The sequence below is a fragment of the Ostrea edulis genome, chromosome 5 (assembly GCF_947568905.1).
Source record: "Ostrea edulis chromosome 5, xbOstEdul1.1, whole genome shotgun sequence".
In the NCBI taxonomy this organism is placed as follows: Eukaryota; Metazoa; Mollusca; class Bivalvia; order Ostreida; family Ostreidae; genus Ostrea; species Ostrea edulis.
In genome coordinates, this window is record NC_079168.1 from 1,565,336 (window position 1) to 1,633,630 (window position 68,295).

The following is a 68,295-nucleotide window of genomic DNA, read 5'->3' on the forward strand; positions in this document are numbered from 1 at the left end:
ACAACAAATACAACTCTTTCAATAGTAATAATGTAACCACCAATAACAACAAATACAACTCTTTCAATAGTAATAATGTCACCACCAATAACAACAAATACAACTCTTTCAATAGTAATAATGTAACCATCAATAACAACAAATACAACTCTTTCAATAGTAACAATGTAACCATCAATAACAACAAATACAACCCTTTCAATAGTAATAATGTAACCACCAATAACAACAAATACAACTCTTTCAATAGTAATAATGACACCACCACCAATAAAAACACATACAACTCTTTCAATAATAACAATGTCACCACCAATAACAACAAATACAACTCTTTCAATAGTAACAATGTCACCACCACCAATAACAACAAATACAACTCTTTCAATAATAACAATGTCATCACCAATAACAACAAATACAACTCTTTCAATAATAACAATGTCACCACCAATAACAACAAATACAACTCTTTCAATAGTAATAATGTAACCATCAATAACAACAAATACAACTCTTTCAATAGTAACAATGTAACCATCAATAACAACAAATACAACCCTTTCAATAGTAATAATGTAACCACCAATAACAACAAATACAACTCTTTCAATAGTAATAATGACACCACCACCAATAAAAACACATACAACTCTTTCAATAATAACAATGACATCACCACCAATAACAACAAATACAACTCTTTCAATAGTAACAATGTCACCACCACCAATAACAACAAATACAACCCTTTCAATAGTAATAATGTAACCACCAATAACAACAAATACAACTCTTTCAATAGTAATAATGACACCACCACCAATAAAAACAAATACAACTCTTTCAATAATAACAATGTCACCACCAATAACAACAAATACAACTCTTTCAATAGTAACAATGTCACCACCACCAATAACAACAAATACAACTCTTTCAATAATAACAATGTCATCACCAATAACAACAAATACAACTCTTTCAATAATAACAATGTCACCACCAATAACAACAAATACAACTCTTTCAATAGTAATAATGTCACCACCGATAACAACAAATACAACTCTTTCATAGTAACAATGGGAATAAATCTTTTACGTGAGAATTTTAAAGATGCACCGTTAAAACAACAGAAAGGCCATGGTTAATCAAAGTGTTGTGTAAGTATCTTTAGGTAGTTAAAAGTCAGTATTCCGAGGTACTTAAAAGTCAGGACCCGGGGTAGTTAAAAGTCAGGACCCAGGGTAGTTACAAGTCAGGATCCGGGGTAGTTAAAAGTCAGGACCCAGGGTAGTTACAAGTCAGGACCCGAGGTAGTAAAAAATCAGGACCCGGGGTGGTTAAAAATCAGGACCCGCGGTAGTTAAAAGTCAGGATCCGGGATAGTTACAAGTCAGGATCCGGGGTAGTTAAAAGTCAGGACCCGGAGTAGTTACAAGTCAGGACCCGAGGTAGTAAAAAATCAGGACCCGGGTTAGTTAAAAATCAGGACCTGCGGTAGTTAATAGTCAGGATCCGGGGTAGTTACAAGTCAGGATCCGGGGTAGTTACAAGTCAGGACCCGGGGTAGTTACAAGTCAGGATCCGGGGTAGTTACAAATCAGGATCCGGGGTAGTTAAAAGTCAGGATCCGGGGTAGTTAAAAGTCAGGACCCGGGGTAGATAAAAGTCAGGACCCGGGGTAGTTAAAAGTCAGGATCCGGGGTAGATAAAAGTCAGGACGGGGTAGTTACAAGTCAGTATCCGGGGTAGTTAAAAGTCAGGACCCGGGGTAGTTAAAAGTCAGGATCCAGGTGTAAGTTGAGGCCCCTATAGGAGATGAGAGTTTATTTAGGAAAATGCTTCTAACAAATCGCCTATGACGTTATTGTAGCATTACTTTCGCCGCTGAATGGTGAAGCTACAGCGCTTTTTGTTGAAAATTTGGAATTTTAACACGTTTATTGTGATACATTACGTTACCATGGGGAGTTCTGATAAAAGCCGACCAATTTTGAACATCGAATCGGGAGTAGAAGCAAGAAAAACATTACGGTGAATATGGGGTAAAATATTTCCAAAATGTTTTTAATCCAAACATTTTTTTTTTAAAATCTTTATATATATTTTGTTTTGAATTGAAATAAATGGTGGGATGTCCTTTAGAAATAGGAGAGGGGAGTTACATAATCATATATCTCCATTCAAGAAAAAAAACAACCCAGGAAACGATCGTAGTCATAAATGTGGGGCATACCCCGCTCCCTGATTCTATATGCCTGCTCCTAGACAGATCTGTTTGATACGACACGATGTGTGACAACGAACGGCGACGCTATGCACCGTTCTCTCTCTCTCTCTCTCTCTCTCTCTCTCTCTCTCTCTCTGTGATCGATAGACTCAACTAGCTATTTTGAATTAAATTAGTGCGTGCGGGCAGAACACTTTACTGGTATGCAGTACAGCTGAGGGTGTATAAAAAACGCATTAGGCTTCCTCGCATCAGAAAATGTAAATGGGAGAGAGACTGCTCTCATTGCAAACATGCTCTCCCATACACTCTCATGTTGTTGACCTACAAAACACGACACGAGTTTTATACTTCCCACAGTGGACAAACCACGGAGATTCTCCGTGTCCCAAGGTGTGTGCTATTTGCCTTTACACACAGCTTCTAGAAGCTTTGATCTCGTAGGGATCCGAGTAATAGGTCTAGTACCCCCTTGCCTGTCGTAAGAAACGACTAAGTGGGACGATCCTTCGGATGAGACCGCAAAAACCAAGGTCCCGTGTCACACAAGGTGTGGCACGATAAAGACCCCCCCCCTTCCTGCTCAAAGGCCATAAGCGCCGAACATAGGCCTACATTTTGCAGCCCTTCACAGACAGTGATGACGTCTCCATATGAGTGTAATATTCTCGAGAGCGACGTTAAACAATATACAATCAATCAATCTAGGAGTTTTGCTGTGGACACGGTCGCCTTGCAGGGGGTGTGAAAATGTGCTACAGGCTAAATAAGCATGATAAATGTGGAATTTTGGAAAAAGACAAAATATCAATGCCCCCCCCCCCTTCCTCCCTAATATGTTTTTAGCATTTTGAGACAAAAATTCCAACGATTACAAAAACTATATATAGTGTTTTTGAGAATACCTGGTTTTGAAAATTTTCCTTTTAATTTTCTAACAATCCTTTCGTCATAAAATATCCCTAAATGTACTGTTTGATAATAATGTGTACTGCAGGCAATTCCTGATTTGAATGTGAATTGGTATATTCAGAACCCCCCCCCCCCCCCCCTAATATTTTCAAATGTACAGTAAACGTTGTGTCTTGTTTAGAAAAATGTACTAAACGATAAAATAAGCAATAATTTCCTCCACTCCCGGAGAAATTTTTGATTACTTGAATTACTTTATTGGGAGAACTAAATGTTTTCCAAAAACCCTAAACTTTGCATTATTTTACTAAATTCACTTTATTAAAAATGATAGAAAATATTACAAATGACTTAGATAGGAAACATATTTCAAGTCCTACAGAATCTGTAAAATCCAGGAGCCTCTGAGGGCTTCGCCCCCTGGCCCCCACCAGGGCTTTGCCTGGACCTACTGGGGGTCTCAGAACGGCCCCAGACTCCCTGCCTTATAAAGTGGCGCCCCCGTAAGCGCAAGTCCTGGATCCGCCCCTGCACACTACATGTAATAGGGGTAATGGTGAAAATACACGGTCATATTCTTAAAAATAACATTTTACAAGAGTTGTAATCTGATCACGTTTGAAGAATAGACAATTCACTTTTGTTTTATTTAAACATAAAAATCTAAAAGTATCAGGACAACGTTAGCACCTTAAATTAAACAAACCGATGTAGGAAGTTTTAACCTTGAATTAAACAAACACGAAATCAGAACTCGATGTAGGAATTCTTAACCTTGAATTGAACAAACACGTAATCTGAACCCGATGCAGGACTTCTTAAACATGGTGTTTCAATATTACAAGAGCCAATTATCCAGAAAACATAAATCTGATGCAAAGCTTCAGTAATAAGAAGAGATTTAGAGTTCTTCAAACCACGCCCTCGGAGGGAGTGAGCAAGAGCTGGGTTACACGAATGGATCATTTCGATATACCCCTGTGAGCTCGAAATAAAAGACACCACTTCTGCTTCATACTTTGATATTTTATTGAAAGATCATATTAACGGCACACTAACGTTACTCAACTTTATTACAAACGGGATGATTTCAGCTTTTCCATCGTCAACATCCTATATTTAATTGTACCCCCGAACGAAGTTCAGGGGGGGTATATAGGAATCGAATTACTCTGTCTGTCTGCATATTCATGTCCGGGCCATAACTCTTTGTTCTTTGACTTAGGCATACCATATTAGGCACACAGATGGATCACCATAAGAGGATGTGTCGAGTACCTTAGTGACCTCTATATGACCTTGAACCTTGACCTCAAGGTCAAAATTAAAGTGTTTTTTTTTTGTTTTGTTTTTTTTTACAATGGATTCGTGTCCAGGCCATAACTTCTTTGTTCTTTGATATAGGCATACCATATTTGACACATGCGTGTATCACCATGAGACGATGTATCATGTACCTTCATGAACTCCATATAACCTAGACCTCAAGGTCAAAATTAAAGGTTTTTACAATGGATTCGTGCCAGGGCCATGACTTCTTTGTTCTTTGACATTGGCATGCCATATTTGACACATGAGTATATCACCATGAGACAATGTGTCGAGTACCTTCATGACCTCTATATGACCTTGAACTTTGACCTCAAGGTCAAAATTGATTATAGAGTTTTGTCATACCATAAGACATGGGTGTATCACCATGAGACTATATGTCATGTACATTCATGACCTCTTTATGACCTTGACCTTTGATCTCAAGGTCAAAATTATAGGTTTATGCCATGGATTTGTGTTCGGACTATATCTTCCATTTTCTTCTATGAAGGCATACCATATTTTTACACTAAAAAAAGAGGTAATTTATACCTATTAACAACACCCTTTGGGAGTTTGGGGTAAGCGGGGGGTATTCTTAGTGATCATTGCTCACAGTACCTCTTGTTTTATGTAGAAATAATTCATTGTCACTTGCATATGGTCAGGTGACATATGGTGTTTATATATCTCATATGATTTGATACACAAGAGCTTGTTCTGCCTATGGTCAGTTTTTAAATCGAAGCAGGCTACTGACAAACAATTTGATGCTGCAGGGGTTCCAACAATCTCAATATCAAAGCATCTACAAGGAGTAAGGATGGACCACAATAGGCGAAACAAGTATTTTACGGGACAGAAAAGGACACACTATAAAGAATTTCTCAATAGGAACAGTACTACCGAATTGCAGTTAATATTAAAACATGGACAGAAAGCGCGGATTTAAGTTTGATCAAACCATGGCCCTGTGGGATGTAGTTTACAATTTAATAGGGGCGGATGCAGAATTCAAATAATAGGGGAGGCAACAGGGAGTGTCTCTTGTGTATTTTTTTTTTTTAGATTCTGTCACTGAGATGAAATTAATGAAAATGACATAAAATTAAGTTGTTGGTTTTTTTTGTTCTTTTGTTTTCTTTTTTTTTTTGTTTTTTTTTTTAATAGAATATAATTTCTCCCAATAAAAATAACAATATATCAAAAAATCTTCTCATGTATTTCTATAAGTGGATTTTTTTATTGTTTATTTTTTGTTTCTATCTAAGAGACTATGGTCTACATTAGATTTGAAAATGTATGGGAGAGGCTCCTTAAATCCGCCACTGAAAATAGGGGATAGAATTTTTTTTGTGATGGCACTGAATGAAAATACTAATTTCCGGAAAACTAAAAGTCAGGAAACCTGACGTCAATCTTTCATGTATAGTTTCGGTGGTGCGGAAACAATTAAATAATCTCCGACAAATTTCAATCTGTGAAAACTGTAAACAAAAGGAAACATCAGATCAGAGGAAATAGCTCTACAGAACGCGAAAACTTAACAGAACAGTGGATATATCGTACCCCACCTGGATTTTCAGTGTGAAGACTAAACAGAACAGTGGATATATCGTTTCAATGTGTGAAGACTAAACAGAACAGTGGATATATCGTACCTCACCTGGATTGTCAATGTGTGCTAAAAGACCAAACAGAGCGACCGTGGGTGTATTTTGAACCAACAAACAGACGTAACCCCACCTAGATAAAGAAGACCTTTAAACGAAGACAGGGACTTGCATGCAGTGGTTTAAACTTTAAATCTAACGTTCGTACTATGAATAAAAAGCCCGTATGTATATCAATGCGTGAAGCTAATGACTTCAGTATAACCATAAGGTATCAAAAGAGTTATCTTGTATCTCTCGCTTAAAATCATCGACTTGGTATTGTTCATGTTTAACATTATTATAAACTCCAACAGACAATTTGTATTGAGTGGTTGTTAGATTTAAAAATTTGTGTCACTGATTTGCTCTGGTCGGTTGTAACAATATCTAACATGGATTGGAAGTTTAAATTTAAGAATTTGTAAAAAAAAAAAAAAAACCAAAAAACAAAAAAAACCCAGTGAAAACTGTAAACGTTAGAATGGCAGCTCACTTTTCGCGAAGATCAAGACTTGGGTCACCAGGTGTTGAAACTTTATGAAGGTTATATACGTTACACATTGATAATCTGAAAACCAGTTTGAACCGCCGGTGTTGCAACATAGACTTTCCCCCGCATAGACTTTCCCCCCGCATAGACTCCCCCCCCCCCCCCCGCCCCCGCATAGACCCCCCCCCCCCCCCGCATAGACTTTCCCCCGCATAGACTTCCCCCCCGCATAGACTTTCCCCCGTATAGACTTTCCCTCCGCATAGACTTTCCCCCACATTGACTTTCCCCCCGCATAGACTCCCCCCCCCCCCCCGCATAGACTTTCCCCACATAGACTCCCCCCCCCCCCCCCCCCCCGCATTGACTTCACCCCGGAAAAACAGGTCCGGGATAGATTCTGTAATGAAGTGCCGACATTTTGTATGTATATACCCATATATTTTTTTCTTCTAAATTTAGTATCCCTTGGGTAGAGGTACATATGCACCCTCTTCTACGACCTAACACATTTACTACAATTAAATGCAGCACAATGTGGCATTTTTCAAAGCTATGCGGTTAATACTTACATGTAGTTATACAATGTTACATCGGTCGGTAGCCAAACAATGTGGACACAAATAAATCCATTTCAAATCAGACGTTGTGCCAATTATTTCTTACTTTCCAAAGACTGAGGCAAATCAAAATATAAATTAAAGTCAACCGCTTAGTTAAAAAACAACTGATGTATGTAGGCCCTTTTACTAAATTACATAACGGTCGATTATCATTGCAATCACAAAATCACATTCCATCAGTGTACGTAAACTTTGAATAAATCTACTGAAAATCATATTATATTATGTTGCTATTTAGGATTTCAAACATTTCGGTTGAGCATCACTGAAGAGACATTATTTGTCGAAATGCGCATCTGGTGCATCCAAATTGGTACCGTATAAGTTTTACATTTTTATATTTTATTTACATTACAAACTCTATCAGTCAACGATATTCGTATATTTCCATGATTATTAGGCCTAGGCTTTCTAAATACGTGTAATATACCTACACTAGTATCAAAAAAAGTGTGTAACTTTTATTTTCTTATTATTCATTGTAAAATTCAGTTGAATTAAAATTGTAATAAACCTTTCATTCTAAAATTCAAAAAAAAAATCATGAAGTATCGTCCAGAAATTATAACTTATACTCCATATACTATATCAGTACTGATAACTAAAAATGCTTATTAAGAAATTGATATTTTTTTTTCTACCATTAAAATAATACTTGAACAGCGGGGATGTAAAGTGAGAAAGTAAATACCTGCTATATAATTAAACACAAGCAATTTTTATATACAACTTACGATTGTAAAATATAGACACCCCTACTCTACCATTGAAAACAATGATTTGTGAATTTTATACTTCCATTGGGACACATGTGGAAAACAACTAACTGCTTATGAAGAACCGTGCGTCAGTACAATAGATGACAGCCATGATACATTTGCCACATTTAGGGTACTCTACATCTACAAGAACATTTTAAATGGCGCTATTTCATATTGTAGTGATTCGTATCTCGTGGGGTTCCGGTTAGAATAGTACCCCTTTGTTTGTCGAAAGAGGCGGTCCTTCGCATCAGACCACAAAAACCGAGGTCCCGTGTCACAGCAGGTGTGGTGACATGATAAGTAACAACACGGTATGTAACAATGACACGGTGTGTAACAACAACACAGTATGTAACAATGACATGGTATGTTAAAATGAGACGGTATGTAACAATGACACGATATGTAACAATGACACGGCAAGTAAAAACGACACGGTATGTAACAATGACACAGTATGTAAGAATGACACGGTATGTAACAACACGGTGTGTAACAATGACATGGTATGTAACAATGACACGGTATGTAACAATGACACGGTATGTAACAACGACACGGTATGTAACAATGACACGGTATGTAACAATGACACGGTATGTAACAATGACACGGTATGTAACAATGACACGGTATGTAACAATGACACGGTATGTAACAATGACACGGTATGTAACAATGACACGGTATGTAACAACGACACGGTATGTAACAATGACACGGTATGTAACAACGACACGATGTGTAACAATGACACGGTAAGTAACAATGACACGGTATGTAACAATGACACAGTATGTAATAACACGGTATGTAACAATGACACGGTATGTAAAAACGACACGGTATGTTAAAATGAGACGGTATGTAACAATGACACGATATGTAACAATGACACGGCAAGTCAAAACGGAACAGTTTGTAACAAAGACATGGTATGTAACAATGACACGGTATGTAACAATGACACGTATCTAACAATGACACGGTATCTAACAATGACACGGTATGTAACAATGACACGGTATGTAACAATGACATGGTATGTAACAATGAGACGGTATGTAACAACGACACGGTATGTAAAAACGACACGGTATGTAACAATGACACAGTATGTAAGAATGACACGGTATGTAACAACACGGTGTGTAACAATGACATGGTATGTAACAATGACACGGTATGTAACAATGACACGGTATGTAACAACGACACGGTATGTAACAATGACACGGTATGTAACAATGACACGGTATGTAACAATGACACGGCAAGTCAAAACGGAACAGTTTGTAACAAAGACATGGTATGTAACAATGACACGGTATGTAACAATGACACGTATCTAACAATGACACGGTATCTAACAATGACACGGTATCTAACAATGACACGGTATGTAACAATGACACGGTATGTAACAATGACATGGTATGTAACAACGACACGGTATGTAAAAACGACACGGTATGTAACAATGACACAGTATGTAAGAATGACACGGTATGTAACAACACGGTGTGTAACAATGACATGGTATGTAACAATGACACGGTATGTAACAATGACACGGTATGTAACAACGACACGGTATGTAACAATGACACGGTATGTAACAATGACACGGTATGTAACAATGACACGGTATGTAACAATGACACGGTATGTAACAATGACACGGTATGTAACAATGACACGGTATGTAACAACGACACGGTATGTAACAACGACACGGTATGTAACAACGACACGGTATGTAACAATGACACGGTATGTAACAACGACACGATGTGTAACAATGACACGGTAAGTAACAATGACACGGTATGTAACAATGACACAGTATGTAATAACACGGTATGTAACAATGACACGGTATGTAAAAACGACACGGTATGTAACAGTGACACAGTATGTAACAATGACACGGTATGTAACAATGACACGGTATGGAACAATGACACGGTATGTAACAACAAGACGGCATGTAACAATGACACGGTATGTAACAATGACACAGTATGTAATAACACGGTATGTAACAATGACACGGTATGTAAAAACGACACGGTATGTAACAGTGACACAGTATGTAACAATGACACGGTATGTAACAATGACACGGTATGTAACAATGACACGGTATGTAACAATGACACGGTATGTAACAATGACACGGTATATAACAATGACACGGTGTGTAACAATGACACGGTATGTAACAATGACACGGTGTGTAACAACGAGGTGAATGAGTAACACAATTTTATTGATTTATTTTTGCTGTAAAGCGTCGCCATTTGTGCAACATTTTGTAGCAAATAGTTTCATACCGAGCGGGGACTGTACCTTTTTATATCCGTGTGTCTTTCGTGTAAATTCACACTCAACATGTTCAGGACGATGCTAAAACTACACAAATACTTTTGTATCTCTGAGATACGGAGGCATTGAGGTTTATGTTTAAAATCCATTAGGGTAGTGCATAACAGGCATCTAACAAATTGCACATCCTCGGGCTTCTCTCGAGAGAAGAGAGAGAGAGAGAGAGAGAGAGAGAGAGAGAGAGAGAGAGAGAGAGAGAGAGAGAGATTACTTTTCCCATAAACCCTTAAAATGGGCGTGCGTTTTTTTAGTTTTACTTTATTTAAAATGATATAAAGCAGTAAAAATGACTAAATAGGGGACATATTTAAACCTTATATAATTTGTAAAATCCAGGACTCCTCGACACATAAAATTGTGCCCCCACTAACCGCAATTCCTGGATCCGTACCTGATTGATATAAAAGAAGAAGCGTAATTATTCCATTGATCTTCTCTATTGTGTGTTTTCGTCCATAAAGGAAAGTATAGTTTAAGTAATGGTAGATACGGTGCTCAATTCAAAAGTCATTCAGATTAAATGTCGTCATTATAACAATTTTTAAAAAAAAAAAGCAGAAACATTTACTTCAATCATTATTTGATGGTGTCATATTTTATGTTCAAACTACTTTCCCTAGTTTTAACCTTGTACAAAAGAATTAGGTTTATATAAATTTATTCCTAACTTGCTTCCATACAGGTACAGTTAATGATGTTCACAAGGACCAGGTCTAAAGTTAGATGTCTGTGTTTATATTCACTTGAAATTCCAGTTGCGAGTTAGTTTGGGTGTAGCAGGCAAGGCGTGCACAGATATAGTTGGCACCCAGTGTTTTGTATATTGAAAATTTCACTTAATAATTTCTCTTATAGACCAGATTGTCATCGCTTCACTTCTGAGGTAAGTTTATCTTTATTCAATATATTTAGTAAATACCGTTATGCATTGCAAACAACTTTGTCATTTTCTCTTATCCTACAACTTTATAGTAAAAGTAATCTCAAGTTTGCATATTGTATATGCAATATTGTTTCACACGTCATAATAGTAGAGGGTATATTATATCAAAGTAATGAGTAAATATGGGTAGAAATTTATGCTCATAGAGTCACGGCTACACATGTCCTAAATCACAATGTATCGGTTATGCAAGAAAATTCGTTTGGAGTGTTTCCGGTTATGAGTTAAAAGAGAACAACACGTCGCTTCGACAGGTAGGTAGATCTGAGTTTTTCTTGCTTTTAATAATTTAACCACTGTTGACAAAAATCGGGGATGGCATGTCGTCTAGCCGCTTTAGATATGGGTAATTGTGGTTATTTCGTATACTTTAATCATTTCTACAGCTGACTACATTCCCCGATTTTCGTCAACAGTGGTTAAATTATTATCAACATGAAAAACTCAGATCTACCTACCTGTCGAAGCGGCGTATTGTTTTCTTTTTTTCTTGCATAACCGATACATTATGATTTAGGACATGGGTAGCCGTGTATTAACGTTATGGTGGATTTATCAAATGTACAGTATGAAGTTTACGTAAATAGTAAACTGTTGTGTAACGATACAGTATGTATTCTTGAAGTGACATTTATATTATAGGTCCAAGATACAAGTAGATCAAATACAGGAAATATTGCCATTCGCACGTAATACCTCTGCCCGCCAAAGTTTGGGAAGAAGAGCATATGTGGAAAGAGAAACCAACTTTAATTATTTAATGAACTGTAGTAAACAAAATAATGTAATATATATTATAGATTGTAAAGTAAACCAAAAATGTAATCTGTAAAAGTGGAGAAAATATATATATTGTAAAGTGTTGTGCAGTGTGTCATTTCTTTTATATTTATTTTGTATTATATATTTTATATTTATTTGGACAAGAACTCGGTCAATCTGTGACCGATGGTACGGTGACAATTTCATTTACCTCTCCAAAAGTGCGTAAAACTTATTTATCCGATGTATAGAGGGATCATCTCATTACTCCCCCTTATCGAATTATCCCCCGTTTACCGGAAATGCCGATTCATGTCTTTTAAAAAACCGACAGTACATAGCGGAGAAACAACATGACTTCTTTCTCATAATAGTGAGTGTATGTTTGTGTGTGTACCAAGGTCAATGTTCAAATCACGTCTTTCGCTTCACTGACCTGGTGTAAGGCCACTCAGGCGGTGTTGTAGAAATGCTATACCGCTACCAAGAAACGATTCCTTGTAAAACCCGAGTATTTTAAAACCTGGACACATGGGGAAACGGAAATGTTAAACTAGGATCAGTTTAGTTAATTTCTCTTTTATTTGAGGGAAAGCGGACATTTCCATGGGAAAACATTTCCTCTATTCTTTTTTTCTTCGTCATTTTATTGAATCTTGAAATTTTACAAGTAAAAGAAAAAATGCTTAAACCTAAGACACACAAACTCATTCTTAATTGATATTTAATAACTATTTTGCAAAGCATTCCGTCTGTATTTTAATAAATTGTTAGACTTAAAGTCCGTGTGACTGATGTAGTGAATATCGGTAATTGTTTTTAAGTTTTTGTAATGCTCCCTGTCATACAGACAATAAATTGTTAGATTTAAAGTTCGCGTGACTGATATAATATTGTGTCGGTGATTGCTTTTAATTTTTTGTAATGGTCTCGGTCGTGAAATTGAAAAGGCTGCAAGAGACAGGGAGGAACGGAAGAAACTAGTCCTTGCCCTATGCAACAAGGACTAGGTAGGTAGGTAATGCTCTCGGTCATACAGACAAAAGCCTTCTGGGTGAAGTTGGTGTGTCCTTTGCGGTGACAGTGATATCTGTTTATTCAGGGACAGCTAAAAGTACTGAATAAAAAATTCGAAGAAAATGTAATAAATAAAACGCACTGCCTTATAACTTCCCTTAACCGTAATTCCTGGGTCCTCCCCTGACCACTACATTAAATTTTGATAAATTACATTTAGTTATACACGAGCAGCACAGGCGTTTGTTATCTGCTCTGTTCTCTATCATAATACATGTGTTAATAATTAATCAAATCATAAAGATTAACGCGTATACTAATCGCGTATTTTCACAGCACGTGCTTTTTATAATAAAAAAAGCCATGATTAACGTATTTTCATAATAATTATGCGAGTCCAAATATTTATAATATTTCGCTTCAGGACAAACTTCGACCAAGATCCCGAGAAAAGGAGACGAAGTGGCTTGTTTTTATTTGCACTTTTGAATTCAAATTAAACGATACATCTTTTATCAACAAAATCAACCACAGATAGATGGGCAGACAAACAAAGGGACTGGTGATACCACTATACCTTTTTATAAACTAATAGAGTAGTTTTTGTGAAAGAACAGTTAATTGAAATGAATGTTAATAAATCTCGATAGAAATGACAGGATCACAGCTTCAGTATATATACATAATGATAATATAGACACATTTTAGTGTGAAGCAAATGTATCTGTTCATTTATTCTTCAAATATGCGCTGGGAACTGACAAAAAACCCTCAAAATGAAATAAAAGATATCCATAATGTCATTTAAATATTGTGTTTTAATATTTCAATATTACAAGAGCCAATAGACCAGAAAACACAAATCGGATGCGAATGTGAAGACAAAAGATATATCGCACCCCACCTGGATTTTCAATGCGTGATAAAATACCTTTAAAAGAAGACAAAGACTCGTATGCAGCGATTTAATCTTTAAATTTAAACGTTCATACTACAAGAACATGTTAGTTTATCAAGATGTGATGCCATACAAGATCCACTGAAGAGACATTATTTGTCGAAATGCGCATCTGGTGCATCAAAATTGGTACCGTATAAGTTTTACATTATGACCCCTGGGTCGAGGCCTCTGCTGGTGGACTGTTAGTCCCCGAGGGTCTCTACAGCCCAGTAGCTAAGTACTTCGTTACTTGCTTGAAAATACGGATGTATATTTAATTGCTGTTATAAAATTTAGAAATTCATTTCAAAATTAAGGATTATCTCCCTCATGCATAGCTCTTATCCTTGGACGAATTTGGCTCCACTTGTTTGGCACGCTGTTTTTGGCTATATTTAGATCTAAAACTTCATAGTTATTTCGGATTTCAAACATTTCGGTTGAGCATCACTGAAGAGACATTATTTGTCGAAATGCGCATCTGGTGCATCAAAATTGGTACCATATAAGTTTTACATTATGACCCCTGGGTCGAGGCCTCTGCTGGTGGACTGTTAGTCCCCGAGGGTCTCTACAGCCCAGTAGCTAAGTACTTCGTTACTAGCTTGAAAATACGGATGTATATTTAATTGCTGTTATAAAATTTAGAAATTCATTTCTAAATTAAGGATTATCTCCCTCATGCATAGCTCTTGTCCTTGGACGAATTTGGCTCCATTTGTTTGGCACGCTGTTTTTGGCTATATTTAGATCTAAAACTTCATAGTTATTTCGGATTTCAAACATTTCGGTTGAGCATCACTGAAGAGACATTATTTGTCGAAATGCGCATCTGGTGCATCAAAATTGGTACCGTATAAGTTTTACATTATGACCCCTGGGTCGAGGCCTCTGCTGGTGGACTGTTAGTCCCCGAGGGTCTCTACAGCCCAGTAGCTAAGTACTTCGTTACTAGCTTGAAAATACGGATGTATATTTAATTGCTGTTATAAAATTTAGAAATTCATTTCAAAATTAAGGATTATCTCCCTCATGCATAGCTCTTGTCCTTGGACGAATTTGGCTCCACTTGTTTGGCACGCTGTTTTTTGGCTATATTTAGATCTAAAACTTCATAGTTATTTCGGATTTCAAACATTTCGGTTGAGCATCACTGAAGAGACATTATTTGTCGAAATGCGCATCTGGTGCATCAAAATTGGTACCGTATAAGTTTTACTTTATCATACTACAAGAACATGTTAGTTTATCAAGATGTGAAGCCAATGACTTCAATAACAATCAGGCAAGGTATCAAAATCACTCGTTTAGAATAAACCAGATGGTATCGTTTATATTCAACACTATTGTAAACTTTAAAGACAATTTGCATCGAGTGATTTTTAAAATATTTGCGTCAATGTTTTGTTCTAGTTGGTTGTAAAAAATACTTAACATGGAAGTTTAATTTATGAGAATTTGTATGATCTAAAAAAAAAAAAAAAAGAAGAAAAAAAAAACACCCAGGAATGCGACAGATCGATCTAATTTCCTTTAATGGGTAGTTTTTATCTCCACCCTAAAAGCAACATACGATAAGATCATCAGCTGAGAGTTCGTTTGATCGGCAGCTGACCTATAAATGATGTCCAATGTCAGGTTTATCGCCCCGCCCACTATTAACTCTGGCCCAGCGGGTCTTAAATGTCGTATATTGTTCAAATTTACCCCTAAAGGAATTTATAAGTAATTCAACAGCGGATCTCATAGCGAGCATTTTATCAATGACATCGTATTGAGGCTGTGTGTGTTCATCCACTGCATACTCATTCATATACTTTAATCTGTCCTCGATTCTCCTTTGAGTTTAAGACACCTCCTCTCTCGAAGATCAAAGTTTGGGTCACCCTGTGATGAGACGTTATGAAAGTGATATACTTTACACATTTTGATAACCTGTGTGAACCGTCGGCACGAGTTTTGGTGTATAACAGGTCCCTCGTCATACAGAGCTGCTCATCCGAGCAAGGACAGAGGAGTTGTCTCCCGTTCTCCGCGTAATTCTGACACAGAGCAAACATTGGTTTACAGTTTATTTTCTGTGGTAACACAGGTTAGTAGAAGTTCCTAGGGGATCTTTGACCTTGGCTATCCCAAAATATTGTCTAATGCTATTGCGATTCTGGGTTAGGATTTATGAGTGTTTGCAAGGATATTTACACTATCTATCGACGGAAGGGTAGAGAGAACAGAAATCTGAATAATGGATTTTCTCGCTTTCTTCAATTTTGCGGCATTAATCAGTCCCCCGAAAAAGACGTTTCCAGGATGAAGTTGGTTTTGAATGTCTAATGGGGCTATCTTGCGGTCATCGCACAGCACCTGTTCAAATTCATTGTTGTGTATCTGAGTATACTGGGTCACTGAGAGGGCAATTCGGATTGTATGTCGTTGTTGGTTTTACTATTACAATGTATTCCGGAAAAGACTGGGTTGGGTTTGTGCTTTATTAAAAAATGGCAGACGTTGAGTAGCATGTGTTTTGAGTTTGTGATAAGTGATCGCAATGTAGACTATATGCATAAACACTCAGGATAGTAAATGAGTGATACAACATGGCGGAGAATCCAAAATTCCCCGATCCCAATAATGTGTTGCTTAATGGTATGGGAACGTTTCAATTTGATGGGAGATCGATGCCTGTGTTGACCCCGTATTCGCGGGAAAATGAGCAAACCTTCGTGAAGAACTTATGTGACGAGAGTCCACCGTGGTCAGTTAAAACACCAACGAACACATCGACTCCGGTAGTGAGTAGGTCTAATAAGCAAGGCATTAATGTACCTACATGTGGGGACAAACTTTCACTCCTTAAGTTTAGTGGATATTCACATGAAGATGCCGCCTTTAGGGCCGAATTTAACTCGTGCTGTGTATTTCACGACCTCGATGCAAATGAAGCACGGGAAATTGCGGCCTTCCATCTTTATCTACAAGGCTCTGCCCTTGTATGGTTAGGACAACTTTCGGAGTTTATGCGGACGTCGTGGAGGAACGTCTCGAGTGAGTTCCAAAGAACATACACCAGCAAATCACCATTGGACCAAACTTTGATTATGGAGTCAGCAATGTTCAAGTCATTGTGTTTGTCCCCTACTCAGCCGTTGGAGGATTTCTACAGTATTATTCTGGAGAAAGGTCGAAAGCTAGGTAAACCCGAATGTGACTTGATGAACAAATTTGTTGAAGGGTTACCACAGCAATTTGCGTTTTATGTCTGTGCTGGACGCTGTACCAGTTTCGTCGACACTCTTACAGCTGCCAAGACCGGGGAAGCATTTGGTTACAGGCAAACCCCAGCTTCCACAGCTGCAATACGGACACAGTCAGCATCCGATGTCAGCATGAACTTCATCGTGAAGGAATTATCTCGCCTGTCTACAGCTGTACAGCACTTAGCAACCCAGGAATATGGTGGACAGCCCCCACAACGTTTGGATCCTGCACCGCAACAATATGCGAATTCCAAGTGTTGTTTCCGATGTAGAGGTGTGGGTCACGTACAGCGTGCCTGTGCATTGAAGGATGGTGGTGTGTCTGACCCCAACTCTCAGTGTCCGTTTTGTTCCCAGTTCGGGCATAATGCTGCGTCGTGTATGTTCACGAAGTCGGAAAACTCCAGAGCCCCGAGGGGAGATCAACAGGGCACTCCCTCGGGAAGACGGTAAAATTGCGCCATCGCAGCCCTTCGCCTACACCGTGGAGAGAAAGACTCTACCAACAGAGATGTGCGACACAGAATGACGCGACAACTTTTAGTGGCAATCCGTTGTGTGACTCTTGCGTAGCCATAACCGCGCCTGTGAGCAGTGACAGTTTTCATTTGTGTGACTATCAGCAACAGATGCGCCTGCTTTCAGTGACGTTATGAGCTCGTCTGATATTTTTTCAGACATACAGGACTCCAACATCACTAAATTTATGTATATGCCAGTGAAATTCAAAACTGTCAATGTGGCAGCATTATTAGATTCTGGTTCATGTATATCTGTTATGTCATTGTCGTTGTATGATATGTTACCCATCTCTGTTAAACAACCTCTGTATGCCTGTGATATTTCAGTATTAGTAGTTGATAATCAGAGTGTCAAGGTTTTAGATGTTACAAAGGTTAAGGGTCAAACACCTCATGGTACACATTGGTTTACTGTGTATATTTTTCAATGTACCTCGCACCCTTTTATCATTGGAACAGATTACATGAAAGAGAAAGGTGCTGTGTTAGATTTTAATGCATGCAATGATTTGTTGAATGGATATATGCAATCCAGGGTGAAGGTTAGATCTATGAAATCTGTTACTGTAGAACCTAAGAAAGAGCTTATTATATATGGCAAAGTTCCAAGAAAGTCATTATATGGTGTGCAGGGTTTACTTTCTGCTCATGTGAATGTTCTGAAAAGAGGTTTGCTGCTGGCTAGATCGGTTAATACTATACCTGCAAAAAAAAATCATCCCTTTCAAAGTCATGAATCATGGAAATGACCCTGTTTTTATACCTAAAGGTATGGTGTTGGCCGATTTTGCTGTGTTGGAATCCAACTCTTACAATATTGTGCCATTTCAAATGTGTACTAATGTTAAGAGTGTAACTCAGTGCAAGACAGAGTGTCAGAAATCAGATGATTTTTCTGCTTTTTGTGCAAAGTTTGATTTTTCTGGTACACATGTACTTACAGACAAGGAGATTGAGAAACTTAAGAAATGTTTATATGCACACACGAATGTATTTGTGACTAAAGAAAATCCACAGCTTGAACCCAAATTTTGTTCCCAAGTATCAAAGGCCTTATCGTTTACCTCCAGATTTTGCGCACACAGTTAGACGAACTCCTCTCCCAAGGAGTTATTGCCTCTGTTAGTGAAACAGATAGTTTGTCCATTACTAGCCCCTTTTGGTTGCTAAGCGCAAAAACAATGGATCTCATGCTGCCTAAGGTAAAGAGGCTCATCTTACCTCATACAGGTGTTGTTGTGACTTTCGGTATTTGAACTCGCAAACACTTGATTTTGCTTACAATATACCTGATGTACAAGAGCTCACAGAGTCTTTGGTCAAACCACACCCAATTTTATTTCTACCATTGTTATGAGCTCAGGGTTTTTTTTCAAAAGCCTGGCCGAAATGGACCGATCTCGACAAAAATACTACTCTAAAAGTGATGGAATAGACTCGTTGAACTGGCACTATCTCCTAAAATACTTTGAGTATTTTTATTCGGTAAAGTTTCCGCACATTTGTTAAACCAGGGCTAATAGAATATTTAAACAGATTGGAAATAAATTAATGAGGTATATTGAAAAACCTGGCCGAAATGGACCGATCTCGACAAAAATACTACTCTAAAACTGATGGAATAGACCCGTTGAACTGGCATTATCTCCTAAAATACTTTGAGTATTTTCATTCGGTAATGTTTCCGCCCATTTTTGAAACCAGGGCTATTAGAATATATAAAAATATTTGTAATAAGTTAATGAGGTATATTGAAAAACCTGGCCGGAATGAACCGATCTCGACAAAAATACTACTCTAAAACTGATGGAATGACTCGTTGAACTGGCACTATCTCCTAAAATTCTTTGAGTATTTTCATTCGGTAAAGTTTCCGAACATCTGTGAAAGCAGGGCTATTAGAATATTTAAACAGATTGGAAATAAATTAATGTGGTATATTGAAAAACCTGACCGAAATGGACCGAGCTCGACAAAAATACTACTATAAAACTGATGGAATAGACTCGTTGAACTGGCACTATCTCCTAAAATATTTTGAGTATTTTCATTCGGTAATGTTTCCGCACATCTGTGAAACCAGGGCTATTAGAATATATAAAAAGATTGGAAATAAATTATTGAGGTATATTAAATAACCTGGATGAAATGTACGGATTTCGACAAAAAATACTACTCTAAAACTGATGGAATGACTCGTTGAACTGGCACTATCTCCTAAAATACTTTGAGTTTTTTTATTTGGTATGATTTCCGCACATCTGTAAAACCAGGGCTATTAGAATATATAAACATATTTGCAATAAAATAATGAGGTATATTGAAAAATCTGGCCGAAATCGACCGATCTCGACAAAAATACTACTCTAAAACTCATGGAATGACTCGTTGAACTGACACTATCTCCTAAAATACTTTGAGTATTTTCATTCGGTAATGTTTCCGCACATCTGTGAAACCAGGGATATTAGAATATTTAAACAGATTGGAAATAAATTAATGAGGTATATTGAGAAACCTGACCGAAATGGACCGATCTCGACAAAAATACTACTCTAAAACTGATGGAATAGACTCGTTGAACTGGCACTATCTCCTAAAATACTTTGAGTATTTTTATTCGGTAAGATTTCCGCACATCTGTAAAACCAGTGCTATTAGAATATATAAAACGATTGGAAATAAATTAATGAGGTATATTGAAAAACCTGGCCGGAATGGACCGATCTCTACAAAAATACTACTCTAAAACTGACGGAATGACTCGTTGAACTGGCACTATCTCCTAAAATACTTTGAGTATTTCCTTCGGTAGGGTTTCCGCACATCTGTGAAACCAGGGCTATTAGAATATTTAAACAGATTGGAAATAAATTAATGAGGTATATTGAAAAACCTGACCGAAATGGACCGATCTCGACAAAAATACTACTCTAAAACTGATGGAATAGACTCGTTGAACTGGCACTACCTCCTAAAATATTTTGAGTATTTTCATTCGGTAATGTTTACGAAAATCTGTGAAACCAGGGATATTAGAATATATAAAATGGTTGGAAATAAATTAATGAGGTATATTCAAAAACATGGCCGAAATGGACCGATCTCGACAAAAATACTAGTCTAAAACTGATGGAATAGACTCGTTGAACTGGCATTATCTCCTAAAATACTTTTAAGTATTTTTATTCGGTAAGATTTTCGCACATCTGTAAAACCAGTGCTATTAGAATATATAAAACGATTTGAAATAAATTAATGAGGTATATTGAGAAACCTGACCGAAATGGACCGATCTCGACAAAAATACTACTCTAAAACTGATGGAATAGTCTCGTTGAACTGGCATTATCTCCTAAAGTACTTTGAGTATTTTCATTCGATAATGTTTTCGCACATGTGTTAAACCAGGGCTATTAGAATATATAAAACGATTGGAAATAAATTAATGAGGTATATTGAAAAACCTGACCGAAATGGACCGATCTCGACAAAAATACTACCCTAAAACTGATGGAAGAGACTCGTTGAACTGGCACTATCTCCTAAAATATTTTGAGTATTTTCATTCGGTAATGTTTCATCACATCTCTGAAACCAGGGCTATTAGAATATATAAAACGATTGGAAGTAAATTAATGAGGTATATTGAAAAACCTGGCCGAAATGGACCGATCTCGACAAAAATACTACTCTAAAACTGATGGAATAGACTCGTTGAACTGGCATTATCTCCTGAAATACTTTTGAGTATTTTTATTCGGTAATGTTTCCGCACATCTTTGACACCAGGGCTATTAGAATATATAAAACGATTGGAAATAAATTACTCTGGTATATTGAAAAACCTGGCCGAAATGGACCGATCTCGAAAAAATACTAGTCTAAAACTGATGGAATAGACTCGTTGAACTGGCACTATCTCCTAAAATATTTTGAGTTTTTTCATTCGGTAATGTTTCCGCACATCCATGAAACCAGGGCTATTAGAATATATAAAAGGATTGGAAATAAAATAATGAGGTATATTGAAAAACCTGGCCGAAATGGACCGATCTCGACAAAAATACTACTCTAAAAGTGATGGAATAGACTCGTTGAACTGGCACTATCTCCTAAAATACATTTGGTATTTTCATTCGGTAATGTTTTCGCACATCTGTTAAACCAGGGCTATTAGAATATATAAAACGATTGGAAATAAATTAATGAGGTATATTGAAAAACCTGGCCGGAATGGACCGATCTCGAAAAAACTACTACTCGAAAACTGATGGAATAGACTCGTTGAACTGACAATATCTCCTAAAATACTTTGGGTATATTCATTCGGTAATGTTTCGGCACATCTGTGAAATCAGGGCAATTATAATATATAAAACGATTGGAAATAAATTAATGAGGTTAATTGAAAAACCTGGCCGGAATGGACCGATCTCGACAAAAATACTACTCTAAAACTGATGGAATAGACTCGTTGAACTGGCACTATCTCCTAAAGTACTTTGAGTATTTTCATTCGATAATATTTCCGCACATCTATGAAACCAGGGATATTAGAATATATAAAACGATTGGAAATAAATTAATGAGGTATATTGAAAAACCTGGCCGAAATGGACCGATCTCGACAAAAATACTACTCTAAAACTGATGGAATAGACTCGTTGAACTGGCACTATCTCCTAAAATACTTTTGAGTATTTTTATTCGGTAAAGTTTACGCACATCTGTAGAACCAGGGCTATTAGAATATATAAACATATTTGTAATAAGTTAATGAGGTATATTGAAAAACCTGGCCGGAATGGACCGATCTCGACAAAAATACTACTCTAAAACTGATGGAATGACTCGTTGAACTGGCACTATATCCTAAAATACTTTGAGTATTTTCATTCGGTAATGTTTTCGCACATTTTGGAAACCAGGGATATTAGAATATATCAAAAGATTGGAAATAAATTAATGAGGTATATTGAAAAAGCTGGCCTAAATGGACCGATCTCGACAAAAATACTACTCTAAAACTGATGGAATAGACTCGTTGAACTGGCAATATCTCCTAAAATACTTTGAGTATTTTCATTCTGCAATGTTTCCGAAGATTTATGAAACCAGGGCTATTAGAATATATAAAAACATTGGAAATACATTAATGAGGTATATTGAAAAACCTGGTCGGAATGGACCGATCTCGACAAAAATACTACTCTAAAACTGATGGAATAGATTCGTTGAACTGCCATTATCTCCTAAAATACTTTTGAGTATTTTTATTCGGTAAAGTTTACGCACATCTGTAAAACCAGGCTATTAGAAGATATAAAAATATTTGTAATAAGTTAATGAGGTATATTGAAAAACCTGGCCGGATTGGACCGATATCGAAAAAAACACTACTTTAAAACTGATGGAATGACTCGTTGAACTTGCACTATCTCCTAAAATAGTTTGAGTATTTTACTTCGGTAAAGTTTCCACACATCTGTGAAACCATGGTTATTAGAATATTTAAGCAGATCGGAAATAAATTAATGAGGTATATTGAAAAAGCTGACCGAAATGGACCGATCTCGTCAAAAATACTACTCTAAAACTGATGGAATAGACTCGTTGAACTGGCACTATCTCCTAAAATATTTTGAGTATTTTCATTCGGTAATGTTTCCGCACATCTGTGAAACCAGGGCTATTAGAATATATAAAAAGATTGGAAATAAATTAATGAGGTATATTAAAAAACCTGGATGAAATGGACCGATTCCGACAAAAAATACTAGTCTAAAACTGATGGAATAGACTCGTTGAACTGGAATTATCTCCTAAAACACTTTGAGTATTTTTATTCGGTAAGATTTCGGCACATCTGTAAAACCAGGGCTGTTAAAATATATAAACATATTTTTGATAAGTTAATGAGGTATATTGAAAAACCTGGCCAAAATGGACTGATCTCGACAAAAATACTACTCTAAAACTGATGGAATAGACTCGTTGAACTGGCACTATCTCCTAAAATATTTTGAGTATTTTCATTCGGTAATGTTTCCGCACATCTGTGAAACCAGGGCTATTAGAATATATAAAAAGATTGGAAATAAATTAATGAGGTATATTAAAAAACCTGGATGAAATGGACCGATTCCGACAAAAAATACTAGTCTAAAACTGATGGAATAGACTCGTTGAACTGGAATTATCTCCTAAAACACTTTGAGTATTTTTATTCGGTAAGATTTCGGCACATCTGTAAAACCAGGGCTATTAAAATATATAAACATATTTTTAATAAGTTAATGAGGTATATTGAAAAACCTGGCCAAAATGGACTGATCTCGACAAAAATACTACTCTAAAACTGATATAATAGACTCGTTGAACTGGCACTATCTCCTAAAATATTTTGAGTATTTTCATTCTGTAATGTTTCCGCACATCTATGAAACCAGGGCTATTAGAATATATAAAACGATTGGAAATAAATTAATGAGGTATATTGAAAAACCTGGTCGAAATGGACCGATCTCGACAAAAATACTACTCTAAAACTGATGGAATAGACTCGTTGAACTGGCATTATCTCCTAAAATACTTTGAGTATTTTTATTCGGTAAAGTTTACGCACACCTGTAGAACTAGGGCTATTAGAATATATAAACATATTTGTAATAAGTTAATGAGGTATATTGAAAAACCTGGCTGAAATGGACCGATCTCGACAAAAATACTACTCTAAAACTGATGGAATGACTCGTTGAACTGGCACTATATCCTAAAATACTTTGAGGATTTTCATTCGGTAATGTTTCCGCACATTTTTGAAACCAGGGCTATTAGAATATATAAAAAGATTGGAAATAAATTAATGAGGTATATTGAAAAACCTGGCCGAAATGGACCGATCTCGACAAAAATACTACTCTAAAACTGATGGAATAGACTCGTTGAACTGGCAATATCTCCTAAAATACTTTGAGTATTTTCATTCTGTAATGTTTCCGCACATCTATGAAACCAGGGCTATTAGAATATATAAAAAGATTGGAAATAAATTAATAAGGTATATTAAAAAACCTGGATGAAATGGACCGATTTCGACAAAAAATACTACTCTAAAAGTGATGGAATAAACTCGTTGAACTGGCATTATCTCCTAAAATATTTTGAGTATTTTCATTCGGTAATGTTTCCGCACATCTGTTAAACCAGAACTATTAGAATATATAAAAAGATTGGAAATAAATTACTGTTGTATATTAAAAAAGCTGGCCGAAATGGACCGATCTCGACAAAAATACTACTCTAAAACTGTTGGAATAGACTCGTTGAACTGGCACTATCTCCTAAAATACTTTGAGTATTTTCATTCGGTAATGTTTCCGCACATCTATGAAACCAGGGCTATTAGAATATATAAAAAGATTGGAAAAAAATTAATGAGGTATATTGAAAAACCTGGCCGAAATGGACCGATCTCGACAAAAATACTACTCTAAAACTGATGGAATAGACTCGTTGAACTGGCATTATCTCCTAAAATATTTTTGAGTATTTTTATTCGGTAAAGTTTACGCACATCTGTAGAACCAGGGCTATTAGAATATATAAACATATTTGTCATAAGTTAATGAGATATATTGAAAAACCTGACCGGAATGGACCGATCTCGACAAAAATACTACTCTAAAACTGATGGAATGACTCGTTGAACTGGCACTATATCCTAAAATACTTTGAGTATTTTAATTCGGTAATGTTTCCGCACATCTATGAAACCAGGGCTATTAAAATATATAAAAACATTAGAAATAAATTAATGAGGTATATTGAAAAACCTGGCCGGAATGGACCGATCTCGACAAAAATACTACTCTAAAACTGATGGAATAGACTCGTTGAACTGGCAATATCTCCTAAAATACTTTGAGTATTTTCATTCGGTAAAGTTTCCGCACATCTATGAAACCAGGGCTATTAGAATATATAAAACGATTGGAAATAAATTAATGAGGTATAGTGAAAAACCTGGCCGAAATGGACCGATCTCGACAAAAATACTACTCTAAAACTGATGGAATAGACTCGTTGAACTGGCATTATCTCCTAAAATATTTTTCAGTATTTTTATTCGGTAAAGTTTACGCACATCTGTAGAACCAGGGCTATTAGAATATATAAACATATTTGTAATAAGTTAATGAGGTATATTGAAAAACCTGACCGGAATGGACCGATCTCGACAAAAATACTACTCTAAAACTGATGGAATGACTCGTTGAACTGGCACTATATCCTAAAATACTTTGAGTATTTTCATTTGGTAATGTATCCGCACATTTTTGAAACAAGGGCTATTAGAATATATAAAAACATTGGAAATAAATTAATGAGGTATATTGAAAAACCTGGCGGAAATGGACTGATCTCGACAAAAATACTACTCTAAAACTGATGGAATAGACTCGTTGAACTGGCACTATCTCCTAAAATACTTTGAGTATTTTCATTCGGTAATGTTTTCGCACATCTGTTAAACCACGGCTATTAGAATATATAAAACGATTGGAAATAAATTAATGAGGTATATTGAAAAACCTGGCCGAAATGGACCGATCTCGACAAAAATACAACTCTAAAACTGATGGAATAGACTCGTTGAACTGGCACTATCTCCTAAAATATTTTGAGTATTTTCATTCGGTAATGTTTCCGCACATCTGTGAAACGAGGGATATTAGAATATATCAAAAGATTGGAAATAAATTAATGAGGTATATTGAAAAAGCTGGCCTAAATGGACCGATCTCGACAAAAATACTACTCTAAAACTGATGGAATAGACTCGTTGAACTGGCAATATCTCCTAAAATACTTTGAGTATTTTCATTCTGCAATGTTTCCGAAGATCTATGAAACCAGGGCTATTAGAATATATAAAAACATTGGAAATACATTAATGAGGTATATTGAAAAACCTGGCCGGAATGGACCGATCTCGACAAAAATACTACTCTAAAACTGATGGAATAGATTCGTTGAACTGCCATTATCTCCTAAAATACTTTTGAGTATTTTTATTTGGTAAAGTTTACGCACATCTGTAAAACCAGGCTATTAGAAGATATAAAAATATTTGTAATAAGTTAATGAGGTATATTGAAAAACCTGGCCGGATTGGACCGATATCGAAAAAAACACTACTCTAAAACTGATGGAATGACTCGTTGAACTTGCACTATCTCCTAAAATAGTTTGAGTATTTTACTTCGGTAAAGTTTCCACACATCTGTGAAACCAGGACTATTAGAATATTTAAGTAGATTGGAAATAAATTAATGAGGTATATTGAAAAAGCTGACCAAAATGGACCGATCTCGTCAAAAATACTACTCTAAAACTGATGGAATAGACTCGTTGAACTGGCACTATCTCCTAAAATATTTTGAGTATTTTCATTCGGTAATGTTTCCGCACATCTGTGAAGCCAGGGCTATTAGAATATATAAAAAGATTGGAAATAAATTAATGAGGTATATTAAAAAACCTGGATGAAATGGACCGATTCCGACAAAAAATACTAGTCTAAAACTGATGGAATAGACTCGTTGAACTGGAATTATCTCCTAAAACACTTTGAGTATTTTTATTCGGTAAGATTTCCGCACATCTGTAAAACCAGGGCTATTAAAATATATAAACATATTTCTAATAAGTTAATGAGGTATATTAAAAAACCTGTCCAAAATGGACTGATCTCGACAAAAATACTACTCTAAAACTGATATAATAGACTCGTTGAACTGACACTATCTCCTAAAATATTTTGAGTATTTTCATTCTGTAATATTTCCGCACATCTATGAAACCAGGGCTATTAGAATATATAAAACGATTGGAAATAAATTAATGAGGTATATTGAAAAACCTGGCTGAAATGGACCGATCTCGACAAAAATACTACTCTAAAACTGATGGAATAGACTCGTTGAACTGGCATTATCTCCTAAAATACTTTGAGTATTTTTATTCGGTAAAGTTTACGCACACCTGTAGAACTAGGGCTATTAGAATATATAAACATATTTGTAATAAGTTAATGAGGTATATTGAAAAACCTGGCTGAAATCGACCGATCTCGACAAAAATACTACTCTAAAACTGATGGAATGACTCGTTGAACTGGCACTATATCCTAAAATACTTTGAGTATTTTCATTCGGTAATGTTTCCGCACATTTTGGAAACCAGGGATATTAGAATATATCAAAAGATTGGAAATAAATTAATGAGGTATATTGAAAAACTTGGCCGGAATGGACCGATCTCGACAAAAATACTACTCTAAAACTGAGGGAATAGACTCGTTGAACTGGCAATATCTCCTAAAATACTTTGAGTATTTTCATTCTGTAATGTTTCCGCACATCTATGAAACCAGGGATATTAGAATATATAAAAAGATTGGAAATAAATTAATAAGGTATATTAAAAAACCTGGATGAAATGGACCTATTTCGACAAAAAATACTACTCTAAAAGTGATGGAAAAAACTCGTTGAACTGGCATTATCTCCTAAAATATTTTGAGTATTTTCGTTCGGTAATGTTTCCGCACATCTGTTAAACCAGAACTATTAGAATATATAAAAAGATTGGAAATAAATTACTGTTGTATATTAAAAAAGCTGGCCGAAATGGACCGATCTCGACAAAAATACTACTCTATAACTGTTGGAATAGACTCGTTGAACTGGCACTATCTCCTAAAATACTTTGAGTATTTTCATTCGGTAATGTTTCCGCACATCTATGAAACCAGGGCTATTAGAATATATAAAAAGATTGGAAAAAAATTAATGAGGTATATTGAAAAACCTGGACGGAATGGACCGATCTCGCCAAAAATACTACTCTAAAACTGATGGAATAGACTCGTTGAACTGGCACTATGTCCTAAAATATTTTGAGTATTTTCATTTAGTAATGTTTCTGCACATCTGTGAAACCAGGGCTATTAGAATATATAAAAAGATTGGAAATAAATTAATGAGGTATATTGAAAAACCTGGCCGAAATGGACCGATCTCGACAAAAATACTACTCTAAAACTGATGGAATGACTCGTTGAACTGGCACTATCTCCTAAAATACTTTGAGTATTTTCATTCGGTAAAGTTTCCGCACATCTGTGAAACCAGGGCTACTAGAATATTTAAACAGATTGGAAATAAATTAATGAGGTATATTGAAAAACCTGACCGAAATGGACCGATCTCGACAAAAATACTACTCTAAAACTGATGGAATAGACTCGTTGAACTGGGACTACCTCCTAAAATACTTTGAGTATTTTCATTCGGTAATGTTTCCGCAGATATTTTAAACCAGGGCTATTAGAATATATAAAAAGATTGGAAATAAATTAATGAGGTATATTGAAAAACCTGGCCGAAATGGAACGATCTCGACAAAAATACTAGTCTAAAACTGATGGAATAAACTCTTTGAACTGGCAATATCTCCTAAAATACTTTGAGTATTTTAGTTCTGTAATGTTTCCGTACATGTATAAAACCAGGGCTATTAGAATATATAAAACGATTGGAAATAAATTAATGAGGTATATTGAAAAACCTGGCCGAAATGGACCGATCTCGACAAAAATACTACTCTAAAACTGATGGAATAGACTCCTAGAACTGGCATTATCTCCTAAAATACTTTTGAGTATTTTTATTCGGTAAAGTTTACGCACATCTGTAAGACCAGGGCTATTAGAATATATAAAAAGATTGGAAATAAATTAATGAGGTATATTGAAAAACCTGGCCGGAATGGACCGATCTCGAGAAAAATACTACTCTAAAACTGATGGAATAGACTCGTTGAACTGGCATTATCTCCTAAAATACTTTTGAGTATTTTTATTCGGTAGAGTTTACGCACATCTGTAAAACCAGGGCTATTAGAATATATAAAAATATTTGTAATAAGTTAATGAGGTATATTGAAAAACCTGGCCGGAATGGACCGATCTCGACAAAAATACTACTCTAAAACTGATGGAATGACTCGTTAAACTGGCACTATCTCCTAAAATACTTTGAGTATTTTCATTCGGTAATGTTTCCGCACATCTGTGAAACCAGGGCACTAGAATATTTAAATAGATTGGAAATAAATTAATGAGGTATATTGAAAAACCTGACCGAAATGGACGGATCTCGACAAAAATACTACTCTAAAACTGAGGGAATAGACTCGATGAACTGGCATTATCTCCTAAAATACTTTGAGTATTTTTATTCGGTAAGATTTCCGCACATCTGTAAAACCAGGGCTATTAGAATATATAGACATATTTCTAATAAGTTAATGAGGTATATTGAAAAATCTGGCCGAAATGGACCGATCTCGACAAAAATACTACTCTAAAACTGATGGAATAGACTCGTTGAACTGGCACTATCTCCTAAAATATTTTGAGTATTTTCATTCGGTAATATCTCCGCACATCTGTGAAACCAGGGCTATTAGAATATATAAAAAGATTGGAAATAAATTAATGAGGTATATTAAAAAACCTGGCTGAAATGGACCGATTTCGACAAAAAATACTACTCTAAAACTGATTGAATAGACTCCTTGAATTGGCATTATCTCCTAAAATACTTTGAGTATTTTTATTTGGTAACATTTTCGCACATCTGTAAAACCAGGGCTATTAGAATATATAAACATATTTGTAATAAGTTAATGAGGTATATTGAAAAACCTGGCCTAAATTTATTTATATTTACTCACTTTATTCACATTTACTCTCAACTGATTCGATACGCTTGACCGTCATATTGTAGGCGTTCGTTTTCACAGCTGCTTTGTGCATCAGCAGTTAATTCTTGAATACACAAATCTCCTGATACGTATTATACGGGGCATCTGTTGTTCGGCAATGAGGTTTCACAATGAGGTAAGTTGTTTTGACATTAGAGATAGAAATGGGTGGGGGGAATAACTGAAATAATTTGACGCGGTGCTTTCCACTTCAATGGTTATTTGCATGGGATCCTCAACAAGAATGTCACAGATTTAGTGCAAAAAACTTTGGAAAGTAGATAATTGATAGTGGCCATCTGCACTTAGCTTTTCGTCGTATCCTCGTGATCTTCACTCGCGTGCATATTCTATAGGACGGAGATGCCAGGGCCGTAAATTACATGGAGGCGGAGGAGGCAGCTGCCTCCTCCAACTTTTGAGCCAAAAAAAATTAAAATTTAAAGTTCATTAGAATTTATGTTGTTTCCAATAACTAAGAACATGATACCTCCCTTAAAAAGCATTCCATATCTTTCTTTTAGAATGAGTTAGTCAACTAACATCTTAGAAGGCCCTAGAATCAAGGATTTTGCACGAAACGTGTTCAGTGTGCACAAAATGTGCTCAGACCCCCGTCTAATTTCCTGCCTCCTCCAAATTGAAGGTTAATTTACGGCCCTGGATGCATGGTTTATTAGTCCCCTACCGACGAAGTCGAGGGGACTTTAGGTTTGCGCTCCGTCCGTCTGTCCGTCAGTCCAGTTTTCCGCACGTTTTTTCTCTGTTCTTGCAGATATTTACTTTATATTTGGTATGTGTCGCTTTGCCATAACAAGTTACAGATCAAGTTTAAATTTGGTCTTGGTCAGTTGATTTTTCACTTAGCGATGGCCCTTGGACTTAGAAATATAGCATGAATTATCAGTTTTCCGGACTTTGGGGGGGGGGGGGGGGTGCTTGCAGATATTAATTTGATATTTTGTACATTGCTTTGCCATAACAAGTTACAGATCAAAGTTCGAATTTCATCTTGGTCCGTTGATTTTCAATTAAGTTATGGCCCTTGGACGTAGAAAAATAGCATGAATTGTTAGTTTACATCCACGTTTCTTATCTCTGTAGAAAAGAATACTACACTCATTAAAACTTCTAACATAGTAATGCAACAATATAGCTAAATTATTCATGATCATCTACATGTCACAGTTTATTGACTTGGTTAAAGACCTAAAGCCAATTATAAATTTGTCTTTTTTCTTGGTCTAGTCTCTACTCGAATAGTAGTTGATTTCCAACCATTCCTATCGTGGTTCCCCAATTTTCCTTTTTACCATAACCTACATAATGAACCTTGAATATTGTTGTGATACAGTGATTTTTGTAACCGGTAGGGGACTATGTATTGTCATGCAATACTCTCAGAATGCTTGTTTTATTTAATACATGAGCCAAGCAAGAGCGGAATTTGAGATTTGGTGATATGACATTTGTTACTGAATGATCCATTTTTGGGCTTTCATACTACCGTACAAATGTACATGTATACTACACCTTATATGTACATGTATACTACGACTTACATGTCCATGTATTGAAGTCTATTTTTTTTAATATTTCGCATATACATTGTATTTAGATGCATTCATTAGTGAATCAATCACATCTACGCTGAATATCGGAATTATACTTAGATTGTAACAGATTCCTTTGAATGAGCTCACCTGTGTCCATATAGCTTACCTGTGTCCATAGAATTTACCTGTGTTCGTAGAGCTTCCTCAAGTCCTTTTTTGCGCACCCAGCGTGAGCATTGTGCTTTAAAATCATTTTGAAGAGTGCATTTTCTGAATCATGACGCCCCTATGAGCCTTATTTCATTGTGTGAATCGTGTTCGCCCTTGCTCAATTTACCAGACACGGTCAGCGAAAATTACCATCAAAATATTAAATTGAAATAGTTTATTACTTAATTTCCTGGATTATTTTTCTAACGAAATGCCTCACCTGACCTTGATAAGCTTTGGAAATACTTCGTTGTAGACAGAAGAGGCAACATTTCCAATCATAGCGAATATAATACACATGTGCATGCTAGTATAAATTTACAGCATTTCAAACATGTGTGCAATTTTTCTCACTTTCTTTTTTGTTTGCACTGCTGGAATTCAAATCCCCCGGTCGCCATATACCTCAGATCACTTTAATATACCCCCAGCAATCACCACCGTCCTGATTCTCCGTAGTTGATCGGTTGATTGTATATTGTTTAACGCCCCGGTCGAGAATTTACACTCATATGGAGACATCACCAATGCCGATGAAGGGATGCAAAACTCGACGCTTACGGTCTTTGAGTAAGGAGGGATATTTATCGTGCCACACCTGTTGTGAAACTAGGCCTCGGTTTTTGCGGTCTCATCCGAAGGACCGCCCCATTTATTCATCTATTACGACAAGGAAATGGTACTGAGGACCTATTCTAACCCGGATCCTCACCGGTAGTCGTACTTACAATAATAACAAGATATATTTGATATATACGTGCATACTTAGTATACGAATTAAAGAAATGTCATCAATTATATTTGAAATTTTAAAATTCTTCATAATTTTTTTAACAGATTTTACAGACATCATGCATATTGGAGATCTGGTAGTAGCTTGGGAAAAACAATTGGAAAGTTCTTCTATCCTGCGTTGTGACTATGATAAGAAATCATTCCATCACAACAGTACTGTGGATTTAAATACCCTTTGGTATTAATTTAAATGTGTGATAAATTCTTAATGCATTTTTCATAAGTGATATAAATAAATATAAACAAGTAAACATAGTTTGATGTTCAGTTTTTATATTGTACATAATATATATCACCAATTTACATATATGTAATTTGGGTTAAATCCAAAAGGTCTACAGGTCCCAGTCACCTGAGTTTGACACATGTTGGTAGGAATTTGTGATCGGGGCAGGAGAATTACCAACAACATCCATTATATTAACTTCCTGGAGTTTCTGTAGGAGCCAAACTGATCACTTCCTGCATCAATTCAAAGGCTTAATCTGAAATATAACAAAACGTTACAATTCAATAAACATGTACTTATTGTCTAGTATTATGAATATCCACTCACATACATACTAATTATGTGGGTCAATTTAAAAAATGTACATATTTGAGGTGAAGAAAAACAAAAAAATTCAAATGTCGCAGAAAATTAATTTTCATATTAATGAAGCATTGTAAAATAAATGTCTAGATACTATTAAATACCAATGTTCTTTAATATTTTCTAGATTGAAATTGCTAATTTATTCAAGTATTTCAAATAATTTAATGCAAATTAGTAGATAAAAATGAAAATAAGTATGTCAATGGTCAAAATTGACCTACATGTAAAATTTGTACATGTATTCCGTTTCTTTTTCCAACAACTGGATTTATTTAATGATACAAGTTTAATTTTCCATCTCATAATTATAAGAATATTATCAAAACTATGGTTGTAAGAAATATTCATTTATCAATTTCACAATTTATCTATTTAGTAAATTGTAAAATTGCTTCTTTTGGGGGGGGGGGGGGGGGGGGTTCTGTAACTTGGGAAATTTGCATAGTATCAGCATGGATAAATAAATATATGCTCTGCATTTAATTAATCAAATGTGGATCATGTGTACTTAGTCATGTTGCATGTATATCATAAAGCTGATTAAGTATACTCGACTAGTGATATTTTTATTGTACTACTACTTGTGTAGATTTTTCTATACCTATTTCTGGATTTTATATTAATTATTGTACTTCAGAGAAAACTCAGTACAAATATGTGTCCTATATTTACTTGTTTTAAAATCATTTACCTTTATGGCATAAAAATAATGAATTTTAGAAAAATTTACAATTTTTTCATGTTTGACACTGTATTGAGTTTGTATTCAAATTTAGTAACAGTATCGAGAGTAACATCATGGACAAAGTGTAAAAAATTTAAAGGGCATGAATGTAGAACACAAGTGAAAAAATATTCAGATTTTATACAAAGTTACTTAACATGCATATTGGCTATGATTCTAATTTACACATTTGCAAAAGTTCACTTCAATCTAGAATAATATTCATAGATATTTACTTGATATCCTTCACCTAACTTGTATACATATGTATGTACATGTATGTTACATGAACAATTGAACATTCAAAGTATCCATTAAATTTACACCAATGTGTAATATTTTTGAAAACAAATTTGATAATACAATTCATGTCATTTTGTGACTCTAGTACAAATCTTGCAATCATTCCATATGTGGTTTGTGTAGTCATTTCATAAGTGTTTGTCCCATTCATGATTTAATCATTTTGAATGGCAGGATCATATGACATTGAATGGAATTGGTTGTTTTTGTTGATTGTCTTGGAATTGGGTGGTGGGGGAAGAATGATTCGGACATTGTCATCAACTTCTAACTCATATAAACTAATATAAACAAATGAATGAAAGTAAACTTCAGTTATGAATGACTTGTGTGACTGCATGAAGGGGGGGGGGGGGGGGGTAATAAAAATAAGCTTCAGTATGAAATAATTGTGTGACGGGTGGGGGTAGAGGATATTCGTATAGAGAACAAATAAACAAATAAATCGTGTCATACTATATCAATGTCAATAAAAAAGCCAATATCATTTACATCAAAACTTACGTTCTTTTCTCCACAGCTCTGGAAGTTTTGTTTATGAAGGGGAAAGTCCAAATCTGTTTTCCGTTTTCGGCCCTTTCAGGTCTTTGTAGCTACGTGTAGCGGTTTGTAATCAAAGAGAATTGGGATTGGCTTTTTCTTTCATTGCATTCTTGAGTGTTCCATGCAAAGACCATGCCATGGACAGCTGATGGACGGCTTATTATGTAGGCCTAACAGTCCTCAATAGAGTGCTTCGACGGCCAATAATTAATCCATTGTTTTTAATTTCCCCACCCAAATTCCGCAATTTTTTGTGTGTGTAGGGAAACTAAACATTGTTACTCTGTCTATATTAAACCTTACAGTCAGGAACCGCACAAAACACCATATTTACTCGTTGTTTACCGGACGTCACCTGCTGATTAGCGTCTTTAGTTTCAATATGGCGGGTTCGTGTAAAGGGGCATAACTCCCGCAATATTTTCTGCTCTGACACAGGTGCGCTATCTTTATCCGCGCGTATCGCGGATATATGACCAAAATGAACCGAACAAACCCGCACAATCATTTTATACGATCTAAATGAAGCAAATACATACTTAATATGGAAAAAGTTATATTTCGTTTCAGTTGACCTTTAAGTGAGGTTATCCTTTATCAAACACTGTCTGTTTCTCGCTGCCCTTCTGACTGTAGGTATGCCTGTCGTTAATATTTCGCATTTGTTATGCCCTTTTATCGAAGATTGCAGAGACATTGTTGTCCTGACTGTTCGAAACTTTAACCGATGTAGAAACAAAAGAGTACAATACAGTATATCAAATTCATTGATATGCAAGCATCTTGACTTAAGATATCCAGTTTGCACACATACTGGTCCCCGTGATCTGGTCGGGATCACGTAGTGGGTTTAAAGTTTACACTGGATCGTTTAAGATCATGCTTTACAAAAACCATAAGGTTACAAAATGTCTACATGTTAAGGAGGGAAACACACCACAGAAACCTGTTATGGATTGAAAGGAAAGGATACTTAAAATTGAAATTTTAAAATTGAAAATTTTTTGATGTTAAATATGCCGTTTTAATCGATACTAATTTTCCTGGTTGCATATCTGAGCTACATATAATGTAAATTCTATTCATTTTATATTTAGCTTTTGCAGATTAGCTCAGACTCAGGCCATCTTTAACTTTCAGTTTGCAGGAAACCCATTTTGAAAATGTATGCCTGTTGAAGAGCGGTAAATGTAGTACGACCGAAAGTCCCGAATAACGATTTTTGCATTATTTCTCTCTTAATAGTTGATAGAATGACATCAAACTTATTGTGATAACTGTTTGACATATTAAACAAGAATCGTATAACTTTTTCTGGGAATTCTATAAAGAAGATATTGAACCAGAGTTTTCGGATACCAAAAAGCGGTAAATCTAGTACGTTTTATAAATGTCGAAACCTGAACACGGTCGCCGATCTTGTGATCTACCGAAAGTCTGCGTTTTAGCATTATAGACAATATTGAATCAGACTGAGTTCTAGATATCTAAGGTAACTTAAATAAATCGCAATTGCATATATGGTGCATTTATATGCGCATTTTTATGGAGCGCCAAATTAACATAAACGCAAATAATTGAAGATATCTTCAATTATTTGAAGATATCATCAATTCAATTATTGCTCTCTTTAATTGAATTAATGCGCGCATTAAATCATTTATTGCTCTCTTCAATTCAATTGATGCTCTCATCAATTGAATTAATGAGAGCAATAATAGATTAGATGCGCGCATTAATTCAATTATTGCGCTCTTCAATTCAATTGATGAGAGCATCAATTCAGTAGAAATTTTGCTCGCAATAATTAATTTAGAGCTCGGTATAAATAATTTGATGATCTCTTTAATTCAATTGAAGATATCTTTAATTATTTACGATGCTTTTGTATAAGGAATTAATGCGCGCATAAATTCTTTTAAAGAGAGCAACAATTCAATTAAAGAGATCATTAATTCAATTGTGGATATGTTGAATTGAAGATATCGTTAATTATATAGTTGCTCTCTCTAAAAGAACTATTGCTCTCTTCAAATGAATTAAAGATATCATTAATTCAATTGAAGAGAGCAATAATTGAATTAATGCGCGCATTAAATCAATTTTTGCTTTCATCAAATGCAGGAATGCGCGCATCAATTCAATTATTGCTCTCATCAATCGATTTAACGCGCGCATTATATCAATTATTGCTCTCTTCAATTGAATTGTAGCGCGCATCAATTCAATTGTTGATATCATTAATTCATTTGAAGAGATCATTAATTCAATTAAAGCGCACATCAATTCAGCTGAAGAAGTAATGCTATCATCAATTCAATTAATGAGCGCAATAATTCAGAATTGAAGATATCATTAATTATTTGAAGAGATCTTTAATTAAATTGTTGCGCGCATCAAATGAATTGATGCTATCTTCAAATAATTGAAGATATCTTCAATTATTTGAGTTTATGTTAATTTGGCGCTCCATACATTTTATTGTGTCACCCTACATATTTTGTAATTACATATGTGTAGTACACGCAATCTTTTGCCATGCCAAGAAATTCCTAGCAAAATCTCCGGTATAGAAAAACCGTAATAAATCATGCAGTGACCGCAATTAAGAGATAAGCGACGGCTACTATTAATCAGCATGTAATATGGTCCTACTGAAGCCAACGAATTCAGACCGGACGGGATTTCTTGGCATGAATATTTCAATCCATTTTGATATATACACTATAAAAAGTGTGCTTCTTTTTAAACTTCGGTTACTGAAGCATATTCGTTATTGAATTAATTGAATAATTTTATAATTCAATTATCATTTTGATGTAGTGTAGGTTACTAATGCTTACGAAGTGTGATTTAAAGTAATCATAGGTAATTTATATGTAATTTATCGAAGAGAAATGACAAATTTTAACATTATCATTCCATCATCAAGACGATTAAAGACTGTACTATCATAATTCCCTTTTCTTTCTTAATCAAAATGACAAAACATTGTAAAAGCACACTTTTGGGGTTACATTATTTACTTTAGGGAGTATAGTTTCTTTACTTTCGCAGTTTTGATTTTTATTCAACATAACATGACTGGGTGAATGGGGAACATTCGCGTGGCCAGAGCTGGGCAACAGAATCAATGTTTAATGTCATAATCATGACTAATTACCGACAGACATCCTCAACTATCGTTTTACGCGTACGCTGTTTAGGTACGAATTTACCAAACTAAGGGGACCTACACTTGTTCCGATTAAAACAATATCACGATTACAAAATACAGCATTTTTTTATTATTCTGTGTTAGAAACATAAAACGTAGTCTTAATCAATATTTTTTGCATGAATAGGAATACTTAGAACCCAGTATTTACAAAGGGGCTGTGGGAATCGGTCAGTGTTTTCGACTGTGTTTGGGTTCCGACATTTATAAAACGTACTTATCTAGATTTACCGCTTTTTGGCAGGTGAAAACTCTGGTTTGGTACTTTTGTAGAAGAATTCTCAGAAAAAGTTTGTTTTTTATGTACCTAGGTTACAAACAGTAACCTCTGCAAATTATGTGTTATTACATGCAGCATTAAGAGAGAAATCTCGAAAAAATCGCTATCCGGGACTTTCGGGTTTCGGCCGTACTACATTTATCGCTAACCATGCAGGTTCTGGATTGAAAAGTTTTTGTACCGGTGGTATTTCACATTTTTTCTTTAAAAATATTTATGAATAAATATACCTCCCCTTCCAAGAAAGGGGACACATTGTTTTAGTGTGAATTCTTCATCTTCCGTTTCTCATACTAAGTTTGCCCGGGCCATAGCTTTCTTGTCTTTTCCTTTGATATGTGGAGACTATGGAGAAAAATCCAGGATTGTCTATTATGATCTCTTGTCGTTGATATTGATGATCTGTTAAATTCGTTATAACAGATTAATAATTTGTTATAACAGATTAGTAATTTGTTATAACAAATTGATAATCTGTTATAACAAATTACTAATTTGTTATAACAAACTAAAAAAAAAGATACTGCTGCTGCCCTAATATGCTTCCGTATATTTATGATACCGTCCGGAAACCAGCAGAAAAAACTCTGTTCTATAATTAACTTTCCGCTCTAGACCACCGCGGCGTTCAACGGACATTAAAAAATCCGGACATCAGAACAATTGATGGTAAAGCAATAAATACAAATTTCATTCGCGAATGAAAAAAAAAAAAAATCTTCGAAACTTGATTTTGATAGGCTAGGTCTAAAGAGTTATTTCAGCAACTATAAATAGCATAAACACAGATGATTTTCAGAACTTATTTTGGTCAGCTACGTGGGGGAAATGGTTTTGGCTTGCAACGATAATAAAATAAATATGTATACCATATCTCCGTATTCATTCATCCCTAATCTGTATGTGTGTTGTCCAAGATCTGCTTCAATGTTGTGCTTATTGATGACGTCAACATTTTGCAGCCATATTGATTTCCTAGAATTCAACATGCAACAGTAGTACATGTAACAGGAACTCAGATTTATTTCATGTTAACTTTTATATACAAATGTAAAATATTTATTTCTCACCTCTTCCAGGAAGAGACATATTGGTTTTGTACTTTCTGTCCGTCTGTCTGTCACAAAATATCCTCCTACATGGCTTATCGAATAGACTTGAAAACTTTGTACAATGCTTTATTGTCATTTGTAGATTGTTGGAACAGGACAATTATTTTTTCCAAACGTTATAGTGGATCTAAGAGGGGTGGAGAATGTAAGATAGCTGATATGAATACATCTCCAATATGGCTTATCGGATAGCCTTGAACTTTTGTAGAATGCTTCATTATTATTCATTTATATTATCATTGTTCTGACCAGAGATATATTTTCCTACAATTTGCAGTGGATCAAAGAAAAGTGTTTTATAGCTTTTAGCTTTTTTCATGTACAGGGATATGTTCACTTTCCTACTGGTACTTCTAAGCGTAACAGTCATTAGTTTTGTATCATTCAGTGAGATTAGTTACATCGATGATTTTCTCCACTTATGTTCTAAATGCACAAAGTGAAGTCCATAGTGTCTTTGCTCCTGCTCATAAGCTTATTGCTTTCTCCTCCATACCATGCAGTGAATTAAAGGGACATGGACACGATTTGAGCTGGAAAAATTTCAAAATTCATTTCCCCCCTATTAATGTTTAGAATGTTCAACTAAGGTATTTTTAATGGTCAACCAAAATTTGAATATCAGTTGTTGAGTTACAAGTGAGATGCAACACACACAATTCTTTGTTATGTCAACAAGGCTCGTGCCATATTTTTGTTTACATAGGTTAAATATACTAGTAAACGTTTCGTTTAAAACAAATTTTTTCAATTTACAAATTAATTCTGAACACAATTAAATAGTTTCTTGTGTTTGGCACGTCTCATTTTGTTTTAAACATGCTATTTCCTATAAAGCCATCTACATGTATATGTAAATAAAACAATGTCACGTTTAAATCACAGTTCTTATGAAACCCATCAATGCCATACGTCATACTTGCTCTACTTTTCGTCACATCTACTTATTGAGAGCATTGTTTTGTAACGTGTAGCGGTCACCCAGCCAAGTGCTGATCACACTCGCCGTTGCTTAACTTGCATGATCAAGAGAGAGACTCTACCACATTACTAGAAAGGTAGCTCATTACGAGGCAGCATGAGTTTCCTCTATAATGTCAGCTACATTTCCACCTGCTCAGGGAAGCCTCGTCCCGCACTTGACTTTCCTGAGGAAAACCGACCGGTTGAAAACCTCGGTCTTTAGTGGTTGGCATTTATTCAGCAACAGCAAACGTCGTTTCCGGACGAAACCATGTCCGCAGAGTTCCGAGGAGACTCTACCTGAAGCAGACCCACCAAACATCGGAATCCCACCGCTGTGAAACGTGTAGCGGTCACCCAGCCAAGGGCTGATCAGGCTCGCAGTTGTTTAACTTGCGTGATCAAGAGAGACACCAATACATCACTAGAAAATCTAGCTCACTAGCGAGGAAGTATAAGTTCCTTCTATACTGTCAGATATAGCTTCATACTGTTGGTTTTGATTGTCCAGATTACAGTGTAGGGGAATTAGTTATAAAGTCCTGAAAGAATTGATATATTCAGCCCCACAAGGAAAATTTTTCTGTCAAACAGAGCAATAATCTGTCACCAAATAATGTGGAATTTTATCATTGAATCTTTACAATGTTGGGATGCAGGGATTTCATATTACATTATCTTCGCTAGCCAAAGGTGAAGACACTGCCTCTTTGAAAGAAACGCCAAGTATTGTCACCCTTGGCTAGCGAAAATGTATTACATCAATTTGAATGTTTAGATTCCTCTAGATAATGACAATATATGGTATCTACTACAGTAATTATAAAAGTTTCATGCAGACGAACGCTACGGCAGTTTCTCTTTAAGAGAGTGTTTGTATTTGATCATCTAGTGGCAAAGTTATAAACCCTATTTGGGGTCCTTCTTTTGGATCTAACACAAGCGCATTGTCTAACAGCACAGGTATCTTGCATGAAAAAGAAAGATATTGCGTTTTATTAGCGTTGATAACGAGTAAAAATTATTAAACGATCTATGAATAGGAGGTGGAATATTGCTCGACGTCACCGTAACAGAAGCTGGGTGATCTCATTCACTTAGCAAGAGCGTTTCATGATGCACGCGTAAAAGGTGAAAACGGTTCATTCCTAAATGAAAATTTATCTTATTTATACATAATTATTCTCATATACAATATAAAAATTTCAATTTCTTGTGCTCATAACGTGTAAAAAAAAATTGAACAACCGTGTGTACATTGTAAACAATGAACCAGTCCACAACAAATAGGGGGTCGAATTACGTCACAGATGAGAAGCTGCAGGTGCTGTCAGTGTTCAAATATTGGGCGATCTCATTCATATAATAGGTGCGTTTCGTGATGAGTGCGTTATAAACTTCCAGAATAGGAAAACAGTCCATTTCCTAAATGAAAATTTGACTTGTACGTTGCTTATTGACATGAAATTAAAACATCAATTTCATATAACGACATGAAATTAAAACATCAATTTCTTGTTATAAGAATAAATAAATGTTAATATTTGAACTGCGTGCCCCATATATGGACGAGTTCCTTCATGGCTTTAAATGGACGATTCCCTACTAAAGATATAGGTGAAATAGGTTTCTTTCTCGGAATAAATCAAACAGACATGCAATTGCTTCCCACGTTAGAAACTGGCTGTGGAATAGTTTCTGAAAACATTTCTTTCATGATACCCCCTTGAAAAGAACTTTCAAAAAACATCTTTACAATTGTCATCAATAAATTTGATCAAGGGAGAGTACTTTTCGGGGTGACTCAACAAGTGTGCGTATTTTTTTCAATGTAAAATTAATTAATTATTTATCTTCTGAAAATTAACTCAGTGTCCATATATCTTAGTTAATACAAATAACAAAATGTCCGACATATTTTTTTCTCATTGAGTAGCATCAACAAACTACAATCGACTTATGCCGTGTACATTTTCTGATAAAACATCACTCATACAGTGAAAGAAATTTGTTGAGAGAAGTTGTTTTCATCAGGAAAACTTTTTGGAAAGCTGTTACTTATATTTGTAGTATACTATGATATATGTTTTTGAAATGAAGAAGCATAAAATATTTTATGACCAGGGCATTCCTACACTCACATGCTGGTATATTACAGCCATTTAAACTTAAGAATGTATTTTGTGTAATCCTACCTTGTGCTTTCCTCCTCCTGGGAATAGTTTTTGTTATGGACTTGTTTGAAGTCCTCCCATGCTCTATCCCAGAAGGTCAGGTTGTTACCATAACAGGTGCACGCCCAAAACACAACAATAAGGCAATATTGTAACACCTGTAAAACCAAGCAGGTAATTAACAAAAGCTTTCTGATTAAAATGTTCTTATTCTAATGTGTTCTTAACCGAATTCATCTAAAAAGGAATGATTAATATCAAATATATTTTCCAAAAAAAAACAACACCGTTTCATCATCTTACCATGTTCTTGATTCAGGAAGATTCGGAATGCTGTGAAACAGAATTTTTAATTGATGCGTGACGTATGACGGAGATGGCCAATAACGTTTCTTGAAATCAACCCTCAAAAAAGGTCGGTCATGGAAATGCTACTGTCTGTATCCATCAACAGCAAGGTATAGTGGTCGCTCGCTGTTCCCCCCAATGTTATGGTATGGTTAACTTTGCAATATTCGATCTTTTCCATTTGTATTGCATAATACGAACAGAAAATATACAATATAAATGAAAACGTATACAATACAATAAACAATTATACAATACAAATAGCAAGGTTAAAGTTTCAGACAGAATGACAGATTTACAGAATGACAGACAGGGCAAAAACAATATGACCCCCGATCTTGGGGGCATAAAAATAATAGATACCTAGTCAAAAGTATGGACAGTAGGAGAAATAACAAATATCATTTTGGAAACAAATTTACAAATTAGTTTTAGACTTTTTGAAAAAATCTACGTACGATCTGGCAGATTGAAGTTTTAATTATCTCCCTTTGCTAACAATTTAGTGTTAAAGGGGCATGGACACGATTTGAGCTGAAAATTTTCAAATTTTATTTTTCCATTTTTATTGTTTACAATGCTTAACTAAAGTATGTATGATGGTCAACCAAATTTTGAATATGACTTGTTGAGTTACAAGTGAGATATAGCACTCCCAATTCTTTGTTATGTATCATGTTTAAAACAAAATGAAATGTGCCAAACACTAAAAACGGCTTAATTGTGTTCAGAATCAACTTATAAATTGAAAACAAATTTTATTTTTCCGTTTGTATTGTTTACCAGTATTTGTAATGGTCAACCAAATTTTGAATACCTATATAAACCAAAACATGGCACGAGCCTTACATAACAAAGAATGAGCTCTGTATTTCCCATGTATCTCAACAATTGACATTCAAATTATTACTGACCATTCGAAATACCTTCTCTGTCGGCGCGGGTTCGAATTCTGCTCGCGCCGATAAGTGAGAAAGTTTCCCAGTTTACTTTTGGAAGGTCGGTGGTCTCTTCCCAGGTACATTGTATCTGGGTTCTCTCTTCCACGAACAAAAACTGGGCACCACCAGATAACCGAAAAACTGTTGAGTGTGGCGGAAAACATCAATCAATCAATCAATCGAAATATCTTAGTTAAGCATTCTTAACAATAAAATTGGAAAAATAATATTTGAAAATTTTGAGCTCAAATCGTGTCCATGCCCCTTTAAAGATACGATTATTTGGGGAAATATGAAAACATGTCAGACGAGTTGAGGGACGAAATTGTTTTGTAGCATTTTTTATGGACGAATAGTCCATATAAAAGGTTTCAAATTCAGTCTATGTGAAATACTGTCACAAATCAATAGCTTCTTAAACAAATCATATCATAAAAAATGCACGACGGATTTAAGGTCTGCTTCTTTTTATTACATCGCCACACATTTGAATTTTTTGGTTGCTTCCACACTTTATTATATCATCTTCGGAGCTGAAGTGGAAGAGAAGTACTGCATTTGCTTTTCCAGATCACTCGGCCAATTGCATTGGAGAGAGACCCATGTCATTAAAGGGGCTGTCATTTTGTCACCAAAAATCTAATTCAATAAAAATTGTCCCCATTTCATATATTTCAGTAATAACGCCAGTATTTAATGATTAAAACACTTTTTACCCTCAAAACAGACACATGAATATGTGATTTTGGTGATTAAATAATTATTGTCTTGCAAGATGATTGATTGATTGATGTTTTCCGCCACACTCAACAATTTTTTCAGTTATCTGGTGGTGCCCAGTTTTTATTGGTGAAAGAGAGAAACCAGATACAATGTACCTGGGAAGAGACCACCGACCTTCCGAAAGTAAACTGGGAAACTTTCACACTTACCGGCGCGAGCGGAATTCGAACCCGCGCCGACAGAGGTGAGAGGCCGTGTGATTTTGAGCGCGATGCTCTAACCACTCGGCCACGGAGGCCCTACCTGTCTTGCAAGACAATATATCTTCTTTATATATTTCTTTCCACTAAAAGTGGTTATCTAACGTAGTTTTATTAGGTTTCTCTTGTTTAGTACAAAATAAATGTTTTTATTAGTCATTAATATATTTGTCAGGAGTGACAATGCTGCATGTTACCACTGTAGCAGTCTATGGATCACTATCCCACACATTAGTCTACTTATGGGTAAGTCAATGCTCTGTAATGCTGATACTCGTTATTAATGGCAAGTCAGTTTTAATCTTATATATATCAGTGCCAAACAAAGCATTATATAACATTTAAACACAGAATTCCAATATGAAATAGTATATCTATATCTTGTAGGTATAACGGTACAACGTTTCGACTTTAGTGAGGCACAAAACGAGAATTCGTATTGTGGCGCCAAAAATTCCACACATGCGTGGGAAGATAAGAAAGGTGTTGCTGAGGACATAAATGTTCTGACAGCTGGAGACATGAAGGAGGCAATCGATGATTATGGAGGAGTAGCAGGTTGCCAAACAGCACATGTTGACATGTCTGTACATCACATTCCAGTTCTACCACCAATTAAGGGGATTTCTAAATATTCCAATGTCCAGTATGAGGGGAATGGCAGTGTAACGAGTATGAAAGGCATGCAATATTGGTTTTGGGAAGATAACATTGCCTCGTACAACTCCTTCCAACTCGGGGCTTACTGTCATAACAGATTTCTTGGTACTATCAATTTTAGGGGGTAGAATTACTGGAAACAGAGTTTGTGAGTCTCCTACTAATGAATCCTTTGGCTGTCCAGAAACCGGTTGTTTCTGTTGTTTATTAATCTTTCTCAGAAATATATCGTCTTTCAACTTGACCTGCTCTCATCTTATCATTTGGTCAGGATGGTGGCAGGATACTTGTTTAAACCTGTCGGAAAATGTCAAACATTTTCATTTCAAGGAAGCTACACAACCACATAAGGATAATACGGTATACGCTTACATATATGTAGATCGATGGGCACTAAAGAAAGATAGGAAATGTGTCAGATTTTCATCAGATGTCAAAGCTTTTTTGAAAGTGGAGAAAGGAGTGGTCACACCCTGCCAAAGTGGTCAGAAATATGAGGATTTGCAGGGATAACACTGTCTGGAAAGAAAAAGTTTCAACCAGACGAGTGCTTGCAACCATCTCAGATTGCTGCATTTGTTCATGTGTACTTGCACGCAACCAGACTAGCAGTGTTGAAGATGCAGATTTAGAAACTGCGGTATCCCTCATCAACAAGTTGGAGGCTCCAGTGCAATTAAACAATACCTTTCAATGGCAGCTCCATGAATTCAGATTGGAAATTAGAAGCCGATTTAACCATTTAATGGTTTAACACTTGCACGTGTCTGGTGTAAACATTCAATAAATTCTATTTATTATCAACATTTAGTATGTTTAATATTCTGATATATTTTTTTCCAGTTTTATCTTGACATTGATATTAACATCAATCAATCTCAAACGTTATGAAATATGGAGACCTGGTTAAACCTGATGTTTTCAATGGGTTGAAGTTTAATATTCTGATATATTTTTTTCAGTTTTATCTTGACATTGATATTAACATCAATCTACCTCAAACATTATGAAATATGGAGACCTGGTTAATCCTGATGTTTTCAATGGGTTGGATATATCAGTAAAAAAATATATTGCGGTATATTTGCATTGTATTCTCTTTTCAATGCAATTGAATTGTACAGGTTCTGTTTTACGTATTTGTAATTGAAATAACAGCCATACAAATAAACGATAATAACGATATATAGGGACTGCCATTACAAAATGATACTACATTTAATGACAATAACGTATTAAAATTGCTCATCATGCAGATGATTGTACTAACATGTTGAAAGACACAGACTCTTTGAAAAAAAATACTGCAGACAATTGCCAACTTTAGTAATGTCGCAGGACCAAAACTAAATTAAGAAAAAAACAAAGTGTTTATCAAAGGCTCATATATAGATATGTATTCAAATGACTCGTACATTCATGGTGTGAAAATTATGCATAAAATTTCTTGGTATTTACCTGGGACACGATAAAATTGAATGCTACGAAAAGAATTGGACAAGCAGGAAGGAAAAGTTTAGAAAAAATACTGTGTGCATGTTTGGAAAAGGCAGACTATTAATCTTACAATATTTGGAAAATGCACAATAATTAATATACTGGCGATCTCTAAATGACTATATAATGATTTTATCTTAGAAAGCCCTACAGATGAATATTTAAAACATGTTTCAAAGCTAATATATAACTTTACTCGGAAAAATCGAGACAAAATTAAAAGACATAGAACTTATAGGAAAAATTGAGCAAGGAGGTATTGGTATCACACTCAACAATTTTTCATTTATCTGGTGGCGCCCAGTTTTTTATTGGTGGAAGAGAGAACCCAGATACAATGTACGTGGGAAGAGACCACCGACCTTCCGAAAGTAAACTGGGAAACTTTCGCACTTACCGGCGCGAGCGGGATTCTAACCACTCGGCCCCTATAGGCATCATTGATATCGAAAGTAATTTTTTTGCTGCAAAAGCATCATGAATAAGTAGATGTAGAAAGAGTTACATACAGAACACTTCATGATATTTTGCAGCAATTTAATATCTCTATTTATGATGTTTTAAAAACGTCTGGGTATAACTTTTGAAATTCATACTTTTTTCCAACATGTTACCCCCCCCCCCCCTTCTATAGAAATATATGTTCAGTTTTTAATAGATTTCCTATGGTCGTTATAACGATTTAGTTTGCCAACACAACCTATCATTGGGTCAAGTGCTGTCTGACGTGTTTCGTACCGATTGTTAGGCCGTTCTTGACACACTGATTTTGACTACGGATAACTCCGTGTACCTGATCAAGATATAGAGCTCACGGTGGGTGTGACCGGTCGACAGGGGATGCTTACTCCTCCTAGCCACCTGATCCCACAACAGTATGGCAGTATGGCTTTACAAACCCAGGAGATCCAAAGGTTTATGTCGTAAGCTAAAATGTAAATGGGAGGATCCCTACTCCAAGAAACTTGATGCTGTCATATTTAAAATTCAAAAGAACATTCAAAGCCCAAGATAGTACATCATGATCGACTCAAGCCCTACACTGTATCCAATAATAAATGTTAATTTTCAACCCCTCAACAGCATATGTAGACAACAATAGAATATCAACCATAAAACTCATGTATACTGTACAACATCACCTGAGTTCAGAACCGCATATATTGAATAATCAACTCTCATTTCGATGATATAAATATTTGCTTCATGATTTTCGAGTGCTCAGTCTGTAGAAAGATATTTTTAAAGAGGCCATGACAACGGATGTGACGGCGGTTAACTCATGCAGAAGATGCGCAGTACAAGAGCATTTACTGAGACGGAGGAGCATCGCCATTTCATGAGGGACCTAAACAGGAACATTTTCATGACCATGCAGGAAAAGAAGACTATGACTCCTATAGAATAGCAGACGATCCGGAAGCGAAACATGAGTGACATTAGGCCAGGGAAGGAGAAGAAGGATAAACAGCAGAAGAGGGTTCGATCGAGTGATAGATGGGAATCTTCCCAAGAAAAAGAACACTGCCCACCAACAAGGAAACAACTCCCTACAGTTATCTAGGAGCAAAGTCAATATTCAGAAAATTTCCTCGTGTCGACGAGGTATCTCTGAACTGGAAGATAAATTTGTGGCCCTTCTGAGACAAGAAATACCGCTAGATAAGGAAACACCACTTGAAATAAAATGAAGTATGCCCTATCGAGGAAATCTGTATCCACCAAGAACCCAATATTCATGTTGTGCTCCTTGTGTGTGTGTGTGTGTGTGTGTGTATACATAGTGAAATTCACTGTATATGGATCCTACCCGGGCTTGAATTGAACTCACAACTGCGGAACCAAATATCCTAACAGCAAGTTACCATCTTGGCAAGTCAAAACACTTGCTTTTGATACTGATGGAACTCTCGCCACACGGTTTTTGAGAATGGAAATGGGATACAGTCATTTGAAGTAATTTTAAGAGGATCATAAAAGATACACACTGCATTTGAAATATTGTATAAAACACAAAGATTGCGATGAACTCTAAAAAAAACATGACTGCCCTAAGTGAAGAAATATTTAATATAAAGCAAAGTGAGCGGAATTAAATCTTTCATCTATACAAAGTTTCCAACCTCTCCACATCCATGGCATTGAATTGCCTTGTTCTGTAGGCATGCCCGTGGCGCTGAGCCCACCACTGAATGTGCATCCTGGGCAGAAATGCACTGGACATGTGCAACGATGTAAAACTTATACGGTACCAATTTTGATGCACCAGATGCGCATTTCGACAAACAATGACTCTTCAGTGATGCTCAAGCCGACATATTTGAAATCCGAAATAACAGTAAATTTGTAGGCCCTAAGAGCTATTTTAGGGGAAAACAGAGTGCCAAAAAAGTAGAGTCAAATTCGTCTAAGGATAAGAGCTATGCATGAGGGAGATAATTCTTAATTTTGAAATGAATTTCTAAATTTTATCACAACAATTAAATATACATCCGTATTTTATTGCAAAATTCCTCAATTCTTAGTTACTTCGAACATACTTCATACTTACCAATACAATTCCCATATATTTCTTCCTTAATGTTTCCAGAAATTCTTGGGATGAGAGAACCCTAAACCGCCGACAGACTCTAGATAACCGTTAACGGAGAAAAGACGTTATAATTCAGTTTCAAGTTTCAGCGTATGAATTTGAGTTACTCCGCTTCACGCTATATTTTACCAAAAGGAATTCTATAAATATGGTGAAAATATGATTTTTGCTATTCTTCTATGAAATGATAACGAGAGGTCAATGGACTACAAGGCTCACCTGAGTCAAACTAACTCCACGTATGAATGAAAGGTGAAGATAACGAACAGTGATCAATCTCATAACTCCTATAAGCAATACAAACTAAAGAGTTGGGCAAACACGGACCCCTGGATATACCAGAGGCGGAATCAGGTGCCTAGGAGCAGTACGCATCCCCTGTCGACCGGTCACACCCGCCGTGAGCGCTATATCTTAATCAGGTAAACGGATTTATCCGTAGTCAAAATCAGTGTGACAAGAACGGCCTAACCATCGGTATAAAATTCTTAACTTTGATCCTAGATAAAATGACATGAACTCTATGTTAAAGAGACACTACAGCTCATTTTGCGCAAAAATCATGAAATGACAATTTTCCCAGCGCTTTCTCAATTTTTGTTGCATTGTTGAAAGTATGAACTTTGCGAAAATAACACTTATCTAAAGTTAAAAATTATCGTTTTAACGTAAAAATTAATACTTTTTGATGGCCTATACACAAACTATCGAGTCTCCTTCTTTCAGTCTTCAGACGCATGCGCATAGACAGTAAACAGTGCAGCATGTCGTCCAGAGAGAGAAAGTGTAGTTGATAGATCTAAAATTTTGAAAGATTCTGTGAGAAAAGAGGTAAAAATAGCATGAGATAAAACTCATACGTGAAGTAAAATTTACCTTGGGATCAGTATGACCGTTGGAAAACAAAGAGCTCGGAGAAACACATGTAACTCAGTGGCGGATCTAGGATTTCCGAAGCGGGGTGTGAAAGTCAAAGATTAGCCAAAGTAATCGGCCATTCTGGTGCAAAATTTGGATTTTCATTCACAATCTGTGGGGTAAAAAGGGAGGGGGATCCTGGCCCCCTAAATCTGCCATTGAGACTAGCTGCGAAGACACCACGTTTAAAAGTAAGTGCTATTTTTATCTGAACACGACACGTGTTAGTTGTAAAAACAACGGTCAATGGGAACATGGAAGGTTTCTGTTGAAATAATGATTTGTAATTACTTATTATAAGGAGCAGGGAATAATCTTATACTTGAAAGGTGAGTGTGGACCCCCTTGAAGGGGAATTTAAATAATTTCCTACAGAACACCTTTGCTGTCATTCAAAACCACGTGATGTAAATAAGCATTCAAAAGTCCGAGTCCGCATGAAGAAACCTTTGAATTCCGAACGATCTTCAAAGCGCAGTTGAGCGTAAATTGATGCATCCCAATTGTTCAAAATTGTCAGTATCGATATGAAATTTATCATTTTATCAATACATGGTTTAAAAAACACTTTATTAAAATGTGGAAAATGAGCTGTAGTGTCTCTTTAAGATTAATGGAGGAATATACACATGTTTATCATGAAGCATTGCTTTAAAATACATTCATATTGATTTCAGAAAATATTGATTTCATAAATCCCAGTTCTATAGCGCTCCTGGGGATTTAAAAATCTAATATCTCATTATGATTAAAGATGACCGGGAGAGTGACACCATTCACTCATGTATTAATAACATGTAATCAGTGGTTACCTATATTATAATATATAAAGGTGGTAATTAGGGTAAGTAAATGCAGATATTTTCTTATCATCCTCCCCGGAAGTGACTCACATAGTCCCTTTTCAGGAAACAATCAACCCTGGCATGGTGCAAACTTGCACACAAGATGCATCAATGGTAACAAGTAAGGAAACAATTAGAACTAATCTGAGTCTCTATGAGCATGGATTCTGTTTCCTCTGACACAGCTGTTCTAGAGAAGATTTTAAAGGGATGCCCATCGTGACTTCTGTCTTCATTCTAAAACCATAAGTTATCACTTGACCAAACTTGACTTTACGCTATATGATGATGCATCGGTGGCAGTAACCCTGTCATTTGACACGGTAAGTCCTTGCCTTTTGACACGGTAAAAACATTTATTCTGTACAAAAACAAGAGAAACTTTATAAAACTACGTTAGATGGCCGCTTTTAGTTTAAAGAAATAGACAGTTTCTTCTTCAATGAAAATGGAAAACGGAAATACTCATATCTAGTGATCAGTCACCCAAAAATTACTTTGTTAAACACCACTCTGATTCCACGCACAAGTACTCTGAAGTTGAAATAAAAAATATCTTAAATTTCCTCATTGACAATATCTTCGTGGTCTTTGGTGATCAGGTCTCAGTGGCCGAGTGGTTAGAGCATCGCGCTCAAAATCACACGGCCTCTCACTCACCTCTGTCGGCGCGGGTTCGAATCCCGCTCGCGCCGGCAAGTAAGAAAGTTTCCCAGTTTACTTTCGGAAGGTCGGTGGTCTCTTCCCAGGTACATTGTAACTGGGTTCTCTCTTCCACCAATGAAAAAACTGGGCGTCACCATATAACTGAAAAATTGTTGGGTGTGGCGGAAAACATCAATCAATCAATCCAAAAGTCTGTTGGAATTCCCATGGACACGAATTGTGTTCCTTTGTTAGCTGACCTATTTTTATATTCATATGAAGCAGAAATTATTCAAACTCTTATACGTGAGAACAAAAAATCTTTTGCTGTGGCCTTCAATTCAACATTTAGATATAGCGACGACGTTTTGTTTATTAACAATAACTATCATTCATATGTGGATTCGATATATCCGTGTGACCTCGAAATAAAAGACACCACAGAGTCATCCACTTCTGCTTCATACTTAGATATTTTATTAAAAGTAGACATTAACGGGAAACTGACAACTCAACTCTATAACAAACGGGATGATTTCAGCTTCTCCATCGTCAATTTCCCATATTTATGTAGCAATATTCCATTATGACCTGCATATGGTGTTTATATCTCTCAACTGATTCGATACGTAAGAGCTTGTTCTGCGTATGGTCAGCTTTTAAATTGAGGCAAGCTACTGACCAACAAGTTGATGGTACAGAGGTTTCAACAGTCTTGATTAAAGTTAGCATTTCGCAAATTCTATGATCGTTATATCGATCTAGTCATTACAACCTATCATTGGGTCAAATGCTGCCTGACGTGTTTTATACCGATTGTTAGGCCGTTCTTGGCACATTGATTTTAACTACAGATAACTCCGTTTACCTGATCAGGATATAGGGCTCACGGCGGGTGTAACCGGTCAACAGGGGATGCTTACTCCTCCTAGACACCTGATCACACCTCTGGTGTGTCCAAGGGTCCATGTTTGCCCAACTATCTATTTTCTATTGCTTAAAGGAGTTATGAGCTTGATCACTGTTCGTTATCTTCACCTTTCACAAGGAAGAGCTAAGATCTTGCAATACTATAATAATCAAATAACCAAAATTACACATTCAAGTGTCTGCTTTGTGGTTAAAAGTATTGGAAATAATTCATTACTGGTGTTATTACTAAAATATATAAAATAAAATAAAGCAGTTTTTATTTGAATTTAATTTTTGGTGACAAATTGGCAGCTAATACCCCTTTAATCAAATCCACCTATTTTCACAATTTCCTACCCTGTAGGAACATGGGTTAGAATAGGTCCTCAGTATCCCTTGCCTGCCGTAAGAGGCGACTAAATGAAGGACCTTCAGATAAGACCGCTAAAACCGAGGTCCCGTGTCAAGCAGGTGTGGCACGATAAAGATCCCTCCCTGCTCAAAGTCCTTAAGCGCCGATTGATTGATTGTATCTTGCCCGAGAATTTTTCACTCATATAGAGACGTCACCATGACCGGTGAAGGGCTTCAAATTTAGGCCTATGTTCGGCGCTTACGGCCATTGAGCAGTAAGGGTTCTTTAGCGTGCCACACCTACTCTGACACGGATCATCCGTTTGTAAGGTCATCTCCGGGGACCCGTGACATTCACACCTTATGTCGAGCGTTTGGCGATGGATCTGTCACTACCTGTTTTAACGACTAAGGTCTGTCGCGGCCGATTCGAACCCCGGCCTTCCGCATATGAGGCGAACGCTCTAACCTCTCGACCACCGCGGCGGTCCTTAAGTGCCGAGCACAGACCTAAATTTTGCAGCCCTTCGCCGGCAATAGTGGTGTCGCCAAGCGGGGTTTTAAGCAATCAACGGAGAAAGAGACGCCATTAGCTGTAGGTGAAGTACCACAAATTGATACCTATGCTTAGCGCTTAGAGCCGTAGCAGTGAGGGTTCTTTATCGTGTCAATGCCTGCCGAGACACAGGACCTCCATTTTCAAGGTCATATCCGAAAGACTCGCGATTCTCACTTTTTAATGCCGAGGGTTTGGCGAAGGAGCAATTTTGGGTTTGACGCGGCCATGGCATGAGAGGGCACGGACTCACGACTTCCTGGTTACGAAGCGAAGGCTTTATCACTGAGTTATCGTGAGTTAGAATAGGATTTAATGCCCCCCCCCCCCCAGCTAATTGCATTATACTATTTTTTAACAATAGAAGATTACTTTGAAACTTTTCATTTTCAAAACATCACATTCTCTATTGTGCTAACGCCCATTATAATATGATATTCTCCTCAGAGAGATCCACGTGTTGTTGTTTATTTTCTTCTTTTGAGCTGCTCGTGCCATGGTCTAAAACGTATAGATCTACATAGGTATTTAGAAGTGAGAATCACGTGTCCTTCGGATATGACCTTAAAAAACGGAAGTTCCGTGTCGCAACAAGCGTTGGTATGTTTAAAAAAAACCTCACTGCTACGGCCATAAGCACTAGGCCTAGCAAGTTTCTTAATGTGGTACTTCACCTACAACTGGTAACGTCTCGATATGATTACCTAGTGAAAAATTCTCGACTTGACGTAAAACGAACACTATGACGTTTACGATCGTAAACAACTGGTACTTCTTTTATCGATAACAATTTCTCTCCGGTCACAATATCTAAGTATGCATTGTCATGTAGATTACCTAATAATGTCAAACATGTGAAAAATTACATGTACAGTTTTTTATTGAAAAAGTTGCGGACCAAATAACTTTAAACGAATTGCGAATATTGTACAGTCAGAGAGTGGGGTTTGAATAAGATTGATTGACTGATTGGTTTAATATTTATATTGTTTAACGTCCCTCTCGAGAATTTTTCACTCATATGGAGACGTCATCATTGCCGGTTAAGGGCTGCAAATTAAGACATATGCTCGGCGCTTACGATCTTTGAGCAGTGAGGGATCTTTATCGTGCCACACCTGCTGTGACATGGGGCGTCGGTTTTTGCGGTCTGATTCGTAGGGCCGCTCCGTTTTTTACGACAAGCAAGGGGTATTGGGGACCTATTCTAACCTACGGTCCCCAAGATAGAAGAAGAAAGATCAAATTATTTATGGTGGATTGTAAAATTCAATGAAAATTATTGGCTGAGACCTAAGTCGTTAAAACATGTAGTGACAGTTCCATCGCCAAACGTTCGGCATCAGATGTGAATGTAATGAATAAATCTCCTCCACATTTCAAATGGAACGTGGTAACTCTAATTGGTATGAAAATTATAACATCAAATGTATACTTTCTAAATTTAACACCGTTCGATTTAAACATTATACATTTGTGACCTTCAGGATAGTTTTTATAGAGTTAAACCAGATGAATGTATCTTCTTACTGCCAGTATATCGTAACCAAAACGAAAAAATGTCAGCTTAATAGAACTACAGTAGCTTTAGACAAACTTTAGTGAAAATAACGATTACAGAGATCAATCTCATAAATCCTACAAAGCTTTGGGCAACATGGACCCCCTGGGCACACAATACCTGGGATCAGGTACCTAAAAGGAATTTAAGCATCCCTTGTTGACAGGTGACACCTCCTGTGAGCCTTATACCTTGATCAGGCAAACGGAGTAATCCGTCGTTAAAATCAGTAGGTAAAGAGCGGCTGAACAATTGGTATGAGTGTTAACACGTCAGACAGCATTCGACCTTATGACAGGTTGTATTTCTAAATTAAGTCACCATAACGACCATCTAATTTGCGGAATGCTGACTTTAAACGAGATTGCTGAAACCCCTGCAACATGAACTTATTTGTCGGTAGTCTGTTTTGATTTGAAAATTGATCACACGCGGAGCATACCCTCGCATATAAAATATGGGGAAAAATCAAACTATACTGTGAATTAGGAAATTTCATTTCGCGATTTTTACATTTGTACATCTTTTTTTCCTAAATGAAGCCTGTGCTGAAAGTTATAATAATGCGAATGATTTGCGTTGTATGGCATTGATAAGGATTCGATATATTCAGATAGCACCATATTAAAACTACTGCGATTGGAACCATTGTCAGAAACCGCGGAAGTTCAGCCCCGTGGCAGTAAAACAGCCTCCAATAACTACGCGCTTTATTGGTTTATGTATTCTATCCTCTATACAATTTCCATTCGCGAAAAGAAAGTTTTTAAGTGTTTGAAAGAATGTGTTTTAGGGTTTAGTCAATAAAGATAATTTTCTCTTGATGAAAAGTGCGTTTGTCCCCCCCCCCCCCCCCCCCCCCTAAAAACATGCTCCCTAAAATCAGTTGTGGTGAATATCTCCTTCCTTGGGTCTTTTTGTCAACCAATCCATTTTGTACCTCTAGAGAAGATAGAATTGGTCAATAAAATACAAAAGACAACTTAATGACCGGAGATTCACGCGAGTGTCCACGGGCCGACCTCTTTTACTGTATAATCAACAGCATCAATGACCCTCTCATGCTTCTCTGAGCACGAAGGATATTAAATCGGACACCGGACAACCATGTACAAAACAGTTGTTACGCTCTTAATAATAACAATAGATTTTGCCGTGTAGCATTCGGTCCAATTTTCTCTCCACATTAATGATGGCAGAGTCATGCACTTGTCAAAGTTTCATCAATCATATCCGAGCCTTGTCCTCATAGATTGTGTGGTTTCCACCACAAATCATTTTTATTACTAAGTTCACGCTTTATTGATTGAATATTAGTATTGTAAATAAAAAGGGCTCTTGAAAGTTACATGTAACAAATCATTCGTGAAATGAAATTTGGTTTTCTTGATTCATATGAGCTAGAAAATAGAACAATTTTCCTAAAAGATATCATACATGCAAATGAAAGCGTGAAATATTTATTTGACCAAAAACCCTTCCCTGCCCCAGCATACATGTAGCTCATTCTACTTTGTTGAGGGTCGCAATTTGATGGAAAATTGAAAATACTATTATATATACAGGTCACCCACCACCCCTTTAAAAGATTGTACTCGCTTCCTTTCTATGACTGTCAAAAATGTCGGTCTGAAATCTTTTGAGTCTTTATTTTACTGCAGAAACTTTCTACATTATAGCACTACCCGCAATTTTAGCGAGTGTTTTAGTACGAACAACGGTGACGGGGACCTTGCTGTAATATGAATATCATAATTTACTCCCTGTAATGGGTGGTTATAAATAATGAACTCATTTTCTTTTTTAATGAAGTATTTTAAGCCCAAGAATAAATATCAATAATGCTCAGAGATAATATACATTACGAACCTCGTGACATTTTTGACAAAAGTCATTAACGCATCGAAAAGATTGATACCATTGATTGGATCATCTTCTGCTCTGAAATAAATCAAAGATTTCTATTTGGCACTACGCATTTATTGCACTATCTTAAATGGTGTCACTGCACGAAAACGAAGCATCCTATTTTGGATTTTCAACGGTAACTTGTCAAGTCTGTATAGCTCCAATCAAACCACTTATCGGTCAGCAAGTCTGCACAAAACATTATATTGCTACACGGAACACATGCGCTCTGGGGCGTTAAAACACTACCATCATGCAACAGATGCACAATTTATATCCGTTGAAAATTGTCAAATTGAAATACACAGTCTAGGAAATTTCAATATTGATCAAATCATTTATTCAAATTCCAAAAGACTAGCTGTAACTACTAAGTTTCGTAAACTTTAGTTAGTACATTGTACGTGTACAATATAGGCAAATATTCATAACAATGATATATAAAGAATTTACCATAGGGGATCCGGGTTAGAATAGGTCCTCAGTACCCCTGCTTGTCGTAAGAGGCAACTAAATGGGGTGGTCCTTCGGATGAGACCGCAAAAAAACCGAGGCCCCATGTCACAGCAGGTGTAGCGCGATAAAGATATATCCCTGTTCAAAGGCCGTTAGCGCCGAGTATAGGCCTAAAATTTGCAGCCCTTCACCGGCAATAGTGACGTCTCCGTATGAGTGAAAAATTCTTGAGCGAGACTTTAAACAACATACAATCAATCTCTGGTGCTTCATGAAAGATATCTATCTTTTTGATTTCATTATCTAACATTCACAAGCTATACCAGTGGCGTAGCTACACTGTAGCACTATATGCACGTGCTTACAAATATTTTCGTTAAATGTTTATTACATATTACGAAAAATGTCCTCAGCTTACAAATATTTCAAACCTAGCTACGCCACTGTATACTGTGTGCATGATAAATTGTATGATAGTCGATATTATATCGAGCCGTTCTGTTAGCAGGTGACACTGTACACAAGAGATGGTACTATTCATCAGTACATATATACAATGTATGTCTACATCTTATCAATACATATATACAATGTGTGTCTAGATCTGCGTTACAAGCCGAGAAATTTTAAACAATACCTTTTTCGTAGTTAGAGGAAAATAGCATCGATTTCGTGAAGTTTATATTAAGTGGTTGGACATATTTCGTTTACTACAGTAGTTTTGTCCCCCTCCCCTTACCCCCATTCTAGTAGGATTTGAATATTGCAAAATTATATATATATACATAAATCTGTTGTACCGTACCTCTCTTCTAAATTGAAGACCAAGTTGCTCTAAGACTTAATGGATAGATTATGTTCAACCCAAGCCCGTGAACTATAAAACACAGTATAGATTTATTTATTTCACGGCTTTAACCAAATGAAACATCACAAAATTCCCGGACTCTGCTGTGCACCAGAGGCCATGGCCTCGTTTTGACCTTAAGCTCAACTCCAGCGTTCATATACACGACAACTCTAGTATTGTCTTGTCGCGCTAATAAGCTCGTCGTCAGTTAAAGTATTTTGCAGCCTTTGAACAATTGATTAAGAACATATACGGTAAAAAAAAAAAAAAAAAGAAGACCTATTCACCTTTGAAGGCTTCTTCAGCAATGTGTGGTTTAAAGGTAGCAATAAATTGATTAAGATTGTCATAATGCGTACAGACCAAATAAAATATAATTTCATATTGAACTTATCCTTTAAAATGTCAATGTTCCTACCAAATCAATTTCATTAGTATGATGTACATGTAAGCTTCTTGAATAGAACAAGATATATATCTTGTCTAGTAAATAAGATTTCAGTGATAGTATCAGCCGTGTTAGAAAGAGTTCAAAGAAATTATAGGTTTCTGCAATACACGACATTCTCGTCACGTATTGAAGACGTCATGCCAATGTTGAACTGAAAGTACATCGAACTTGATGCGTACGAGACGTTCGACATCCCCGTGTGTCGCAGCTTTTAATCAAGAAGGGAAAATGCTATAAAAGAAAAAAATGTTAAATGATTTTTAAGATGCATGAAATCATTCACAATACTGTTATTGCGTAAGAAATTAACATACAATATTAATCACAAGCTGTACCCATTCCGATGCTCACATTAATTAAGCGGCTAATTATCCAAACAGAAATCATGAACATGTGATTCTCCAAAAATGAAATTGCTATTCATATTTTGAAGCATATTTTATTTAGCAATATTACTTTAATTTCAGCACATAGTATGATTATTTTTATGGTCTACTTTGACTAACATTTGCACTTTGTCGTTAGAAATATGTAGTTCTGATTTATTCACGTGTTGGCACACTGGTTTTGACTACGGATAACTCTATACTGATCACGGCGGGTGTGACCGGTCGCCAGGGGATGCTTACTCCTACAAGGCACCTGATCCCACTTCTGGTGTGTCCAGGGGTCCGTGTTTGCCCAGCTATCTATTTTGTATCGTTTGTAAGAGTTATGAGATTGATCACTGTTCGTTGTCTTCGCCTTTCGTGTACAACCTCTCAATTATGGTTTTCTTGTAATTTTTAAGTTACTGGATTGAATCCTCGGGACCTTGAGTTCAATGAATTATGTCCCTTAGATAGGTTACTGTATCATTTATCTTCCATGTCCTGATGAACCAGGATATTTTGAGGGATATACCACTGTGACGACAAAATGATTTGGACAGTTGATAAATTTAAACGTTAGCAGCAGTTGCACGCCATTTAGGTATCTATTAACACGAAGAGATAGCATCTGCTATTTACATTTCCAATGTTGTTGTCTCTGATAGACTATCTTAAATTGTAATGATGGCCATTTCCTCAAGAATACGTGAACAATGCACGAATGAATATATATAGATGAATATAGTACGTGTATTTTAATGATTGGGGATTCCGTCAAAAATGTTAATAGAATGAAAATACATGCATAAAAATAAATTTTATTTCTGAAAATAGCTGAGGGTATGAATTGCGACGCTTCACGCCGACGAACTGTTGAAGGTATGGGCTGCCACACTTCACGCTGGCGAACTGTTGAAAGTATGAACTGCCACACTTCACGCTGGCGAACTGTTGAAGGTATGAACTGCCACACTTCACGCTGGCGAACTGTTGAAGGTATGAACTGCCACACTTCACGCTGGCGAACTGTTGAAGGTATGAACTGCCACACTTCACGCTGGCGAACTGTTGAAGGTATGGACTGCGACGATTCACGCTGGTATACTTCTCATAAAGCGCTAACGCTTATGAATTTTCAAACATGAAATTCATTCCGTAATTCAATAGTCAGTGATATATCCTTTACAGGTTCTGAAAGAATCATATTTCCCATGTAAATAACTTAGCTGATGTTGCCTAATTAATTTTCAGTAGTTATCACAAATTCGAATGGAATTCTAGTAAGTGATGTACATAAATACTCGGATTTATCACTTTTATATTAGCTAAACAGAATCCTCTACCACATGCATGTATATAAAAAAAATTTCTTCAGTAAATCATTTTTATTCTTCTTTTTTTTTTTTCTTTTTTTTTTTTTTTTTTTTTTGTTACTTTTGATATTGTTTGAACACAGTCTATATTCATGACCTGTAAAAATTAATTTCTGATGATCACTAAATACAGTTCCATCTCTGAAAAAAATGGTGTCTAGAATGACTAGTGTGCAAATCGCGGAATAAGGTAAGGCCGCAACTTATTTAATTTAAACCACAAAGCAAAAGTTCTCCAGAAAAATGATGGTTTAATCAAAGCTTAATTTTTGAAAGTTTGAAATGCAATAGCAGGCCTATTAAAACAGCAATGAATTTTAACAGGTTGTTTGATTGTATCTTGTTTAACGTCGCTCTCGAGAATGTTTAACTCGTATGAAGACGTCACCAACACCGGCTTCAAAGGATGAGGTGAAACAGCTATTTGAGTCGGCCCCTTTTTCCGTGGTCAATAAAAGCAATTATGCTGTACAAAAGTTAGAATTTTATACATAGACGCCACTGGCGATGGTTTCTGAATAATTTTAATGCAAGGTGAAGATAACGAACAGTGATCAATCTTCCCTTTGTTTTTTCTCATGAGGAATATCGAAATATCAATTGATTTTTAAACCCTATAACAAGAAGTTTTCGTCATAGTTTGTAATGTAAGGTGAAGATAACGAAGAGTGATCCATCTCACAACTCCTATAAACAATACAAAATAGAGAGTTGGACAAACACGAACCCCTGGGTATACCAGAGGTGGGATCAGGTGCCTAGGAGGAGTAAGCATCCCCTGTCGACCGGTCACACCCGCCGTGAGCCCTATATCTTGATCAGATAAACGGGGTTATCCGTAGTCAAAATCAGTGTGCCAAGAACGGCCTAACAATCGGCATGAAACACGTCAGACAGCATTTGACCCAATGATAGGTTGTATTGACCACTGATATTAAACTGATGATAGTAACGATCATTACTATTATCCCAAGATGGCGGAAGGAAATTCCGGAAAGACGTTTACTTATTATATCTATTTGTATTGTTTATTTGCGAATGATATGTAGGCAAGAAATATCATACACTAGCAACAATTACGATCACGTGTTATTTTATCTTTTATACGGCTCATATGAACAGAAAATTCGTCGTTGAAAAAACAGCGAGGATGATAGTAACGGAAATGAATGATGGTAGTAACGTAAAACTTTCGTTACTATCATCCTCGCTGTTTTTTTCAACGACAAATTTTCTGTTCATATGAGCCGTATAAAAGATAAAATAACACCTGATCGTAATTGTTGCTAGTGTATGATATTTCTTGCCTACATATCATTCGCAAATAAACAATACAAATAGATATAATAAGTAAACGTGGTCTTTCCGGAATTTCCTTCCGCAATCTTGGGATGATAGTAACGAGCGTTACTATCATCAGTTTAATACCAGTGATTGACGAACTAGATCGTTATAACGACCACAAAATTTACGAAATGCTGATTTTAAATGAGACTGTTGGAACCCCTGCACCATCAGCTTGTTTGTCAGTAGCCTGCTTCGATTTAAAAACTGACCATACGCAGAACAAGCTCTTCCTTATCGAATCAGTTGAGAGATGTAAACACCATATGCAGGTGATAATGGAATATTGCTAGATAAATATGGGAAGTTGACGATGGAGAGACTACCCCCGCCCATCACAAAGCTGAGCCGCCAGTTTGCCGTTAATATATACTTTCAATAAAATATCTAAGTATGAAGGAGAAGTGTACGACTCTGTGGTGTCTTATTTCAAGTTCACTGAGATATATTGAATCGAGATATGAATGAAAATTATTATTGTTAATAGATAATACATCGACGATATATCTAAATGTCGAATTGAAGGCTACAGCAAGAGATTTTTTCTTCTCACGTAGAAGTTTTTGAATACCTTTGGCTTCATGGGAATATAAAAACAGTTCAGCTAATAAAGGAGGAACACAATTCGTGCCCATGGGGATTCCAACAGACTGTGGAAGACCTGATCACCAAAGACCACGAAGATATTGTCAATGAGAAACTCCAGCATATTTTTTTATTTCAACTTCAGAGTACTTGTGCGTGTAATCTTTCACTCCTTCATGAATACTTTTAAACAGAGTGGGCGGGTCTAGACACAAAGGACAACAATCAGTTTAGGAATATGAATAGACCTCGTGCTTTCCCCGTTTACAAATCAATTTCATTCGGTCATTGGAAATTGTGTTAGAATCATGACGGTTTTTTTTATGAAATGGAAGCTGTGAATGGTTTTCACTGAATAGTTATGAAAGGCGAAGATAACGAACAGTGATCAATCTCATAGCTCCCACGGGGGCTAAGCCCGTTTCGGGCCCGAACCCTGTGATACCATAAATATAGAAAGGGGTCCAACTCTGACCCAATTAAAAAAAACTAACCACTCGCTTCAAATGCCTAAAAAATCTTTAATTAGGTACGCTATGCGTAATTTGCCGGTCCCCTTGTATAGATTAATGTTTTAAGTCACAGGTTCTTAAAATAACAAAGATATACATCATGTTTTCTCGATTTCACTTGTTTATTTTTACTAGGACATTTACCGGTCCAGGTCACAGAGTCGTTTCTCGCCTATGACAGCAGCGAAATTCAGACTAATGTGGAAGGCAAACACGGACCCCTGGACACACCAGAGGTGGGATCAGGTGTCTAGGAGGAGTAAGCATCCCCTGTCGACCGGTCACACCCGCCGTGAGCCCTTTATCCTGATCCCTATATGCTGCATATATGGCTGATATTTTTTATGCATGAAAGCTGAAGATAACGAGCAGTGATCATGTTATTTATTTATTCATCGTGATACTGCTAATACCAAAACACGTTTTAAACTTTAAATTATGAAAAACACATTCGATCATAGATACCGGTGCTGAAAAATCAGAATAAAAGGGCTACGTTTATCGCCATACGAAATTTAAAAGTTTTAATAATATTCAACCATAGCCTAAATGATTTAACTGTACATAATATCGTCCATATATTAAGTATGGGCGGGGCCAAATTCCTATGAGAATTTCAGCTAATGAGGAAACCCCATGCTTAAACTCAGAGTTATAGACCGTTTGTGGCGAATGTATGCGCCGTGTAACATTTGAATCATAAAAGTGCAAATGTTAATGAGTTGTATCGTGTTAATTGTAAAATGAAACAAGAAAATTTATTTTTATAAATATATTGGAAGCCATTTCATATAGTCATGCACTTCGTCCTTTACTCGGCGCTTACGGCCATCGAGCAATGAGGGTTATTTAGCGTCCCACACCTGCTGTGATACGGGACATCCGTTTTAAGGTCATCTCCGAGACACGTCCACACCTGATGCCGAGCGTTTGGTGATGGAACTGTCACTACCTGTTTTAACGACTTGGGTCTGTCGCGGCCGGTATTCGAACCCCGACCTTCGGCATGCGGGGCGAACGTTCTAACCTTTAGACCACCGCGGCGGTCATTAAACAAGGTGTATGAATTAGAAATAGCAGTATTCTTATGTGAAGTCTAAATCCTTTTATGTTTAACTTTATTAGGTCACCTGAGTTTATTCAGGTAGCCTATTGCAATTGGTTGTCGTTCGTCGTCGTGCGTTTACAATTGAACATTTTTGACTTCTTGATAACTACCAGTCCAATTCTTTTCAAAGCACCTTTGGGACAAGGGGGGGCATAAATTGTAAATTTCAGGACTGCAGCACCCCTGGGGCCCTAGGGGGCGAGACAAAAACTGTCCAAAATTGACCAATTTTCAAAAAATTTCTTAAGAACCGCTCATGTGTAAGAAAAACTAAAGGCATAGTGATGTAGGGCAGGAAAGCCTCCACCAAAATTGTAACTTTCATGATCCCTGGGTAGGGGTTCTGACCCCAGGGCGGGGCCAAACTTGGTATAAATAGTGTTTATGTGTAAAACACTTAAATAACATCTTCTTTATCGTTATTAAAACTAAATGGATATTAAGCAGGTAGTCTTCTACCAAAATTGTAAATTTGATGATCCCCGGGGTAGGGGTTCTGACCCAGGGTGAGGCCAAACTTAGTGTACAGTATTTATGTGTAAGTTTGCTGATACTGTATAAAATCTAAATGCATACTTATGAATAGCAGATAAATGTACAAAAAATGGTAATTTTACAACCTAGGGTTTTGACTCTAGGATATGTCCAAATTAGTCATATGTTTTATTGTTAATACACCATTATATTATTGAAAGCCTTTCATCAGTGTATGCACTTTTGAGGGCATTGAAGTTTTAAGAACACAACTTGTTTTATACTGTTGTAGAACATTAGAATTTAGCTAAGATATTCAGAACAGCAAATTTTGTTTTCTAGATTGCATAGCCCTTGGAAGTAGTGATACTTTTTCACTAGTACTCAGGTGACCGATAAGGCCTGTGGGCTTCTTGGTAACCTTGAACACCATTACGCTCACAGTATAAATTCGTTTTGAGGGTCATTCTGTCTTAAAGAAATAATAAAATGGTGAGTGAGCCGTCGCTTCTAGTCTCACACTACCCTGGACCACAGGGAGAGAGAGTGGGGGATGTATCTACTACAGTCAAAATAAAATATTTCTCGAAATATGATCAATGATGAATTGTTTTTGGATTATAGACAGGTAGTTTGCTAAAGCTTCTATCAGCCGCCATGTTTTAATATTGAGATTGCCTCTGTCAATCACTTCGATAGAAAATAATGACAAGTTTACGTTAAAATACGCTAGTAGTTATTAAGGGTAATAAATTAGAGATGCAATTACTTCATAAAGCATCTATTGGTAAAGTTTATTGTTTCTAATTGGTTGCTTTCAATGGCTTTTCTTTGAAATTCATTGTTCAGGCTGTGCTTGAATCGCTTACACCAACGTCCTACTTTTAATAGCAACTTCTATCCTGTGTACGGTAGCTGCCTATGTCATCGTTAATATCAATATAAAAAATGAAATTTAAAAAACAAACCAGTCAATAAGTATTGCTAACATCTATTTTTATGTGAATTTAATGATCACTTGAGGGGGGAAGTAGACACCAGTAATTATGTATTGACTCGGAATTTAAGTATGTGTTTGAAAGACGGATAATATTGATAAAATAGACGCGCTTACTGTTTACAAGATCTGCATCTAGCAGTATTATATCGGTCTCATTTTGAAAGATTCTTCTTAGTTTGCAAATTCTTCTTTATCTTAATTATCTTGATATGTCGATCTTACTTCATAGTCTTAGCAATATTGTCTGTCAAGGGATATGTAGTTGTCAACTCATCAAATTCATTAATATAATATTGTAATATACCTTTTTATAGATCACGAAGCTAGCTTTTTTTCTTCGATTAGCACCTGACGTTAAGTCCCTTTTGTGGAGTTCACAAGCTTAAGGGAACATCGTGTAAGCTGGACATGAGAGAGAGAAAAGAGAACCAGTTTAGGAAAGATGTAATCCCTGTGAAACAGTGACGCATTGGATGCGGCATGCAGCTGTCAAATTACGCTATAATACCCTACAAGTCATTAAGTAAACAATTACTGCAGATTTGTTTAAAGTCCCTCTTGAGAATTTTTCTCTCGTATGGCGACATCACTGTTTCCGGCTAAGAGCTGCAAAATTCAGGCTATATTCATCGTGCCACACCTGCTGTGAGACGGGGTCTCGGATTTGGCGGTCTCATCCGAAGGACCGCCCCATTTAGTCGCCTCTTACGACAAGCAAGGGGTCTGAGGACCTATTCTAATCCGGACCCCCACGGAAAATATTTGAAGTAAAACTATGAGGGAAAATTCATTTATGGCCGAATTAGACAAGTGTACTAGGTTATTGCCGCATGTTTCCTTGCTTTGTGGCACTTTTTGTGCACCACCTTTTTGCTATATTTAATGTTTTTGGCATCTGTACATGTTTTATTAGCTTGGCTACATGTACTTGTGTCATGTGACTAGTCACCTGTTTTAAACTGTTTGCCCAACTCTCTATTTTGCATTGCTTACAGGAGTTAAGAGATTGATCACTGTTCGTTATCTTCACCTTTCATCCAGTCAATTTGAAGTTATTAGTGAATTCTCGGATGTAAACTCGGCCATTTAATTGGTATGTAAGATTATGTACTATGCAATTTTAGTTGCTAGTCATTTTGATAAAAGACAATTTCACACAATGGTATTCTTTCTCATCTTTTCTTTTGTAATGTACAGCAAAAGCAAGCTGCAAATGACCAGAAATTTCTTCACCTTTCATTCTTTGGGCAAAATTGTTAATATACATGTGTAAATTCATTTTTGACAGAAGTGTCGGTTGTTCAGTGATGTGTTTGACAGCCACCATTGACGGTCACCGTGTTTCATTGTGATCACGGTAATACTGGAATGATTTTGCTTGTAACAAGAGTAATAAAACGTTATATTATTCTCGTGTTATATATATATATATATATATATATATATATCACTGCCACTTCCACATCTAATTGATTATTTCGTCCCACTGTCCACCTTGTGTATGAAATTGAATTTAAAATCGGTGAAAACTTAGAACATGTCTTCCAGACAGAGGGCTGGACAGGCAAGATTGAATACATGACAACCAATCCATGACGATGGTGATGAAGTCGTTTTATAATGAGTATATCGGCAGCAGAGGGTCAGCTCAAGGTCGGAACAATATCTTCATCAACTGCAGTCTAAATTGCATATGCTTGCAAGTGCACTAAGCCTTGGAATAAGACGTGTATTTTTTGTCTGTATTTCTCACTTCTATTATGATGATTTACATGCAGGGTCAAGGCACCCAATCAGTGCAGGAAGAAGAAATATGGAACGTTAATAGTGTTTCAGATGTGCAAAGTCCATTCAAAGATGGATGAAATCTGAAAACCGGCTCTTTAAGATTTAAAGGAAACAAAAAGGTCACAGGCCTTATC

General features: G+C 36.2%; 1 protein-coding gene and 1 long non-coding RNA gene across 2 annotated transcripts; one reads left to right on the plus strand and one right to left on the minus strand.

Moving 5' to 3' along the window:
- Window positions 1-41,935: 41,935 nt before the first annotated feature.
- LOC125650394 (uncharacterized) lies at window positions 41,936-43,648 on the minus strand. The gene is made up of 3 exons (XR_007360985.2): window positions 43,432-43,648; window positions 43,150-43,286; window positions 41,936-42,379 (listed from the first exon to the last, which is right to left on the minus strand). It is a non-coding gene; the product is annotated as an uncharacterized LOC125650394 (long non-coding RNA).
- Window positions 43,649-45,472: 1,824 nt separating this feature from the next.
- LOC125650391 (uncharacterized) lies at window positions 45,473-46,788 on the plus strand. The gene is made up of 2 exons (XM_048878660.2): window positions 45,473-45,646; window positions 45,788-46,788. Exons 1-2 carry the CDS (start codon window positions 45,544-45,546, stop codon window positions 46,186-46,188), a joined length of 504 nt encoding a protein of 167 aa, XP_048734617.2. The 5' UTR covers window positions 45,473-45,543; the 3' UTR covers window positions 46,189-46,788.
- The last annotated feature ends 21,507 nt before the right edge of the window (window positions 46,789-68,295 follow it).

Coding starts and splice junctions, on each gene's coding strand:
- LOC125650391 (XM_048878660.2), top strand. CDS start 45,544: ATGTTTTTATTAGTCATTAATATATTTGTCAGGAGTGACAATGCTGCA. Junction 45,647..45,787: donor ACACATTAGTCTACTTATGG/GTAAGTCAATGC, acceptor TATATCTTGTAG/GTATAACGGTACAACGTTTC.